Below are 72,089 nucleotides of genomic sequence, written 5' to 3'. Positions count from 1 at the left end.
CCTAACACAAAATTGTTGTGAAAATAATTTACCAAACTTTATTTCGAAAGAAGAATGGCCAGGCAATTCCCCAGACCTAAATTGTATAGAAAATTTTTGGAGTATTCTGAACAGCGAGGCCTACAAAGATCAGCGTCCAACAACAACGAGCCAATTACGCCGCCGACTTCAACGTACATGGAGGGAGATAACTCAGAAACATTTGATTTCTTTAATTCATTCAATGCCAAACAGAATTAAAAAGGTATTGAAAAACAAAGGTGGACTGTCTGGTTATTAAAAACATACAAACGTGTATATGAGTTGTTTATAAATAAGTTTAGGCATAATGTGAATCATGGAACGAACTTTCTTAACACCCTTTACAAGCAAGGGTTTCCTTGGGCTCGGGGCTTCACACCTGCTTTAGATTAGCTCCGCCCCTTACTTAGCTTGCCTGAGGAAAACCGACCGGTTGAAAACCTCGGCCTTTAAACGTGTGGTTCTAGAGAAAAAGATTTTTGAAAATGTGTTTTTTAGTTTTTAAGAAGTTATAGAATGAAGACCAACAGCAATAGGTCAATTATGCAACTCAGGTGACCAAAAAAATTAAAAGCTAAAATACTTTGGTCTACAAAAAACAGTTTAGGTGGCAGAAATTCAGTGTGTTCATTGTGTTAGGAGAAACAAGGATATTTTTAATTTTGGACTTGCACAATCAGCAAATGGTGTTTCCAAAGGCATTACAACTTCTGTTTCCAACATTTCTATATCTGTAAGAGACATATTTGTAGATAATAAATCATACTTTATCATATTCAATCAACTTTACATTTGCACTACTCATTATTGCTACTTAAGAATTATATACAACATATATTTGTACATGTATGAGTAGAAACTTTCAACATGTAAACTGATTCTGAACTTCTACCAACAAATTAATGGTCACCTGAGTATCATAACTCATACAGGGAGTCTCATTTTTGAACACATGTTTATGATCTTTCAAATTACATATAATTTCTATTCAATAACAAAAGATGGAAAATTGGAAGTGTGAAGCATATAAAATTCTCTATTTTTAAAATGCATTTTCCTTATGTGGCAATATTGGCCCTGCCCAAGGGGGCCTGAACCCTTTAACCATGAGCCATGAATTTCACAATTTAGGTAGATAGCTTCATGGACATCATAATCATGCACAGTGTTCGAAATTAACCATAGACCGATAGACTGAGTCTATGTCAAATGACACTGGTCTATGCCAATTGTAATTGGGATAGACCAAATTGTCTAAGCCAATTTTCTAGGTTTATCGCAATTCACCTTTGAATTAGAACGCTTTGGCCGATATAATATTGCGTTGTGTGACGACACAATTGAATCTATTAGTAAAACAATTGCGAAATGTAACAGAAACTATCATTGGTCCATATGTATAAGTCCGCCCAAATTCCCTTATACGAGAGTAGTCGGCATTAGAAAACATTACGGCCAGCTGGAAACAAACTTCAAAGGAAGAAAGAGAAAAAGTTGTATTATTGTGTTGTTGTCTCACAAATTTAATATCAACAAATTCCTAACATATTTTCCTACTACACTTGTGTCCAAACATACCATCAAATATGTATTAAAGCCCCATACGACCCAAAAACGCACAGCTTTTGATGATTTCGTTCGTTGTTCGTTAGGTAGCCAGTCAATTCAAATTCCGGTTCATTTCCATACTCGCACAATAACATCTAGATGTGAACTAATGCCCCCAAAATATTTTAGCTAATATTTTAAATAATATATCATCACAGTTCTATTAAATAATATATATCCCGAAATGATATTGCATACAAATATATAGGGAAAATCATTAAAAATCTACTTAAAACTCACTGGCCAGGGAAGTTTACATTTACATGAAAGCTTCATGACATAGTGCAGATTCAATTTTATAAAAACCATGGTCCTGGGAGTAGGTTGGGGCCACAATAGGGATCAAAGCTAACAAAATATACCTGCAAACTGCAATGGATCGTCAAAGGTTACTGCATTTACAGGCTTCTCAACTAAAATGAAATAGGGTTATACCATAAAAATTATTTCTAGTCTCCAGTAACCAGCTGAACAAAAACCTATCTCATCAAAATAAACATATTATAATTAAAATGTTTCATTCATCAGATAATTGATATAAAGATACGAAGATTTTACAATTGACTAATCTATATACATAAGCTCAATGGTAGAGCATTCACTTTACAACTGGGAAGTTGTGAGTTCGAGAGCCGTTCGTGCTATAGCCGCGCCGAACCTAAGACGTAAATGTAGGTAGTAATTGCTCCTTCACCAGACGCTCAGCTGAAGTGAGAACCACCTCAACAAGAGGCCCATGGGCCACATCACTCACCTGTGTCACCTTGACCCATATCTGAAGACGTTCCATATATATTTGCATGTAAAACCTTAGTCCCTATTGTGGCCCCAACCTACCCCTGGAGGACATGTTTTTACAAACTTGAATCTGCACTATGTAAGAAAGCTTTCATGTAAATCTCAGCTCTTCTGGCCCACTGGTTCTTGAGAAGAGAATTTTTAAAGAGTTTCTCTATTTATTCCCATGCAAAACTTTGATCTCCTATTGTGATCCCAACCTACTCTCGGGGGCCATGATTTGAACATACTTAAATTTGCACTTTGTCTGGAAGCTTTCATGTAAATCTTAGTTCTGGCTCATCGGTTCTTGAGAAGAAGATTTTTAAAGATTTTCCGTATATATTTCTATGTTAAACTTTGATCCCCTATCATGGCCTCAGCCTACCCCCAGGGGCTATGATCTGAACAAAGTTTAATCTGCATTATGTCAGGAAGCTTTCATGTAGTTAATCTTAGATCTTCTGGCTCATTGGTTCTTGAGAAGAAGATTTTAAAAGATTGTCCTTATATATTTCTATGTAAAACTTTGATCCCCTATTGTGGCCCTATCCTACCCCCAGGGGCCATGATTTGAACAAATTTGAATTTGCACTCTGCTATGTGGTTCTTCAGCAGAAGATTTTTAAATGATCTCACCCTATTTTTTATTTTTGTGATTATCTCCCATTTGAAAGAGGCATGACCCTTCATTTGAACAAACTTCAAAGCCCTTCACCCAAGGATGCTTTTGGTCAAGTTTGGTTGAAATTGACCCAGTGGTTCTGGAGAAGATGAAAATGTGAAAAGTTTACGACGCCAACTACAGACAACGGACACATTCTGATCAGAAAAGCTCACTTAAGCCTTTGGCTTAGGTGAATTAAAAATGGATGTCCTGTGTCACAACAGTCATTGGCACATTAAAAAACTCTCATCACTGCGACCCTGAGTGTTAAGCATCAGTCTAAATTTGTGTTACTCCACCTACAGCTGGAGACATCTCAATGTGAGAAAAAAAATTATCGATGGGACATAGAAATACAAGAGGCCCATGGGCCACACTGCTCACATGTGTAATTTTGGACTACATTTAAAGATTTTCCCTATCTATTATATGTGAAACTTTGATCTCTATCGTGGGCATAACTTACTCCCGGGTACCATGTCAGGAAGCTTTCATGCAAATGTAAATTTCTCTAGCCTAAAGGTTCTTGAGAAGGATAGCTTTAAAGATTTTCTCTATATTTGCCCCCCCCCCCCCCCAAGTTTTGTTGGAGAAGAAGTCGAAAATGTAAAAAGTCTACATACGGAGGGACAGAAAGACAGACGATGGACAACACGCAATCAGAAAAGCTCACTTGAGCTTATAAAAACCAAGAGGTCCATACGACTTATCAGTCACCTCAGCTCAGTACTAGCTAAAAGTATCACTAGTCCTGAGGGTTATGAAATATAGATAAAATTTCCTGTTCTGAACATCTAAACTAGATTTAATATTCAGCTAAATTAATAAACAAGATATGTTCCTCGAAAGCGCCTATACTGATAAAAGGACTTGCATAATACATTATGCAACATTGACACAATATGACAAATTTGGACCTACATGCAGTCAAAACTCTGGGGATTGCAAATTTCTCTGTTTTAGTCATCCTCTTCTGCTTGTCTTAAATATATATGCATTTGGTTTTCATGTTGTATTGGGAAACTTAAAGATGTATTTCAAATGATAAAGACAATAATCACTATAATCATTTGGCTCCATGCTGGAACCAAATCCACACCCCCTTTTACACATTCACCACACAATCACGGATGAGATGCCAGTTGACGCCGGATGCAAAATTCTAGTCATCCAGGGTGATCCGGCATCTAAACTTCTAATGCCGGTGTCAACACAATCTATTCACGATGTCAACATGCAAAACACCGGTTTCTCTACGGATACGCACAGTATAGCTACCTGTACGTTCTCAGAAAGAAAAAAAAAAAAAACAGTCGGTGCCAGCATGATCACAGAGCGTACGGAAGATCACGATTTCTGCCGGTCCTCCCATGGTTGTTTCAGACATACGCGGATATATTCCACGGATTATCACAGTCTTTCTCCCCTGCGTTTATATATACAGACCCTGAAGCACACTACTACTCCACTTGCACGGAACGGTATGAAATGATTCTTGCACGGAACGGTGAACGGTTTACACGAAACGCTGAACGATCTGCACGGAATGGTGAACGGTTTGCACGAAACACTTCGCACGAAATGCTGACCACTTTGTAGGCGTGGCTTGCACGCTTTGTAAACAGTCTGGATGAAACGGTAGGCATGGCCTGTCGCTTTGATTTTTTTCGGTATTATTTGGTTCAAATATAGTTTCAATATAATGACAGTACTAGTATTCTAGATATAAAAAAAAAAGGTTGAGAAAGAAATGATAATGATTCATTTTAAAATGATTGCTCATGTACGACGCGGCCGTAAATTTCATTTCATTGCTCTGTTAAATTCATTGAAACTGAATATGAAATGGTCACGTCTGTTTCCCTATTTTTGTACATTCATTCCAAGTGTCGTTGAAATGCATTTGCAATTTGTATATTCCAGGCCTCTTCCCAAAGACAGATGTTAAATAAACCTAAACATTGTATATACATGTGTATGAAAACAGATAAAATGATTTCAAAAAAATTCTCATCAGGAAAGATCGAAACATATTTGGGCGTGGAGAGGGTTGTGAATGGTCTGCACGAAAGGATAGGCATAAGACCTGCACGCTTTAATTTTTTCCCAGCATTATTTGTTTCACCTCGGGGTTAGTTTAAACAAGGATTAGTTTAATAACTTATGAACACATTGGATAAAAAGGAAATTAATATTTTTTTTACTTCGGGGGGGAGGAGGTATCCAGACATCGTATTAGCCGGTCAATAGGAACATGTCACCTTGGATAAGACGATGTCTGGATGTTTAATAACTTATGAACACATTGGATAAAAAGGAAATGAATATTTTTTAACTTCGGGGGGGGGGGGGAGGGGGAGGAGGTATTCAGACATCGTATTAGCCAGTCAATAAGAACCTCTCACCTTGGATAAGACGATGTCTTGAAATTTGCATGGAATAAACAAGTTATACATTTTTGCAATAAGCAGACAGTTCCGATAAACAATTTTGAATATCTTTTATCTAAAAAGACAAACTTGATCATATAAATGTAACAAGACAAATAAACTATTCCGTTATTTAACAAAAACTACCGCAGGCAGATATCTACATGTTTCTGGACTTGCTAGAAACTACCAAGGGTGCTAAAATGGTATCGGATTTTTCTCTGCCTCGTGATTTTATAATAAACAATTATTTACAGTTTTTTCTCTCGATTATTTACGGATTTTCACTTTTGAAACCCCGACTTAAGAGACATTTTGAAATAATTTCCAACAATGTTTACCTCCCCTACATGACTTGCACAGTCTGCACGTTTCTAAGGGCATGGTTTGAATGATCTGCACGTTTCTATGGGCGTGGCTTGATCAAGCATGGAACGATTCTTGCACAAAACGATTTGCACGGAACGGTGAACGGTCTGCGCGAAACGCTGAACGGTTTGCAAGGAACAGTGAACGGTTTGAACGAAATGTTGAACGGTCTGCACGGAATGGTGGACGGTTTGCACAGAACGAAACATTTTGGAGGTGTAGTAGCACACATCAAGGTCTGTACAAGGTCGTACGGAGTCAAATGCACTTTTAATTCTTCTTATGTCACAATATCTAAATTACATGCTTTAATTTGTTCAGCATGAAGTTATAATTTGGGAAGACAAACGACTAAAATACGGAGAAGAAAGAAGAGGTGTATATGGGTTAAACCTTGGCTTCTCAGAAGACCACTCTATGGACAGTATGAACAAGTAATGACTGAACTAATTAAAAGTATTGACTGAAGCTTGGCAGGAAGTGGTTAAAGGATTTAACAACAGATGAATTGATTGATTGATTCTTGTTTAACGTCTCGCTTGAGAATTGTTCACTCATATGGAGACATCACTAAGACCGGTGAAGGGCTTCAAATTTAGGCCTATGCTCGGCGCTTACGGTCATTGAGCAGTGAGGGTTCTTTAGCGTGCCCCACCTACTGTGACATGGGACATCCGTTTTTATGGTCATCTCCGAGGACCTGTGACATTCACACCTGATGCCGAGTGTTTGACGATGGAACTGTCACTACCTGTTTTAACGACTTAGGTTTGTCGTTGCCGGGATTCGAACCCCGGCCTTCCGCATGCGGGGCGAACGCTCTAACCTCTCGGCCACCGCAGCGGTGGAACTTTCCCCATTATATAGGAGCAATTGATGGGAAGCACATTGCAATTAGATGTACAATGAGAGCAGGGTCACTCTACTACAACTATAAGGGGTTTCATTTCATCATTTTCCAGGCTTTAGTTGATGCTGATTATAAGTATCTCTATGTTGATATTGGTGCTAGCGGTGCAGGTTCAGATGCTGGAGTCTTTAGTGAGACAGAATTAAAGGAAGCTTTTGGAAATGGAACTATTGGACTACCAGAACCAGCTCCCCTGCCTCATACCGTGTTTTGTCGTTGGGATGATGCGTTTGCTTTAAACCCCGGATGATGAAACCTATGCTTCACAGAAATATGTCAGTGGAAAAGCGAATTTTCAACTACAGACTACTAAGAACTCAACGGGTGATTGAAACACATTTGCACTTCTGGCTTCCAGATTCAGGTGCCTTTTTAACAACAATGCCTCAAAGTCCGGATAGAGTAAGCACCATAATACTTGCTAGTTGCGTGTTGCACAATATCCTTAGGCTCAAGAACCCTACTTTGTCTGATGTCTTCTCAAACAGTGCTCCCACTGGACCAAAATTCCCTTTCGCCACTTTTTCGGGGTGCGGCGCGGCGCGGCGCAGATAATCTCATGCTATACAATTATTTCCATCATATTATTTTATTCATTACACTGATTTTAGCATTTGGAATCAGTTACATTACTTAATCATATCCAGCTATCATACATAAACACTTCTTTTTGAAATAATAAGAAGTTGATTTGTTTGATAATTAAATTTTATTGTGGGAATCAAAAATCAGGTAATAAATCATATAAATATAAACTTCATGATGCTACACCCCTCAGTGAAAACATTGTCTACATTGCCCGAAATGCAGATGTCACAAAACATCAAGCCCAATTTAGAGTCGTCTCAACCATTCCCTATTAAATTTCCGTTTTGGTATGGTAGATTTTGCAATTTAGACAGAATCAGATGTTTGAGCCGGTGGGGTTGACTGTAAAGCCAAACATATATATATTTCTTTAATTTTAGACTGACTGGGGTCAGAAGCTACAAGTTTAGTGTCAAAATAGAACGGGGTGCATAGTCTTATGAAGCACAATGGATGTCGAGTCTAAATCACATTCCATGTCCCCGAGTAATTATTGTAACAAAATACAATAAAGGTTTTGGATTTTAACTGCATATTAGATTTTTAAAATAAGTTATAAAGACCCAAACATGTCCTATGAAAATTTGGGGGCCAGACAATTTCACTACAGGCCAGTAAATTTAAACAGTTCACTGGCCCTACTGGCCAACAAGTTCGTGAAAACTGGCATTATTCCAGAATTAGATGTTTGTGTTTTTATATATCCTCTTTAAATATGGACACCAAATACGAAGATGTAAAAGATAATTTTACTGTGGTTTTTTTTTAATATTTTTTTTTATTTTTTGGTGTTTTTTTTTGGGGTTTGGGGGTTGGGGGGGGGGGGGGAGTTTACTGACCAAGTACTCAATAAGATTTTATTCAATAATTGCTTTAAAAAATCCTGTTACTTATTTGGAATTTGAAAAGGGCAATATATTGCAATCTTTAAATCAAAAATATTGCAACCCATCGCAAAATCGTTTTTGCTGGCAATACCCAAACCTACTGAAAACAATTAAAATGGTGCTAGTTTTCCTTACCAATGTATTTTCGTGGTGCTGCCCTTCAGCTTCATATTGCAATACATAATCAGCCTGTGCAATGAAATATCAATTAATGAATACAAAAAACTAACAATTTACAAGAGGCCCACAGGCCTTATAGGTCACCAGAGTATTAAAAGTATCACTAATCCCAAGGGCTACGAAATCTAGAAACAAGAGGCCCATGGGCCACATCGCTCATATGAATCACATTGGCCCGTATCTGAAGACTTAATTTCCATATATATTTGCATGTAAAACCTTAGTCCCTATTGTGCCCCAACCTACCCCTAGAGGTCATGATTTTTACAAACTGGAATCTGCAATATGTCAGAAAGCTTTCATGTAAATGTCACCTTCTTTGGCCCAATGGCTCTTGAGAAGATTTTTAAAGATTTTCCCCTATATATTTGTAAGTAAAACTTTGATCCCCTATTGTGAACCCAACCTACCCCTGGGGGCCATACTTTTAACAAACTTGAATCTGCACTATGTCAGGAAGCTTTCATATAATTTTCAGCTCTTCTAGCTCATTGGTTCTTGAGAAGAAGATTTTAAAAGATTGTTCCTATATATTTCTATGTAAAACTTTGATCCCCTATTGTGGCCCCAACCTAACCCTGGGGGACATGATTTCAATAAACAAATCAGCACTGTGTCAGAAAGCTTTCATGTAAATATCAATTCTTCTGGCTCAATGGTTCTTGAGAAGAATAATTTTAAAGATTTTCCTATATTTGTATGCAAAACTTTGATCCCCCCTTGTGGCCCCATCATACCCCCGGGGGGCCATGATTTGAACAAACTTGAATCTGCACTGTCAGAAAGCTTTCATGTAAATATCAGCTTTTCTGGCTCAGTGGTTTTTGAGAAGATTTTTAAAGATTTTTCCAATGTATTTGTATGCAAAACTTTGATCCCCTATTGTGGCCCCATCCAACCCCCAGGGGCCATGATTTGAAAAAAACTTGAATCTGCACTATGTCAGGAAGCTTTCATGTAAATATCAGCTTTTCTGGCTCAGTGGTTTTTGAAGAGAAGATTTTTAAAGATTTTTCGCAATATATTTGTATGCAAAACTTTGATCCACTATTGTGGCCCCATCATACCCTCAGGGGTCATGGTTTGAACAAACTTAAATCTGCACTATGTCAGGAAGCTTCGTGTAAATTTCAGCTTTTCTGGCCCAGTGGTTCTTGAGAAAAAGATTTTTAAATGACCCCCAACCTATTTTTGCATTTTTGTGATTATCTCCCCTTTGAAAGGAACATGGCCCTTCATTTGAACAAACTTGAAAGCTCTTCACGCAAGGATGTTTTTGGCCAAGTTTGGATGAAATTGGCTCAGTGGTTCTTGAGAAGAAGTCGTAAATGTAAAAAGTTTACAGACGGACAGACAGACAGACGATGGACAACAGGCAATCAGAAAAGCTCACTTGAGCTTTCAGCTCAGGTGAGCCAAAAACTAGAGATTGTTTTGATGAAAAAACAAACATCTTCCCAGCTCCCCAAATTGGAAGTGCTCCAAATGAAAATTCCTCCCCTTAATGTACTGCATGGTATGGAGAAATAAAGTGCACCGCCACGGCACATGATATGCCCGTCACATATTGTTAACAGTATAGATTGTACCCATTAAAATTTTTTTTTATATCACCTTAATTAAATGTCACAGTGACCTTAAAGTAGGATGCGACACACCTTCTACCTAAGATGCATTAGTTGACCAATTTTGGTGATTCTAGGTCTAATAGTTTTCAAGTTATGAGCCGGACAAGTTTTTGCCATATATGGCCATATCTTCCTAATGAAAAGTCACAGTGACCTGGTTTTAATGTGCGACACACCTTCTACCCAAGATGTATCTACAGACAAAGTTTGATGATTCTAGGCCTTGTAGTATTTAAGTTACGGGTCGGACACGAAAAAGCTACCAGACGGACGGACAGACGGATATCTTCTTAATGAAAAGTCACAGTGACCTGGTTTTAATGTGTGACACACTTTCTACCCAAGATGTATCTACAGACAAAGTTTGATGTTTCTAGGCCTTGTAGTATTTAAGTTACGGGTCGGACACGAAAAAGCTGACAGACGAATATCTTCTTATTGAAAAGTCACAGTGACCTGGTTTTAATGTGCGACACATCTTCTACCCAAGATGTATCTACAGACAAAGTTTGATGATTCTAGGCCTTGTAGTATTTAAGTTACGGGTCGGACACGAAAAAGCTAACAGATGGACGGACAGACTGATATCTTCTTAATTAAAATTTATGAATATAACTGGATCCTCCCGTCCCACAAATATCCACATTTACAAATGGCAATGAAGCATTGTACACATTTTCAAATCTATCCGATAGCCCATGTAGGAGGAGAAGTGTTCACAAACTATTTTACATCCTCCAACCCTCTTAGATCTACTATAACTTTTATGAAAATGATTTATTGGATCCTTCTTTCCCTACAATATGCACATCTGTAAATGGCAATAAAGCATTGTACAAACTTTCAAGTCTATCCGATAACCCATATAGTGGGAGAAGCATTCACAAGATTTTGTGACAGACAGATGGTCGGAGAGTACAAAAACAATATATCTCCCCCTGAAAGAGGAGAGACATAATTTTCTGCTCATTAACAAATCGCTGAACATAGACATACTGTACATGTACACTCAAACCTGTATTAAGAGACCGTCCAATGATCTGTACCTGTGACGACCCGGACATTTTCCGGAAATACAAAAAACTTTGCCAAAATAACAAAATAAAAACTTTTGGGTCGGTGTGACATTCTCAGACTTGGTCGGGCGAGGGGAAATACACAATATTCTTATTTTGGCCTAGCTGACTTGCTTAAATTAACATGTCTTAATTGCTATGATGGCTGGCATCAAAATTTGACAAGAATGCATTATTTCATTTATATGTTGAGTACAATTTTAAATCAAGTACCTTTCTACGCCATGGAAGATTTGGGGCACCATAATCATATCTGACTTCTTTTCCTGCTGCTATTTTCCTCATCGCAAACAATGCCAAGTGGGGTCTTCCTTTATTTGATACACATTTCATTACAGCATTCTGTTATGTATCACCTGGTGCTGCATCCTTTGCATATCTCCCATGCTTTGTAGAGTTTGTGGCATCTAAGCTGATCAACATTAACAAATGAATAAAAATTTGATACCCAATTTCAGCCTCAATTGTTACTGATTCTCACATCAAACCACCAGAAAAAACATTTTACTGTTTCAATTTTATTAAGAGTTCACATCAAGTCCATGAACATTTGATATGCTTTGTTAGAAAGTTCCTGAACATCTCTCATTTGACTAACACTCCCCGAAAACCGCCACATTTTATTCAGTGTATAGAGTATGCTTGAATCACTGTGTCATTTTATAACTATAATTCTAAGCGCAAAAGTGACACAGTTAAAATTAGACAGCTCGTTTAAAAATTAGTCCATTGTGTATTTACAACGATAGGAACCAAAACGAAAGTAGAAAGACATCGACAATTATTTTATTGTACAGGGTTGTGTTTTTTTTAGTAGTCCACCGGACTACTTATTAATGACATTCTGATAGTCCGGGACAAAATTTACTAGCCTCGGGCTATCGGACTAGCGTTAGTGTCGAATCCTGAATACTCTTCTTCTTAGATGTCATTTAATAAAATAATGCATTTTCACATTTAAAAACGAGTTTGTAAATTTATTCCAACAAACTTTTAATGCATAATATGTATATCACTGCAAAATGTGTTCATTTCGTTAATTTAAGAGTCCCATTATGTTATAAATAATTTTTACAGTAAGGATCAAACTAAATCAAAGAACAATATGGATTACTATAAAATATTTTCATTTTTCCATTTCATGAAACATATTTCATAAGGAAATCCCCATCTTAAATACCAGTGTAGCATGCATTTATAATTGTTTAGAAAAGTGTTCCAAACTTCCAATATTTTATTCTTTCCTTTACTTAGCAATTGCAGCAAATTATTGAATATTTTTTTATATGTTTATAGCACTATCATAACTAGTATGTTATCCATAAAGCAATCCATACACAGGGTTTGAAGCTAACTTTTTATGTCACCAGCGCAGTCGAACTGATGGGGTATAATTTCAACCAGTCCGCAGAAAATTTTACCAGTCCAACAGAATTTTCCAGAAATAATTAAACATATTTCGTTAATGTTATTAAAATGAAATTAAACTCAATATGCCTCAGACAATATTGTAACACTTAAATGTGGGATTTATATTTATGAATCAGATTCGTCTGATATCTACAGATCGAAGCATGCCAAATGTGTGTATAAAATTTCATAAGTATATTTTCCAAAATGATGCTTTAGAAAATTAACCAGTCCCATCGGACTGACTAAAACAATGGCAGTCAGTCCGCCATACTTTTAACCAGTCACAGACTGTCGTGCATATGCAAGGTGAAGATAACGAACAGTGATCAATCTCATAATTCCTACAAGCAATACAAAATAGATAGTTGGGCAAACACGGACCCCTGGACACTCCAGAGGTGGGATCAGGTGCCTAGGAGGAGTAAGCATCCCCTGTTGACCGGTCACACCCGCCGTGAGCCCCATATCCTGATCAGGTAAACGGAGTTATCCGCAGTCAAAATCAGTGTGCCAAGAACGTTATGTTAATTTTGAGCCCTGATACAGCATCATTACAAGCCAAGCCTAGCAATTCTCAGTACTTTCAGTACTTTGATTATTATTTCATAATTATCTTGGTCCCTTGGAAGGAAGCCTGGCTTTCATTTGAAGGCATGAACTTGAAAGTCCTTCCCATAAAGATGTTTTGTGCCAAGACTGGTTGGCTCAATGGTTAAAAATGTGAACAGTTAATGCCAATGACGACAGAATCCAGAAAAATTGTTCATTTCAGTCCCCGGCTCAGTACAACCCAGTATATCTATTCCTTAAATTATACAGCAGTACAGCTCTGTGCAGTTACATTTTTGAAAGACAGTGAAATGGAAAGGCATTAAGATATTGATCATAACATTTTTTGTTTATTTATTTCTTAAGAAAATTTATCATAAATATTCAACTTTGATATTGCTAAATATTGCACATAGCAGAGTTTTTTACTATCGAAAAGAAAGAAGTATATGGAACTTCCTTTTTCGAGAGGGTAACATTTTTCACGTTTCAACCCTTCTTTTCTGTTGATTAGTTCTCCTGCATATTCCATAATGAATTTTCCTGCAGTATATTCTTTATTAGCAAATAATCCTTTTCCTACAATACAAAGAAAGAAATTGTCATACGCACAATACACATTTCAAAAGAGGAAATCTTCAGAGTAATACTTTCAGTTGTATATAGCTCGAATTTCGACAAATTTTGTCCATCTCGTAAAAACACTGGTGAATCGTTGCATATACATATTTATGAGGCTGTACAACATGCCATACATTGTTCCACCTGTTTTAAAGTAGATCCATGTTGTAATATGTCATATCATTCTGCAAATCAATATTATTTTTCCAATAGATATTGTTTAAAATCTTGTTAAAGAGGTTCGCACATAAGATTTGGAGTAATGTCAATTTTTTGGGAAGTGTATTTATGTTTTCTACATTGAAGGAGAATTAGAAAATTAAAAAGAAAAACTGGGGTCGCAATTAATGCTTTTTATTGAGTTATAGTGTTCTAAACATGACTTATTTGCACTTAAAATTTATTCAATTAAACTTGACATTTTTGTTGGTGTCAACACAACAAAAGCAACACAAATCAATCATTACATAAAATAGATACATAATCATGTCTTCTAACACTACAGATCAAAACAAGAGGCCCACAGGCCTTATCGGTCACCTGAATATTAGTGAAAAAGTATCACTACTTCCATGGGCTATGAAATCTAGAAAACATTTCCTGTTGTGAATATCTAAGCTAAATTCTAATATTCAGCAACAGTATAAAACAAGATGTGTTCTTAAAACTTCACTGCCTTCAAAAGTGCATATACTGATGAAAGGCTTTAAATAATAGGTGTATTAACATTAAAACATCAAAATATATTACTAATTTGGACTCATCCTAAAGTCATAACCCTGGGTTGTGAAATTCACCATTTTTTGTACATCCTTTTCTGCTATTCCTAAGTATGCATTTAGATTTTATACAGTATCAGCAAATTTACACATAAATACTATATATACTAAGTTTGGTCCAACCCTGGGGTCAAAACCCTTACTCTGGGGAAAATCAAATTTACAATTTTGGTGAGACTACCTGCTCTATCCATTTAGTTTCAATTTAGTATCAACAGCACTGAAGAAGATGTTATTTAAGTGTATTACACATTAACACTATATACCAAGTTTGGTCCCGCCCTGGGGTCAGAACCCATACCCCAGGGATCATGAAATTTACAATTTTGGTAGAGGCCTTCCTGCCCTGCCCCTAGGGCCCCAGGAGTGCTGGAGTCCTAAAATTTACAATTTATGCCCCCCCCCCCCTTGTTCCAAATATGTTTCATACTAAGTTTGAAAAGAATTGGAATGATAGTTATCAAGAAGAAGTTAAAAATGTCTATTGTTTACACATTTAATAACTGACGATTTTGGCCCCAGTCTGATACCAAAATCCCTACCTCTGGGATCATCCAATTTACAATTTTATTAAAGGACTACCTGTTCTTTTTAAAAATCTATTTACTTTCAATTTAGTATCAATAGCACTAAAGAAGATGTTATTTAAGTGTTTTACACAATAACACTATATACTAAGTTTGGCCCCACCCTGGGTTCAGAACCCCTACCCTAGGGATCATGAAATTTACAATTTTGGTAGAAGCCTTCCTGCTCTACATCACTATGCATTTAGTTTTCCTTACAAGTGTGTGGTTCTTGAGAAGAAGATTTTTGAAAATTGGTCAATTTTGGGCAGATATTGCCCTGCCCCTAGGATAGAATGTTCTATCCTTAAATAAAAGTGTAATTTCCTACAGAGGGTCTGTCCCGAGACACAGTTGAATTATTCTAACTAACCACCACTCCCCTTTCCAGGATTTCACATGTTTTATGACTGAAATTCATGAGTTTTAAGACAGTCAGATTTATAATAAAATATCAGAGGTTGCTTGTTCAGTATCAAAGTACTACATTCAGTCATAAAAGTTATGTCACTTTTATCTGATACCTTGTACGTCTAGCTATGTCCAGCTGACACTTTTGGATTCTGGACAATACACATAACACACAAAATGAACAAAAATAGCAACATTAATATGAGTGACTAGGATGGCCTAAAATAAAATAAAAAATTCAAATACATAATATTCACTATTTCAAATGTAAATTCATATTTGAATGATGGTTTATATAGTTGTACAGTGATTACAGCTAGTGCATACTGGGTCATAGAAAGGTCCTCAAACATAATTACAGTAAGATTTATGCTCAAGAGCAAATATCATTTTGATTTCAATAATGTAAAGATTTTTTTTTAAAAATATCTAAAACCATTTCAATCAGTTATACTTTTGCAGAAATTACTTATAATGCAATGACTCATCACTCTTCACCTGACAACTGCTTTCCTGTAAATCACTGCAATGGTGCAGTGTGTCCTATTATAATCTATAAAAGGCTGCTTTATTCTTTAAAAAAATGCACACACAAAATTTAACTATAGATTTTAACATGAACTTAAATTCAATTAGTATTTTTATGTTAAAACAATAATAGCTCTAAACTTGAAAATTTAATTGTTACATGAAAGTTTTGTATCTTTAAACATATCATTATTCATTACTAAAGAAGGACCACACATATGATCTTTAATTTAATTAACAGGTCATTCAGTTTAGCAAACAATCTAGCTTTACCAGCTAGACCAAAAAAAAAAAATTCTAATGTGCAAAATGTCTTTATCTTCCCGATTTAAGAATTAAACTTTGTCTGGAATTGATCCATGCCTATATTTCAATCCAAACATGTTTATTTTGAAAAACAGAAGTAGTATAATATAGGAAATACTATAAACAAAAACAGTCCTAAAAAAACCTGTACAGGACATTTGGTTTGGAATAGTACAACATTTTATCAGGCACTCATTATTTATCAGAAATGTCCGAGAGTGCAACGAATTTCGTGTAGCCCGTAAGATTAATATTCTATTAAAATCTATTGAATCTATAGTAATATACACAGAAATCAATTTTTGTACAGGGAGACATAAATTAAATTTTACTTCATTAAGAGTCTTTTTACTTTCTTTGAAATAATATCACAATTTTACCCAAAAAATCTTAAACACCAAAATGACAGCTAATGAGAGTGTCATTTTTATTCTCAAGTAAAATATATTGACTATAAACATTGGTATTGATATAGAATCATGTATTTGTGATTTATGCCTCTATGTCAGGTATGCTCTGCTCATGGCCTGAAAATAGTTTGAATCCCATTGTTACTGTTGATAGAGGCAGATGCAATTGCCCCACATACAAACCAGTTTGCATACATCATTTACAGGAGAACTTTTAACAGATCTGTGTAAGCTATTTATCATTTGCCTCTGACGCTAAGGAAAATCAGCCAAATCAGTGCATATTAGTGTTTTACCCCTGAAGTGAGCCTCATTTGTCCCTCAAAAGTGGTGGTGGAAGATCAGGTTTCATGTTGCACATTGATTAAATCTTATTCCCTTATGGTTGATGCACAAAATGTGTAGGACCAAAAAAAGAAAAGAAAAATAATCGCTAAAACGCATCAAAGATGCAGATAGCCGAGTTGCAGTTTGGAAAATTATGAACGCTTGCATTCACGAAGTCAAAACATGCACATATTTAATATAGTTTATAAGTATGAAGCTTTGAATGGCCGCAATAGGTATTTCGTGTGATAATGACCTTCACCTTTGGCCTTTGGATTTCAAAAGCAACATGAATCTTGAATGTCATCAGGATTTGAAGTCTGATAAACAAACACCAGCAAGTACATGTATAAAAGTTAGAGACAAGCTCAAATTTACAGTATATAGTGAAAAAGAGAACCTGACCTTTGGACCTCAAAGTAAATAGGAACCTTCCTCTTTTGGATGCGATCAAAATATGCAAATCTGACAAAGAAAGACGCACCAAGTAGTATGAACGTTACATATAGAGACCGGAAAAGCTCAAATCTCTGGCATTTAGTGACAAAGTGACCTTGATCTTTGACCTCTTGACCTCAAAATAAATAGGAATCTTCCTCTTTTGGATGTGATCATGTTATGTAAGTTTCACAAAGATGCCCCAAGAAGTATGAAAGTTAGAAACCGGACAAGCTCAAATCTATGGCATTTAGTGACAAAGTTACCTTGACCTTTGACCTTTTGACCTCAAAATAAATGGGAACCTTTCTCTTTGGATGTGATCATGTTATGTAAGTCTCACAAATATGCAACAAAAAGTATTAAAGTTAGAGACCAGACAAGCTAATTGTGGATGCCGCCCACCCAACCGCCCGCCAATTTAAAAGCCGAGATTTGCTACGCAACTCGGCTAAAAAAGAATACAAGACTAAAGGACATGTTTGAGCCTTGTAGTCTTGAAAATTTTATCTCTCTGTCTCAGTCTTTCCTTTTCTCTTTTCTCTCACCTATCACAGAGTTAACCTCTTTAACAATACCTCCTGGCTTTTCTTCCCCCCGATTAATGTAATCCAGTTCTTCTTGCTTCGCAATATTGAAGGAAATTTCCTACAATGAAACAAACCATTAGTTATATGCATAAACAAGACCATAGCTTTTTTACACTTTCATTTTATTAAACATTATTGTATATGATTATTTCAGTAGGAAATATATCAATTTATTTGAGTTGAATATTAGAAAATAAAGTCATGGTAACTCCTTTTCAGTACAGAACCATATCCTATACTATATGAAAGGTGAAGATTACCAACAGTGATCAATCTTATACACAAAATAGAGGATTGGGCAAACACAGAGCTCTTGATATTCCAGAGGTGGGATCAAGTGCCTAGGAGTAAACATCCCCTGTCCACCAGTCACACCCACCGTGAGCCCTATATCTGAAGGTAAACAGGATAATTAATAGTCAAAATCAGAGTGCCAAGAATGACCTAACAACCAGTATGAAATAAGTCAGGCAGCATTTAACCAAATGATAAGTTGTATTAGCAAACTAGATTTTTATAACAACCGTAGAATTTGCAAAGTGTTGATTTTAAATGAGACTGTTAAAACCCCTGCACCATCAACTTGTTTGTCAGTAAGGCTATTTTAACTTAGTAGATTATCATCCAGGGTCACCGAAAAGTATGGGGCAGGTGGGAGGATTTTTTTTTTAATTTTCATTTTCTCAATCTGAGAAAAATATTAATCACAAGCGAAATTTGTCAACATAATGCACCAAACTTTTTCAAGATTTAAGCTCATAAGAATCATAAAAAACTATATCTATTTTCTTCACGTCGCTATACCGGAAATGTAAACATGAAATGTAAATACCATAGTCAGGCATGACAATTTTCCTGAAATCCAAGTTTCACAAAATAAACAAACTCAGTGCTTGAAATGTGAAAGATAAATAGAAATTTAGTCAAATTCAAGTGCATACATGTAAGGCCAAAAAAAATGTGTTTGTTTCAGGTCGCCTCTGATTTTAAAAAAAGGATTGGTAGGTAGGTTTTTAAAAAAAAAATATTAAGATTTTTAAAAAAAAATAAATATCTGCCTTCGAATCAATGAAAATCTGATAGTTAAACTTGTTATACAATGTTTTTACTGGGAACACTTTAGAATTTTTTTTCATTATATCGGTAGTTTCCTTCCCTATGTGCACTCTCTCGTGTTACTATGGAGTGATGTAAACATAATGTTTATTACGTCATGAAATAAATATGCCGAGTTCGTTGAAAAAGCAGACGTCCTGTACAAGTGTCGATACAATTAATGAACGAGTTCAAGCTTTGGCTTTATTAGATGCAGGATTAAGGGTGAAGGATGTGGCTAAGCAACTATGTAAAAGTGAGCGATGGGTAACAAAGTGGAGATGAAGGCGAGAGCAAAATAAACAACTGACCGATCAACCGAGATCCGTTCAGCCATCAAAATAGTGGGGGTAGTAAAGAAAAAAGTGGAGAACATAAAATTCAAAAGAGGAAAATCAACAAGAAAATGCAGCAAGGAACTTAAGAACTCAGGCTTTAATGTAAGTCATGTAACTGTTTATAATTATTTGCGAAAAGTTAAAAAATGGAAGGCATTTAAAAGATCGAGAAATCAACTACAGACAAAAAAACAGAGGCAAAAGAGATTAAAATTTGCTCGTGATCACAAGCATTTGATGGCTGAAGACTGGGAAAACTACATCTTTAGTGATGAATCTACAAAATATTTGTTTATGTTCCGAACCGACAGGTCGATGTTGTATGGGGGTCCCAGTCAGATGAGGTTCCAGACATAAGCTGTGTCAAGTCAAGCGCTAAAGTCATGATATGGGGTGCGATGGGAGTTCAGGGTTTGTCCAAACTTCACATTGTTCCAGCCAGCAAAACTATTAATGCTGACTATTATGTGAAGAAAATTCTTCAAAAAGAACTAAAACCTGCTCTGATTCGACAGAAAAATAGTGGTAGGATTGACGAACGAAAGTTGGTTCAATATCCAGGACACGCTACGTTTGTTCAAGATAGAGCGACACCTCACACTGCCCTCCTAACACAAAATTGGTGTGAAAATAAATTACCAAACTTTATTTCGAAAGAAGAATCGCTAGGCAATTCCCCAGACCTAAACCGTATAGAAAATCTTTGGAGTATTCTGAACAGCGAGGCCTACAAAGATCCGCGCCCAACAACAATGAGCCAATTACGCCGCCGACTTCAACGTACATGGAGGGAGATAACTCAGAAACATTTGATTTCTTTAATTCATTCAATGCCAGACAGAATAAAAAATGTATTGAAACACAAAGGTGGACTGTCTGGTTATTAAAAACATAAAAACTTGTATATGAGTTGTTTATAAATAAGTTTAGGCATGATGTGAATCATGGACGGAACTTTCTTAACACCCTTTACATATACATATGCATTTACAATAAATGTCTTGGCATTTCGGGTAATAGTTCGTACATCGATAAATTGAAATTAGAAAATTGAAAAATTAATAGGGTCTGTGGATATATTTAGGGTTGGTCGGGCGACCAGAAACAAACATATTATTTATTTTGGCATAACAATAAATTATAATTCATAATATTAAATTAATGAAGTTTAACCATAAATTCAACAAATCAACATGCATTTAAGTACTGATGTTTGATGTTGAGATATGAAAAAATCTATATAAAAGATAAATGAATTAATTCTCAATAATTCATTTATTAAATATTTCAAAACTATTGAGTTTTTTCTTCATATATATATTTAACATTAAAAATTGGTCACACTAGTAATTTCAAGGATTACTCTGTATGATAAATTCATGAATGTTAAGTGTTTTTGGAACACTTCATGCACAAAGAAAACATCGAAAATCAAATGCATTTCAAGTTTAAAGGTAGAAACCATTTTTCCTACAATCTCATAAATTCCAATAATAAAAATAATTCCAGATTTCAATAATACTCTGTTGTAATGAGTTATTCAAAATTACACAAAATTCTTAGGGTCGAAAAAACATTGTTCGGGCTAACAAGATTTCTAGTATAATCAGTCCAAATGTCTCCTCACCCAACACGTTAATTACACTGTAATAGACAGCCACTTTGTCCAACAATGCTTTTTTATCATGTGATATTTTACATGAGTTAATCACCTGTGACGATAGCTGATTGTTTTGAAAACACACACGTATTTGCTTGGTTAATTAAATACTGGTCAGTTTAACTGAAGTTATTCAGTGATTTTTTTAATGCCCATTTTGGGTCCGAATTTCGACCCTTTCCCCTCCTAAAAATTGCCAATTTTTTCCCACTTTAGCTTGCATTTCTCCCAATAATAAAAGTATGAAAGGAAAATGTATTTGAAAGAAATAAATATTCGATGTGAATTATATACATAAGACTTAAGAAAAAGTCATGGGAATGATTTGAATAGATTGTTGAAAATTTTAGAAGGTTAAAGAAATTAGATGTGTAAAATAAAGATAATACAAGAGGTACTGTGTGCAATGCTCACTAAGAATACACCCCGCTTACCCCAATCTCCCAAAGGGTGTTGTTAATAGGTATGAATTATCTATTTCCTGAGTGTAAAAATATGGTATGCCTTTGTAGAAGAAAATGGAAGATATAGTCCGAACACAAATCCATGGTATAAACCTATAATTTTGACCTTGAGATCAAAGGTCAAGGTCGTAAAGAGGTCATGAACGTACATGACACATAGTCTCATGGTGATACACTAGGGCTGCAACGAGTACCCGAAATAACCGAAAACCGCGAGTTGTGTTGTTCGGGTCGGGTTCGGTTCCATTTTTCCGTATTTCGGTTTGGGTTTGGTTTTTAAAATAGAATCATTATGTCGCCAAAATTCTCAAAGGTGGCTGTATTTTGATTAATTGTTAAATGGTGGCATTGTCGACAAAACTGTAAATAATGACAGTATATGTAAGATATGTCAGACACATTGAAAATACGCCACAGGAGCAACATCGTCAATGAAAAAACATTGAAAGCATGGATGGAAACGAGTAGAAGTGACGATGCTGTTTCTAGTACCATGGATGTTGAGTCTAAACCTCAGTCCACCTCCCCGAGTAATTATTGTGACAAAATACAATAAAGGTTTTTGATTTTAACTGTATATTAGTTTCTTAAAAATAGTTATATAGACCCAAACCGAAATACCCGAACCCGAAGTTAAAAATTAGAACCGACCCGACCCGAAATTTTTTGGAACCGTGGCAGCCCTATGATACACCCACGTCTTATGGTATGACTATGTCTAAACCCTATAATCAATTTTGAACTGAGGTCAAAGTTCAAGGTCATATAGAGGTCATGAAGGAACCCGACACATCATCTCATGGTGATACACTCATGTGTCAAATATGGTATGCCTATGTCAAAGAACAAAGAAGCCATGGCCCTGACACAAATCCATTGTAAAAACCTTTAATGTTCACCTTGAGGTCAAGGTCATATAGAGGTCATGAAGGTACCTCGACACATCGTCTCATGGTGATCCACCTGTGTGCCAAATATGGTATGCCTATGTCAAAGAACAAAGAAGTTATGGCCCAGACACGAATCTGCACAGACGGACAGACAGACAGACAGAGAGTGCTTCCTATATACCCCCCTGAACTTCGTTCGCGATGGGGTATAATAATGTTTGATATGAATTAAAAAATTATTTACGATGAAATGTCGACAATTTTTCCCCAATTCGAAAGCCACAGGACCCTTGTAAAAAAAAAAATGTAGAAAAATCACTGACTATAAAACAGATTTGTGTTCAAATTAAATATTTTGTATTCTGTTAATGTTGTTTGTCATTTTCAACACATTAAATGTTGAAATGGTTTCGCAGAATGTTAATCTGAAAGTTTTAACTTTGTCTGAAAAAATCAAAGTGATTGATCTTGATAAAAATGGAATATCTTCTCGCAAGATTGCAGCAGATAAACGTTTTGAAAAGAAAAGCTGAATACCTGAAGGATTTTTAAAATAATATGGATCGAGAAAGAAAGCACTAACATTCTAACAATATCTTTCACTGTCTATAGCCAGGTACCCCTTTTACACTTGGGTGGAGTGAGGAAATTCATGTAAAGTGTTTTTCCCCAAGGACACAACGTCGGCCTTGCCGCGGCCAGGACTCTAACCCACGAGTGTCTGACAACCTAACCACTAGGTAACCGACGCCACAATCATCTATTGTGGCCCAATCCTACACCTGAGGGGAGAGGGGGACATGCTTTTAACAAATTTGAATCTGTACTGCAAACTTGAATCTGCACTATATCTGAGGAAGTTTTCATGTAAATGTATGAACTTTTCAGGCCCGGTTCTTAAGAATAAGATTTTTAAACATATTGTCCCTATATATGTAATAGGTCTGTAAAACTTTTTTTTGTAGCCCCATCTTAATCCTCAGTGGGGGCTATGATTTTAACAAACTTGAATCTGCACAATGCCAGAAAGCTTTCATGAAAATTTGTACTTCCCTGGCCAAGATTAACAGGCGAATACCTCGCTTCAGCTTTCAGCTCAGGTGAGCTAAAAATGACGTTTTGCATCACTACTGGGTTGGAAATTAGCATTTTCATTACTCAGATACCAAAAGAATACGGTCCGCCAGGTCAATGTAGTTTATCTTTACATGATGTCACATTTCTATTGGTCATTGTTAGTGCTGGGTTGACCGATCGGTCATGAGTTTGAGCCCTTTTCATACCATGACCGTGTCAAACATTAAATGTAAACATAGGTAGTGATTGTTCTTTGCTAAACACTAGGAATCTAGAAGTGAGATTCAAAGGTCTTTGGATATGACTTAAAACAGAGGTCCCATGTCACAGCAAGCATTGGCACATTACAGACTCCTCACTGCTACAGCCATAAGCGCTAAGCATAGGTCTAAATTTGTGGTACTTCACCTACAGCTGGTGATGTCTCAATATGAGTGAAAAATTATCGACAGGATATAAAACAGCCCACCAAATTAACCATTTTGTCACAAAACTGACAATAGTGTCATCAATGCACTATGCATTATATGTTAAGTTTGACTTGGCAATAAAGTTAATTCATACGTCAGTGATTCTTAAGACCGATTTTAGGTCCGAATATCAGCACTTTCTGCTCCCAAAAAATTACCAATTTTCCCCAGTTTAACTTGAACTTTTCCCAATAATACAAATTGGCAAACAATGTATTTGTTAAAAATTAAGTTCAATGTGAATAGTTTATGTACAACATGTCAGACAAAGACGCATCATTTCTAGATGATTTAGACAGAATAGTTGAAAATTTTAAGAATTCAAAGGATAAAGTTAATATGTATTTTAATAAAAGATCGAATGACATATCAATTTGTGTTTGATTACTTGTTTGATATAATATATTTAGCTTATGTACTATACTGTGTGGGTTTCCCAATTTGACCAAAAGTTGACAGTCGTTGACTAATGCAGAAGGCCGGGGTTCGAATCCCGACCACGACAGACCCAAGTGTTAAAATAGGTAGTGACAGTTCCATCGCCAAATGTTTGGCATCAGGTGCGAATGACACAGGTCCTCAGAGATGACCTTAAAATGGATGTCCCATGTCACGTACAGTAGGTGTGGAACCCTTGCTGCTCAATGGCTGTAGGTGCCGAGCAGGGGCTTAAATTTGAAGCCCTTTACCGGTCTTCATGGTGACGTCTCCATATGAGTGAAACATTCTTGAGAGAGATGTTGAACTAGATACAATCAATCAATCACTAGCTGGTGTCGCTTTTCAATATGGAGTCTAGTCTACTCTCAACTCTCCTCCTCACATGTCAAGAAATAAAAGCGGGTTTAGCAGTCAGAAAAATATCGGATTAGATATCAAATAGTGTATGGGCGACAATCGATTTTGAAAAATAGAATCGATAATTGGAATCAAAGAGCCAAAAGCGATCGACAATCGTTTCATCACTAGGCCTATATTTTTTAATCATATATATATATATATATCTATATATATATCTATATATATATATATATATATATATATATATATATATATATATATATATATATATATGTGTGTGTGTGTGTGTGTGTGTGTGTGTGTGTGTGTGTGTGTGTGTGTGTGTGTGTGTGTGTGTGTGTGTGTGTGTGTGTGTGTGTGTGTGTGCATTAAGCCTATAAAATACAATATTGTACAGCTGTTTTTTCGTTTTATTTTGAATTTTATTTACAAGTAAGCATTTATATGCAAATGCCTAAATACACGAAAATGCCTCCTTCTAATGGATCCATACAACCGTAGCTCTTCTACCGGAAAAAGGCTAGGCCTTCATTATTTTCCGGGGGAGCATGCCCACTCCAACCCACCCACCCCTTAGGCGCTCTTCTGCTTTTACCTTAAAAGTGCAAATAGAAAGGAGCTCTCCATATAAGTTGTATTAATGGGCATTTTATATAGTCAATTACAACCATACCTATAGGCCTATGGCTATGGAACTTGGAAATTTGGTCAAAATGGCGACGATCCGAAGCAAGTCTACCCTCTGCGTACTGTCGGTTTGTGTGCAAACGTTTGGAAGCGTTCACCATTTTGAATCTCGTCTACCCAAGTTTATGTTACATAAAATCCGTAAAGATTTTCTCAATCATAAAATTCACACCTCCGTTGCACACGGACTCCGCTGCAATATATGACGTCACGATGCACTGTTTACATCAACTGCGTTTAAGAAGGAATAGGCGGATCAAATGTCTAAGGTCGTGTTGCTTAAATTGTTGCAAGATGACATCTGTTCGTCCACATCTGACTTTGAATTTTTTTATACGTACAAAATGTATCTGTTATGGAAAGCATGCAGTCACATTGATACACAAGTATCCTCAGCTAGGTAGTTTGGTCAAATAATGGCCAGATCCTGGTAGTCTAGTCAATCTAGCTCATAAATGAGCAAAACCTCAAACTAATTGCAACAGAAATGAAATTTTTATTATCCATGCAAGAAAACACATGCAAACAACATATTAAAAATCGGCTTTTGTATTTCCATGGGGAAATTGGAATTTTGGGGTAAAATGATGTGTTTTTTCATGAAAATCGCTAAAAACTGGAAATTGAAGAAAATGTCCATTTTATGTAACATACAGTAGAAATAATCTCAAATTTCAACCTGGAAATGTTCGATTAAAATTTTTACAGCAGAATATATTCTTTCCTTGACTGTAATTTTTGGGTAAAATCTTACTTTTTTTAATAAGAATCTCTTCTCAAATTCTAAAATGTATCTATCCAGTAGAAAATAGCATTAGACGTAGCAAAGGGCAGTCAACCGTTTTATTCTAGGCACCAAAAATATTATATAATTTTTGAAGATAATTCGATAAGAAGTTACTAATATGCGTTTCTTTTTCTAATCTAAATACTATACCATAAATAGTATAGCAAAACATGTTTTTCTTTCTCTATTTCTTTTTGTGGTCATTTCAATCTTCACGTCCCGTGATGATCTGGGTTAAAATAGGTCTTTAGTAGCCCTTGCTTGTCGACAAGATATCTCGGTCCTTCGTATGAGACCGCAAAACATGAGTCCCCGTGTCACAACAGGTGTGGCAGGATAAAGATCCCTCCGTGTTCAGAAGCCGTAAGCGCCGACTATAGGCCCATATTTTGCAGCCCTTCACCGGCGATGGTGGCGTATTCTTTATGAGGGGAAATTTCACGAGAGAGAGAGAGAGAAAGAGAGAGAGAGAGAGAGAGAGAGAGAGAGAGAGAGAGAGAGAGAGAGAGAGAGAGAGAGAGAGAGAGAGAGAGAGAGAGAGAGAGAGAGAGAGATACTTCTACCCCTGTCCGAGGTTGAACTCACTCCAGTGTGTGACCAGAGCGCTTAAAAAACCTGCTTTCGATGACGATTGAATTTCACCACGCTGTCATACACAACACGGTCATTGAAAATAGAAATTGGATACACTTATATGACGAATTTAAGAGAATGGTACAAGATACACACTGCATTTGAAACATTTCAAACAGCACATATATTACAAACTATTATATAGCCCTTGGGTCGAGTCGTTGGTCATCTTATTCCCTTACATAATTGTGTGTTTGATTTTGTTCTACTCTATGGATCTGACATTTTTAGATACCGGGTGTTGTTGGAATCTGATGTGTTACGTATCATCATTTATCCACTGCATCGCCGTGATCCGCCTGTATACATTTTTCCTGTTTGTTTTATTTGTTTTCTCACATCCAGAGATACCATATATTGGGATCTTTTTTTGCAATAATCCAATTTCGCCTTTCTTTGTGATTATTTTTGGATCGTAAACAATTGAATTCGCATCAGATTCACATAGATTACGTTCCATATTTTGCAAGATAAGAACAATTCAGTGAGTTCAAACTGCGGTGTAGTATTAATGATCTTACTCGTAAACTGTAGTCAGGCCTTATCACCAGCCTATTAACTTGTTGAGTGATAACACACGTAACAGTCATGTCTGTACTTCGTACCTCTAAAATTCGACTTGAAGAATCGCAAAAAAACTATGCAAAGGAAAAGTAACAGTGATAGTAGCATTTTCGCATTTGTAATATGCAAAAAACTCGTTATACGTTAATTATCTTGTAATAACAAAATGGTGAAATGTGACTTACATGATATCAATAGGAATTCATAGTTAACACCATGTACAACTCACAATATATTAGATTGATGAAAGAAGACTTCACGACAGCATCCCATGTACAGAAAAAATGATCATCATCATACCAAAATATCACCTATCAATTTCCATAAGAAATGTCTGAATATGTACATTTTAATGTCATGGAAATGAAGAAAATATGCATGTCTTATACTATAAATAAACGTTTTTGAAGAAAAGTTTTGCATATAATGAAAATATGAAGACTGATCCAAATTCAATTTTGAGATTGTGAGCAGGTGGGAATATATTTGAACAAGAAATTAGCAAAGATGCATTGATCGTATATTGTTTTATGTCTCACTCGAGAATGCAAGGTGAATATAACGAACAGTGATCAATCTCATAACTCCTACAAGCAATACAAAATAGATAGTTGGGCAAACACGGACCCCTGGACACACCAGAGGTGGGATCAGGTGCCTAGGAGGAGTAAGCATCCCCTGTTGACTGGTCACACCCGCCGTGAGCCCCATATCCTGATCAGGTAAACGGAGTTATCCACAGTTAACATCAGTGTGCCAAGAACGGCTTAACAATCGGTATGAAACACGTCAGACAGCATCTGACCCAATGCGAGGTTGTATTGACGAACTAGATCGTTATAACGACCATACAATTTGCGAAATGCTGACTTCAATCGAGACTGTTGAAATCCCTGTACCATCAACTTGTTTGTCAGTAGCTTACCTCGATTTAAGAACTGACTATACCCAGAGCAAGCTCTTGCATATCGAATCAGTTGAGATATATAAACACCATATGCAGGTGATAATGGAATATTGCTACATAAATGTTTCACTCATATAAGGGTCTGTGTTTGTCGAACACTTTATTTTGTATTCTTTATGGTGTTTATGAGATTGATCACTGCTCGTTATCTTCAACTTTCACACATATGGAGACGTCACCATTCCAGGTGAGGGGCTGCAAAATACATTCCTATGCTCGGAGTGTACGACCTTTGAGTAGGGAGTGGTCTATATCGTGTAACACCTGCTGTGACACGGGACATCGGTTTTTGTGGTGCCCTATTTAATCGCCTTTTACGACAAGCAAGGACACTGAGGATCAATTTCAACCCTGACTCCAAGGGACACATTTTATCACAGGAATGTACAATTGTACACGTGGCTATTTTAAAGTATCTTCTTTGTAAGCATCAGGTGATTAAAATGGACTATTTTCTAAATAAAAGGTGGAAAGATCACGATTTTTAATTAACATTTTTATTCCATTAAACTACATGCATGTGTTGATTTCTTTTCAAAATAATAACTAAAATTAGGAATGCATTAAGATAGATGTAATTAAAATTTCAATTAACTTCTTACCTCATCAGTTGCATGTGCACATTAGAATGCCACATGATCCAAAACTATTAAAAGCAAATATCCAAAATATGCTGATTACACTACTTTTAGGGAAGTATGTAAGGTTGCCATTTAAATGAAATTTGATATCACCCAGTTCTGCAAGCTATAAATAATTAAAGAATATGTTTTAGTGTGTGGTGTTACTTAAAATAAAAGTGCAATTGTTTGTAAAAGTATGCGTTGAATATATATATATATATATATTTTGAATGTTGAAATCTAGCACTGAAAGTGTTATGTTATACAAAAAGAGATGTTATTTCAGATAGTCAGAAAATGATAAACGATGGAATTCCTATGGGAACGGTGTGTGGTACTCTATTAGCTGATCTGTTTTGATATTCTTATCAAGTAGGATTTATTCAAAGCTTCTATATACGTAAAAAGATAAACTTTTCATGTGGCCTGCGACTCCACATGTAGATATATCGACAACGTTTTATCTATTAACAATGATTAATCCCATTCATATATCGATTCGATATATCACTTTGAGCTCGAAATAAAAGACACCACGGAAGCTTCTACATCTGCATTATACTTATTTTCTTGAACTTAGATGTTAACAGAAAATTAACAACTTCAATTTATGACAAACGCGATCACTTCAGTACCTCCATTTTAAACTCCCAATACTCATGTAGCAATATCTCACTAGCACTGGTAGAAGTATATGATTTTGATTAGTCTCTTATCTGATTCGATACGCAGACGCTTGTTCTGAACATGATCAGTGTTGTAAATCGAGGCAGATTACTAACAAATAAGTTGATGTTACAGGCGTCTCAACAGTCTCGTTTAAAGTTAGCAACATGCAAATTCTGTAATACAACCTGTCCTTGGGTCAAATGCTGTCTGGAGGGTTTCCTACATATTTTTAGGAATATCTTTACATACTGATTTTAACTACGGATTATTCTGTTCTCATCTACAAATAGGGCTCACAGCGGGTGTGACTGGTCGACAAGGGATTCTTACTCCTCCGAGGTACCTGATACCACCTGTATTGCTTATAGGAGTTCTAAAATTGATCACTGGTCGTTGTATCCACCTTCCATACTGTATACAGATAACTATTCTCTCTAGTTTTATTTTCGTTTCTTTCGCCGTTGCTGTCGGTGGGTGACCTTTGGACTGGATGAAATTATTTTCTCTTTTTTTCTTCACAAAACTAGGTACATTAAAACATAGTGAAAGGACCTGGGAGTGTTAAAGGGCGACACTAACACCGTGTTTGGTCAAATCTAATGTATCCACAATATTAAATACCTCTTCCGGTCCTTTATATTTGTGATTCATAATATCCAAATATTCACTGACAACCAACCATATCAAAAACTTTTGCCATCATCGAATACTGGTATCCATATGTAGCCTGTCTTTCTTTCAATCATACTTTATCTCATTCCTAACGAGGTTACGGTGATGAAAGTATCATAAACGATTACAAGTACAAGTAGAATATAACAAAATCAGTACAAAGAATAAAGCATTTACAAATAATAGATTATGTATATATTAGAGAGGAAGAGGGGGACATTGGTTTACTTTTTCCAACAAGTAGTATTAGCGTGCAACAAAAATAATGACTCATCCTAGGTACCTGATTCCATCTCTGGTATGTCCAGGGATCCGTGTTTGCCAAACCATTTTGTATTCGTTATAGGAGTTGTGAGATTTATCACTGTTTGTTGTATTCACCTTTTCAGTGGGATATCAAAGCCATTTTCATTAGATATGCAAAACGTCATGAGATTCATTAAGTCGAATCATAAAATGCAAATCCAATTTGGAATATCATGTAAATAGTTAAATATTTAAGATACATCAATGTAAATTTAAGAAATATAAAACCCAAGTTCCTAGTACCGAGTTCTCCTTCCGATGATTGTTTTCCTTGCAATTGATATTCATACAGTGTATAAATCAAAAAAAAAATCAACCTACAGTCACTGCTCCTGTTTGTTACGTGGTAGTTTTACGAGTATATATAGGGTCGGTAAGCTGCGAAGCTGTATTACACAGCAGTAGCCGGTGGAATCCAAAACCAATCAGGTAAGGCTTTGGTTTTGAAAATCTATGAAAATTGCTCCCAGTGTTGAAAGCCTTTTGTAAAATAATGCAAACCTTTTTTCAGTAAAATGAACAAAGAATGCTTTGTATATTTTCCTTTATACTTACACATTGACTACGGATTTGCTCCGTTTGTCTGATCAAGACATTGGGCTGACGGTGGATGTGACCGGTCAACAAGGGATGCTTACTCCTCATAAACACCTGATCATGCCTCTAATATGGTCGTGGGTTCAAGTATACCCAACTCTTCATTTCGCATTCCATATAGGAGTTATGAGATTGGTCACTGTTCGTTATCTTCATCTTTCGTTGTGAAAATGCTGGTACTAAAAGCCACGTTTTCGAAGATCTGGCCTGGATTTCTCGAAATGAACTTCAGTCGAAATTTGGACTTAAGCCTGAGATTTGCCAAAATTTTGATTTTGACTGAGATTTATTTCGAGAAATCCAAGCTTGTTCTGGGTATAATTAGTTTTTAAATGAAAGCAGACCACTGACAAACACATCGATGTTACACGGATTTAAAAAATCTCCTCGATAGTCAATGATTTGCAAATTATCTGGTAGTTAAAATGATCTGGTTTGCAAATTCAACCTTTCATATAATCAAATGTGCTTCATCTTAATAGTTAGATCGTTCGTTACTCATTGATGTTCATTACGCATTACTCCGATTACCTGATCAATATATAGGGTTCACGGCGGATGTGACCAGTCGACAGAGGATGATTATTCCCCCTTGGTATCTTATTCAACCTGTGGTGTATACAGAGGGTCCGTATTTGTGTAGCTCTTAATTTTGCATTCAAAATAAATGTTATGAGATTCACCACTATTTCTCATTGTAATGAAGTTCTTTTGGATTTTGCGTAGGCAATAAAGAAAATGCTAAATCGTAGAATAAATAAAAAGAAAATTTATTTAGCAATAAGAAAAGAAATATAAAGATGTTTAAAAAACACAAAGAAATCACACTTTCACATCCACACACACGCACACACACCCACCGAGGAAGAAAATATAAATTGATATAATAAACCTGGCAATATTGACAGTCAAAATAACGTATAACTGTCAAGACAATTTAATAGTCAATGCAACAGATATGTCAGTCCAGGCTGAAAATGTTACTGGTAATAAATGAATTACAAAATGGTTCAAAATAGTAGCAAATTCCGCTAACTATAGAAAAAGTTAAACAGTAGTAAATTATGTTTTGTCAATGCAAAATTTCTCAAATTCCTTTTTGATCAAATGTTAATTTACTGAAACTCAAAATCAACGCTACGTTTGGCTACTCAGCACAATTCAATTGAACGATACGTCACCCTTGGCACTACCAGGCCTCCATACACAACACAACACTAACAGCCCCAGAAACATAGGTATATCACTGGACAACGATACTGGATAACGCCGACTTCAAACCAATGCCAACACTAGGCCCACAAAATAATTGCTGATTCCATCAAGTGGAACACTCATGTACAGCGCGGTCTCACGTGTTCCAATTCTCACGTCGAGCACCTTCTCAACGCTGGGAGTATACTGCCTGATATGGCCCAGCTAGTTTCGTAAAACCCCTCTGCACTGAAATAGTAATTACTTAATCTAAAACCCTTACACAAGGTGATTTGGTTAACAACAAAATTGAAAACACAATACACGAGAAAATTTACCCGAAACCTCGCAAATATTTCACACAAAAATAGCTTACCGACTGGAGGAAATCAATGCCCACACAGTAAAATGTGTGTCTCTCTGGCTACCCATTACCCAGACTAACTAAAGAAAAAAGACCCTGCTGGACAGCATGAAAACATGGCCACACACTTGATAAACAGCCGCTACTCTGACTGACGAAACCGGTATACTAAAAATAGCCTTATCAACCAACACTCACACTACGGAAACACATTACAAGCATAAACAACCTATTTACAAACAACACCACAAAAATTAACTAAAATGAAAAATGAAAATTAACTTCATCACACTCATTTTCACCTTTTCATTATTTTTGACCGAGAAAGAATGAGACCATCTATATTTTCCGAAGACACTGTCACCTTAGGCTTAACCTGCGCTCTATACATAGTAATTAGATCAATAGACCATGCATGTGTGTAACTAACGTTGTCTCAGAATCTATAAATCCACGAATAAGAAACATTATGCTACTATACTGTAAATGCTTCCCGTTTTTCACGATGAATAACCAACTCATCCTTTTTTGGTTTCTGAAGGCTAAATTGGCAATTTTAACCGATTAAATATGAAATATAAGAGTGAGGTACATTTCAAGGACATTATTTTGGAATTCAAATAAATGATATTTATTGATCATCTTTTGTATTTAATATTTCCATGTGTACAACAGAAGTAATGTTTTGTTTAAGGGAAAACGCGCATAGAAATTATACCAGCGGATCAGCAAATGCAGTTTATAACACCATGCTCACTGGAAAGACGTTAATTAATATGCTTACATTTTGTTTTGCCTTTCAGCACCCCCAATGCTATTGAATATACTATTTAACTTAATTGTTTACACATGTATATTCCTCAAGTATATTAATCAAAAAACATTCCGCATGTTTAGTACCGGAACTTTCATGATAGTGATGGAATTCATCTCTCTCTCTCTCTCTCTCTCTCTCTCTCTCTCTCTCTCTCTCTCTCTCTCTCTCTCTCTCTCTCTCTCTCTCTCTCTCTCTCTCTCTCTCTCTCTCTCTCTATTTATATATTCACCAGAGGCTGGACACTGTGAAAGCGAGAAATACATGAAATCAACCTTGAGCTGATATTTATTTTTCGTTTGTTTCCATTCAATGTCTAGCCACAATCAATCAATGAGGAACGAAATATGTATTATAGGTGTTGAATTCATTTCATTGATACTATTTTGAAATTGTGTACACAGAAGGAAAAATAAGCGTTTATTCATTTTCCCCAACACATATAAATATGTTTCAACATTTGTGTATATGAAAATATAAAAAAAACAACATGAAGTATGCCAGCATGACGTGTGTAGATTCATATTCTCGTGTATATTCAAAACTGAAATCCATCCTTTATGTTCACTTTTACTTTTCGTATTTTTGGCGAAATTTCCAACAGTTAGAATAGACGTCCTATATTCATCAAAATTCATACCTGCATTGTGCAAAACTTAAGTGCATAATCCCACCTGATATACCCAGGGATTCATGTTTGCCCAACTCTCTATTTTGTATTCCTTGTGTTATGAGATCGGTCCCTGTTCGTTATCTTCACCTTTTCATGAGGAAAGACTAACATTAAAATTTGTAAGGATATTAAAGGCAAAACCACAAGGAATAAATACGATATTTCGCACTGAACAGTTTTGTGTACACTTTATAGTGGAGGGAAACAAGTGATATATAAATATATGCATATGTACGGATGAAGTTGTGTTTCAAATTAAACCCTTTTCTTAGAAACGCGTACCCAATATAATCAGGACATTAGTTTCTTTTATTGAAATACTTTCCATTTTATGGTATTACGTTTCATTATTTTTTTCTTATGACAGAAATGCTGAACCTTCTAGTCCTCATCCGCTTCATTGCCTGCGCTGTTGCGGGCCGGATCTCTACAACTTACAGTAACCACAACCCAAGCTATTCTACACACACTTACAGTGACCATAACCCAACCTCTTCTACAGGCACTTACAGTGACCAGAGCCGACCCTATTCTACAGGAACTTACAGTGACCACAGCCGACCCTATTCTACAAACACTTACAGTGACCACAATCCCATCTATTCTACAGGCACTTACAGTGACCACAACCCCACCCATTCTACAGGCCCTTACAGTGATCACAACCAACCCTATTCTACAGGCATTTACAGTGACCACAGTACAACCTATTCTACAGGCATTTACAGTGACCACAGCCCACCCTATTCTACAGGCACTTACAGTGACCACAGCACAACCCATTCTACAGGATCTTACAGTGACCACAGCCCACCCTATTCTACAGGCACTTACAGTGACCACAACCCAACCTATTCTACAGGAACTTACAGTGACCACAGCACAACCTATTCTACAGGCACTTACAGTGATCATAACCCAACCTATTCTACAGGCACTGGTAGTAGCTGCAGCTCTCACCTTAGAGAAGGAACAGGATTACGGCCATATTCGAATGCGTTGAACTTTGGTGATGGATCTGCTGTTGCTGCTGTTGCAGCCGTTGGTGACCGACGTGCTGCCGCCTCTGCGGTAGCCACTGCGGCTGGCAGATTTGCTAGCTTAAGAGCCAATCTGGGTGGTGGTATGCGCGGTTGGATGCGCAGTGTCATGAACAGTGGCATAGGCCGTCACATGGACAGTGGCATGCGCGGTGCTATGGGTGGTGGCATGGGCAGTGGCATGCACGGTGGTAACGGCGGTGGTACTGAAGGTGGTCGCATGGGCGGTGTTATGAGCGGTAGCATGGGTGGCCGCATGGGCGGTGGGAGGAATGGTGGCATGCGAGGTGGCAGGGTTGGTCGCATGGGCGGTCGCATGGGTGATCGCATAGGCAATGACATGCGCGGTGGTATGAACGGTGGCATGGAGAGTGGCATCCACGGTAGGAGGGGCAGTGGTAAAGGCGGTGGTAACGGAGGTGGTAACTGCGGTGGTAACGGCGGTGGACACAGTGGTTGAAGCGGTGGTAACAGGAAAACACGGGTATTTTTATGAATGTTAACAACATTTGAATACAATCATAACTGATAAGTAGAAGCAAATTAAATGATGTGTTCTTTCTTCTTTTCAGGTGTATTAAATTCAAGAGAAGACTGGACAGTGTTTTCAGTTGTAGCAATTGAATAGATAATGAATGGCATACATGCTTTCTTGTTCCCTTAATTGTTTCAATACCAGAGTTTATAGCAGCCCGTGAAATACTTATTTGAAACCATGCCCCAATTTGAACCAAACATACAAAGTATGATCGTTACATTTTCTATACGGATTTCAAGTGTACAAAGATTAGCTTCAATAACAAATAGAGCTGCTGTTAATATAAATGGAACAGATGGAACAGATGAAAAGTAAATAGATAATCAACACATGGTATGGTTAAGAATACTAATTATGGTTTTCTTTTCGGAATTTAAGTCCTCTATTAAATGTTTTTTATGACTGTCAAAGTATTTTGTCTTTAAAGATCCATTTTATAATCGCACTAGTACTTGAAAAGAAGGCTTGACTTAATTAAAGCAGATGTTATTTACCTGGAGCGGTTAGGGGTTACATATGCGCTATCTGCAGTACACAATGAAATTTACAGAAAATAAAAATAAGATATGGACAATCTGTCATCTGAATCCATTGTTAAGAAATAAGAATAAAAATGCATTAACTCATTCATTTAAATCGAATAGTTTGTTTGAAATCATCATTAACTGTATTGTGTTGATAGGTCCACAGTTAGCCCCAATAGTTCTTGCCCTTTTTGTTTATCGGGCCGTCAGAACTGTTGTTGTCGGTGACAGAACAATAAATGATGCTTGAGAAAGAAGTACGTGTAGCATGGTAGGCACGACGGCTAGTGCGTCTACTGCGGGATCATTTTATTTTTCTGGATCCCAAATGCCAACCACAATACGCTAATCATTAAAGCATGAATGTGCACAGTGATTGTTGACAAGCTTGAGTGGGTTGTTGAGATGCATGGCTGAATCTGTCAGTGAAGGCCTAATTTATTGTATCGTATTTATTTGACAATTGGTAGGTTTTTTCTTAGTTCAAGTAAAGTACAAAGTAGGTGGTTTAGAATTGGGTCTGCTAGTGATCAGGTTTTTAATCGAAGCAGGCTACGCGAACACAACTTGATGGTGCAGGCGTTTCAACAATCTCTTTTAAAATCAGTATTTCGCAAATGATATGGTCATTACAACAATCCAATTTGCCTCCGCAGCCTAGCATTGGGTCAAATGCTGTCTGGCGTGTTTCATACCGTTTGTTAAACCGTTGGCACACTGGTTTTGACTAAAGATAACACAGTTTACCTGAAAACAGTAGGACTTACTGCGGGTGTGCCGGTCGACTGGGGATGCTTACACCCCTAGACAACTGATCCCACCTCTGGTATATCCAGGGGTCCGTGTTTGCCCAACTGTCGATTTTGTATTGTTTATAGGAGTTATGAGATTGGTCATTGTTCGTTATCTTCACATATTCTTTAACACGTGAACTTCGCTGATGTCATCGTTTTTCGTTCGGGTAAATATTGGTGAACAGAACATATAAACTCTGGATCTATTGCGTAAACATACATCAAATTATTGAATTAAGATCAGAGTATGAACACGTGTAGATACTGAATAATGCCTACTCTCATAAATCCTATAAGTAATATAAAATTAAAGAAGGGGTAAACTTCGACCCCTGCAAAACCAGGTGAGATCAAGTGTCCAGGGGCTGTAAACATACCCTGATGACTGGTCACAACCAATGTTAGCCTGATGTCGTCATCAAATAAAAGAAGTAATCCGTTAGCGGGCCATGAAGTATACCGGCGTAAAGTATTTTCAACAAAACAAATAAAGTTTTTTGTGATATTTATATTCTACATTCATTTTTGCCGGAATTTCCTCTAGTGATGGCAATATTCTTTTTACAATCTGTATGAGCGATGTCCGTAAATGTCCTGCACAACCTTTAATTTTAGATCACTGAAGAAACATAATTTGTCGAAATGCGCATCTGGAGCATCAACATTGGTACCGTATACATGTAAGTTTTGCATTATGACCCCTGGGTTGAGGCCTCTGCTGGTGGACTGTTAGTCCCCGGGGGTCTCTACAGCCCAGTAGCTAAGTACTTCGCTACTAGTTTGGAACTTCGGATGTATTTTTAATTCCTGTCATAAAATTTAGAAATTCATTTCAAAATTAACGATTATCTCCCTCACGCATAGCTCTTATCCTTAGACGAATTTCACTCCACTTTTTTGGCACACTGTTTTCCCTATAATAGCTCTAAAACTTCATTGTGATTTCCGATTTCGAACATTTCGGTTGAACATTACTGAAGAGACACAATTTGTCGAAATGCGCATCTGGTGCATCAAAATTGGTACCGTATAAGTTTTACATATAAAAACGTCATTGGATGAAATAAACGTCATATTTATCTTTTTTACATATCTTTTATCTTTTATCGTTTTTCTAAAGGTTAAACAAAAAAATCAAATTGTTAAGTGTGATTAAAGAATTATTGAGACCCAGAGCAACTTGAAAATCGCACGACATTGTATAAATCTTTCTACGTTTTCATCCATCTGATTTGAATTAAAATCGCGACAAAAGTTATAAGATTTATATTTTAACGTCCATGTAAGTAAGTTATCTTGCATCATACCAACAAAGTTTATCTATTAACATTCATTTCATCGTGGAAGCAGTAAATATGCCAGATTTTGAATGCGCGAAGCAGCGTGCAGTGATGAAAACACCAACGGAAACGCATAATTTCATGAAGTAATCGAATACTTATTCAAATGTAAGTCGATCCTTGGTATTCAAGTGGCATAGGCAACTTTTTTATGGGTGTTTGGGTTTAGAAGATGATAAGCGAGAGGGGCATCAGAAGGTAATCAAAAGGAGATGCACGACGTCACCAATGCTGACCGAAGTATAACGGCACGTGAAGTTCAGAAAAAATGTGTAATACTTAATGTATATGGCACGAACTCTTGTGCACATGAACAGGGTATGCGCTCGATAAGTACCGAGAATTCTCACAACTGAAAAATGAAGAATAGGGTAAATGTCTGTAAGACAGTTTAAGGACTTACACAAGGTACGGAGGAGAATATCTAGGTCGTGTAATGACAACAGACTAAACTTGGCTCCATTATCATGACCCCAAAAAAGAGCAGCAGTCAAACAAGTGAAAAATATTGACCCCCACCACACATAGCTGAAGTGAGAAATTCTTTGGGGCAAAACATGTTTATTCTCTTCGTGGAAAAGGAGTGATATCGGCACACGCTGGTCCTACAAGGAAAACTATAAACGCAGCCTACTACAGCAAAATCTTACGGAGCAACTTAGTTCAGGGATTACAGAAGAAGCGACCCTATCTGGCCGAAAATCTGAACAAAATTAATTTTCATCAAGACAATGCACCTTGGCATACCTCTATGAAAACACTTCTGAAAATAGATCTGCTGGGTTTTAACTACCTCAAACACCTGTCTTACAGTCCATTTTAGCCCCTATGAATTTCGCGAATTTCCCTTTTATCAAGTTGTATTTTCGAGGGAGGAAATTTGATAACTTGTGTGATTTACGACAAGAGATGTGATCGTTTGAACGAAAACTGATCAATCTGAACACATGTTTGATGTTTGGATAAAATGACACCAAGAATGTGTATTGCTAAATGGTGCCTACGTTGTAAAAATATGACAATTTACGTCTGACGTTTTGATGACGCCGGCGATCTGCTCCGGGTAGTGATACATCAACTTGGAAATGTGTGATAGTTTACATTTCTAACACTTACATTTTCCTGTAATTTTGTATGCGTTATATGTTAACCCTTATTCTTTTTACTAAATAAAACATACGTTCGTAATATAGAAGTTGTCCAGGACTTTACGGATAATCCTCGTATTGTTCACAACTGCATCGCATTCATGAGGAAATGGCTGTCAATGCAGTTGGTAAAGATATCGAAGGCAAACACATTGGGAATGTAGATGCAGTCACTGAAAAGTTCATTTTTTTCCGTTTGCTCACAGTGCGTTCATCGTTCGCTCACCGTTCAAGTCGAAAAGAAGGTTTCAGGGACTGTAAATGAAAATGAACATAGAACACAAAGTAGAAGACAACTCTCTGAAAATCTATTGCATTTGGCAATTGATATAAAGCATCATGCAAATGACTTTTAAAGTAGCTGACCAACTCAGTGAAATTCACTCTAGATGGATACTTACTTCCGTCCCTACAAGGAATTGAACAGCAAATTTCCCAGCAGCGTGTGGACAGCGTGCTAGCTCAAATAGACAGTGAAACACTTGCTTTTGATGACGATATAATTCTCAGTACCATGTCACACACAACATTTTCATTGAGAATGAAAATTTCAAGTTAAAGGGATCATACAAGATACCGGCATTTTGAAAACATTTTTATAGGATATCCCATGGTTTGTGGTTGGGTATGATTATTATCCAACGAATTGTGTTTTCTATCCCCGAGCCTTGACGAGGGGATAAAAAACAAACAACGAGTTGGACACAAACTTTGGGAGATTATCTTTATCACGTATTTTATCTCAATATACCTTTGAATTCGCATTTCCAAATCATCATGTTTTTACCTCAACCCGAACTACATTCTTAACGTTAATGTTGCGCCAATATAAATAGTTCACTGTCACAATGATTAATTTATAAAAGATGATTTTCAAATGAGAAAAAAAAAAGCATTTCAGAACTGTTTACTTTGAAATTGTGTGATTATTCATGAATATGTTAGTCATACCAATTTGTGCCATATATGATGAGTGGTTTTTCTTTAGATTTCTTACACACACGTGTGTGAATGTTGTCAATGAATTTTCCAACATGCGTATCGTCATTCAGAGAATTGTGTCTCTTGTGACATGGAGGGTCGTGCACCTTTCATTGTTAGATGTGCTTGTGTTTCTTACATCTGTATTTGTGAGGGAATCGTTTTGTGTGCAGTTGAATTATGTGCGTATCCCGGGTTCATTTGGTGCATGGAGTTGAAAAGTTGATATCCATTAGATAAAGGGGTAAATATGTGAAAAAAAGATCTTACTGTGTTCGCTTCCTCGTGGGAACTATCGGGTTTTCTAACATTCAGAAATATTTATGTAACCGGATGGAATGATAACTCCGGTGTTGTGGGTTACATCTTTATTGTGGCGATGTAACCAAAATTATTGATGCATGACCCCGAATGCAATCAAAGTTATGAATACAGGAACAATAACTCTGCAGAAAAATTTTACAATCAATGTCCTTATCAAAATATTAAAAGATAGTTTAAAACACATAGAAATTATAAATTACTATGATTTCTTAGATCAATAATATTTCCCTAAGCTTGGTATGAATAAGCTTATCATAATAAAAAGTGTATGATATACACAAACTGAATACATTCTAAATGATATCAGATTCAAATTAATGTGTTTAACTTTTAGAAGAGAGAATGATTATATTACACTTATAAAGTTTAAAGTATAAATTCTTAAGAGTAAATATTCATTGATGAAGTAAATTATACCTCTACAAATCATCGATGTAATTACAAGGACATGCAACTAATTAAAATTCAAATAGTAAAATAATTTAAAATAATGAAATTTAGATTGGGAATAAAACACATTATTGCATTTATTAACAATTTTAAGATGTAAATTATATGTATAAATTACAGTATCTAAACTCGCTTAAGGGTACTGCCAAGAGTGTAGAGTAACTGTCGTTATGCGATGGATCACCTCAGAGGTAATGCTTTGTTTGTTTGATATTGGTAGGATTGGTAAAATATATATTGCTAACCGAACGGTGACTGTATTATCACCCATACTATTATCCATCTCTTTGCGATCCAGTCTCACCCTTTAACACCTCCTAAAATGCACCAACATAGTGAAGTTGAAGTGTGTTGTAGTAACATCGATATGCTTGGTATGGGACAGATGGATTTTCCCATGGTTTAAAGATCAATGAATGCAAGGTGAAGATAACATAAATGAATAAGGACCATCGTGTATAAACATTTAAGCATATAATTCGGATTTTCTATCGTGTATAACTATATGTTTATTAGTATGGAAATATTTACATATATAAGTATCTTAGCATATTAATATTATGAATATAAACTTTGCGTTTTTATCGTTTTAGGTTGTATGAGCGTCTTCACATCTGCTACCACGTAAATAGTATATTCATTCGCCATCTTCATTTTGCATGATTTGTAGCTTCCAGTATCATTCGCAAGTTCCCTACCGGTTGGTGAGTAAAACGTTTTATTTATATGTATAATTAAGGTTTTATCGTGCATGTTTACAAATATGTAAACAATGTCGTGTGTTTATATGTATGGGAACCACTGAGAATTATAGTTCTAATGTTGAATGGCATATGTTTATTAATATAGAAACATCTACATGTGTTATACTTATATAAACAACAAAGCATACAATTCGGGTTTTCTATCGTGTATAGCAATATGTTTATCAGTATGTAAACATTTGCATATATGTATGGTAGCATGTTAATATAAATATAAACTTTGCGTTTTTATCGTATTAGTTTATATAAACATGTAGTTAAAGTATAGGTGCAGCTTTACATCAAATTCAGGTATATTATACATACATGTGTATGCAAATACACATGAAATTCAGGTATGTTATTCTACGAATGTATTTTGTAAACTTCTCTTTCTATGACATCCAATTAGAGGCAATGTCGCAGTTTGTATGTATGCAGGCCTACTGCATACTAATGCAAGGTGAAAATAACGAACAGTGATCAATCTCATAACTCCTACAAGCAATACAAAATAGATAGTTGGGCAAACACGGACCCCTGGACACACCAGAGGTGGGATCAGGTGCCTAGGAGGAGTAAGCATCCCCTGTTGACCGGTCACACCCGTCGTGAGCCCCATATCCTGATCAGGTAAACGGAGTTATCCGCAGTCAAAATCAGTGTTCCAAGAACGGCTTAACAATCGGTATGATACACGTCAGACGGCATTTGACCCAATGCGAGGTTGTATTGACGAACTAGATCGTTATAACGACCATAGAATTTGCGAAATGCTGACTTCAATCGAGACTGTTGAAAATCCCTGTACCATCAACTTGTTTGTCAGTAGCTTACCTCGATTTAAAAACTGACTATACCCAGAACAAGCTCTTGCATATCGAATGAGTTGAGATATATAAACACCATATGCAGGTGATAATGGAGTATTGCTACATAAATCTGGGAAGTTGACGATGTAGAAGCTGAAATCATCCCGTTTGTCATACAGTTGAGTTGTTAGTTTGCCGTTAATGTCTACTTTCAATAAAATATCTAAGTATGAAGCAGAAGTGGACGACTCTGTGGTGTCCTTTATTTCCAGCTCACAGGGATATATCAAATCGACATATGAATGAAAGCTATCATTGTAAATAGACAAAACATCATCGATATATCTAAAAGTCGAATTGAAGGTCACAGCGAGAGATTTTTTCTTCTCACGTAGAAGTTTTTGAATAAATATATATTTAATATATGTAAGCTTGTTGGATGTTTGTGATTTGTGATTTTACATCCATTCTATATTGTCGTTATTTAATCAAATATACACATTATGTAATTAAGTATATAACTGCTTATGGTTGATAGTTTATCTGTCATACACTTTTAACATAAGTACTAACTCACCACTTATTACATTATGCATCTTCAGTTTTATACACATAATAAATACTATCGAATTAGAATTACGGAGCCAGGTCGTGCTAAAAGTTGGATTTGGGTAAAGAAATATGGTACCGGGTCTGAGGTGTGGTACCTCACGACGACCTCAAAAATCTTGCCTGACGACATCAACATTCTTGTCTGGCACAATTTATAATTAATAACTAATAACTAGTGGCACTCTATTATAATTTTTTCTTTGGCGACCCTACCCTTATTCTTTTCTATATAATATATTTTAGTTATTTCACATGGATATACATACCTGCATCCCTATCACTATTACCTGTTACTAATAATACTAATTGTTACAAATTAGTACCTTCTATGAAACTCCGGAAAATGAAAAATATTTTAAATAATTAATTTTAATTTACTTATCTAATAAATTAGAAAAAAAATATTATTAGAAATTATTAAATATATAAAAAAATATATTTTATTTTATTATTGTTTTACGTTTTTCTAATTTTGATCAACATAAATTACTTCTTTATTTCATTATGATTTATGACATAAGACCACATGTATGTGTCCGGCCATCAAAAGACAGCACCACGGTCATCAGACGTGTTGGTACACGGTGATTCTTATTTATTTATATGTATTTATTTCCTAAAGTATGGGACAACCCATACGTCCCATACGGAGCATGTGGATGATACCACAACACACTTCAACTCTACTATGTTAGTGCATTTGGGAGGTATTGGATTGCAATGAGATGGATAGTATTATGGCTGATGATACAGTCACCACTGGGTTAACAATAGATAGTTAACCAATCCTACCAATATCAAACAAATGATATACAATGTATATCAAAATTATTCTCCTAAGATTATATAGCCGTTTAACTGACTCGCGTATATCCAGGTATATCCAGGGTTTACTTAACTCTAATATTCTATATCTTATAGGTGGTGTCCTATTGATCCGACTTTGTTATCTTCACCTTTTATATGAAAATGGCAGTATAAGGAAGTATATACGATATACATTCTGGCAAAAATGGACGAAACGTTAGTCCTAAGGAGACATATATCTACATCAACTAACAACAACTCATAAAAATATCCTGAATGTCACAGAAACATTTACAATTATTTCTAAAATGTAATTTCTTTATAAGAAAGGATATTGAATGCTCTTGTGCATGGGAAGTAGTCGTTTAAATTGTTGAACAATCATTCAGAAGGGGAGGTAACAAGATGGCATTTTGAATATGACGACAGGAACGGAAATTGAATGGTCGATGAATGAAACTGATGGATGCCTAAAGTGTAACAAACTAATCAGTGAAATGAATGATGAAAACAGAACAGTGATCAATCTAATAATTCCTATAACAAATACAAATTAGAGGGTTATCCGAACACAGACCCCTGGGAATCAGGCACCCGGGAGGAGTAACCACCCCTTTTCGACCGACCATGCCTGCCTCGACATTTATATCTTGATAACGTAAAAGGGGTTCGTAGTCAAAATCAGTGTGCCAATAATTACCTAACAATCGGTATGAAATACGTCAGACAGCATTTGATGCAACCATAAGTTGGCAAACTGGACTGTTCTAACAACCATATAATTTGCGAATTGCTGACTTTGAACGGAATTGTTGGAACCCCTGTACCATCAACTTGTTTGTCAGCAGCCCGCTTCGGTTTAAAAACTGACCATAAGCAGAACAAACCACTGTGTATCGAATCCGTTGAGATATACAAACACCATATGCAAGTAATAACATAACTTTGCTACATAAATACAGAAGCTGAAATAATAATTCCGTTTGTCATGAAGTTTATTTGACTGACGTCATGAGAAAAAGACCCTTACGGTCAAAATTTCACATTTTTAGATTTTCCTAGAATTATATTGTGTATCATTTTCTGTTCACAAAAATACCAAATTTATGCTGATATTACGTTATTTAACGTTTTAATGACAATTTTTGAGACACATCTGTAAAAATATTAGAAACGCCAACGTAAAGAAAGTCTACCGTCGTATAATATTATCCTCATTATATTGCGTGTCCTTGAAATAAATTTTTATTACTGTCATATATTCATTTCAAACACAAATATTTGATCTTATATTGTGGGGGAAAAGAAACATATAGAAATGGTAATATTTTAATTTCCAATGACCTGAATATCGGTGATTTCGCACAGAAATAACGCAGCAGTAATTTAACCTTTCCCGATTAATTTCACATTTACGCAATCATTTTACGCATGTGTTTATAACTCACTTTCAACACAGGTATGTATAAATTAATTAATAAAATTAAGGTTAAATAGTAAATAAATGAATATAGTTCAGTGACATTACTTGCTGGCGAGAATTCATCTTTGACTGGATCTACATGTATCTTTGTCTTATGAATTTAATTCATGATAATATAATATAAGTTCATTGCTTAAATCAATTTTGTATTTAATCAGATTTATAGTTATCTGACCTTGAGCTAAAACCCGCGGTAGTGTCCTGTAAAATGTATCAACAGCTGTGTTTCGACACAATATAATGAGCTTTTCGTCATTCACCGGAAATGAAAGTGAAAATTTCGAAGTAGCACACTTTGAAATATCCGACAGATGACAGAACTTCTCGGAAACAAAATGGTGTATTCCAGTTCCACTACAGGGACGTTTGTGAACAATGACTATGCGGTGCATATCACTCTACACTGTTCTTATCAGGTTTAAAAGAGAATAATTGTCTAACGCAAATATAAATTAGATATAAACTAAACAAAGCATTAAAACTATTGTTGTTGAGAGATACCAATGAATGTATGAGAATCAGTATATTTGCAAGGCCTTTCAGATGTGGTCAGGCTAATGAAATATTTATACGGTACGACCAAAGTGCAGCAACGAAAGTATGAAATACCATAACGTAGCAATTTTTATTCTGATCTAATAAAATAAAAGAATCAGACTTGATGCAAAGGAGCGCTATCCAACACACAATGTGTTTATCAATTAATTACAGAGAAAGTATGTATTATTTAACCTGCACAACTATCGCGAATGGATATGACATATGTATGATGTCCCATAAATAAAACAGTGTTAGGGCCATGAGAAGGTATTTGAACCATCAACGCCGTTCTTATAGCCTTCATGAATAAGGTAGCGATTGTACTATTTTCACACCCCCTTCCATACATGCCCCGAAAAGGTGAACTTTTCTTGGTGTTGTTAAGTAGAAGGTCCCTCTTGTCTAGACTTTTGGGGATAAATTCAAGGTTAAATGAACCTGAGACTGTTGGTTTGAGCATGAGGCATCGGACGGCACTTACGAATACGTACTATTCTCTCTATTGAGGTTTACACATTCATAGTAAAATGCGTGTCGATATACATATATATTCCTATATCTGGGACTTCATACCCATGGAATTATATTTGAAATTTAAAACAAAAATGCATTCCGTTATTTTGCAATATATTGTGTGTAATACTTAGAAACCGTTTTCCAAATTAAAAAAAAGTCATGTGAATAAAAAAAATTAAAACTGAAATGCAGCAGTCACATATGATGTGGTAATTTGAATGTCTTTTGAAGTGCGTGAAGAAGATTTTACTTTTGTATATGCCTGTACCTTAAAACATTTTCATCAGACGTATATTGTCAGTTTCTCCTTCGTTGAGACAGTGACTATCACGCGACATCGAATATATTTACAATTTAGACAAACATTAGATGTGAGACTGGCGATTTTAATGTAATAAAGGAAAACATAAATTGTTGACAGCCCCCCTCTTCTACGTTTTTTGTTGTTGCTTTGTTTGCATCATAATTTGCACCAAGGATATTGTTACAATGTTTTACAATATGGCAGGTAAACCATTGGACATGCAGTAGTAAAACGAAATACGTACATGTAAGCGGCTATGTATGAACATGCGCTGTTCACACGTTGCACAGTGGATCGAAAGATGGGGTGGGGGTCTAACTAACATGTTTTGACTTAAATTCAGATTTCCACCTGAATCTTGATATGATTCTTTTTCTATTCTGTTAATATCTTCAAGACACCATAGCAACTTTTTAAAGATATAATTCAAATAACTACTCTTTTTCAACTTGTATAACTTTACCAATAAACATGAATTTAGCAACAGTTCTACAGCTAACAAGAATGATAACAGCTCTACCATTGCTCCCCTCACAGACAGAATTGTATCTTGTGAAAAATCGTATCTCTTTTTCCAGGATACTGGCAAAATAACTACATGGGGTTTGGACTGTATATTTGACATATAGTACTGCAGGGAGCGGCAATCCGTATTCATTGTATTCGAAAATCATGTGAGGAAATGAAAGGGCGAGTCCATTGTTGTCATGTGACTTGGGAGTTCATTCTTCACATGCTTCATACTTGTAGCATGCACAACAAAAACATCTTATACATAATACTCCAACAAGTACAATATGCAAGAGCCCTACGGTCCTTATGTGATGACAGGTTGTCCCCCTTGTTTTCAGAACGTTCATTTCCCGTTATTTTTACATGCATAGTTATTTTTACATTAAAAGAAGATATATTTAGTGATTCCCCCCGGATTTTGACGTTTTAACAAAATACAATCCATCTGAGTTTCGTTTTTGTTCTTTGTTTTTTTTTTCGGGGGGGGGTTGTCGATACTATTAGCTAACTTCTTTGTACCCGTGCCCCCCCCCCCCCCCCCCCCGTTCTTTGCACTACATGACTTTATGGTAAATCGTAAGCGCTTTTTCTTAATGTTTCTCATTATAAACTGAAATCAAATTACATGATATTCGTTCTGGTTACATGTAATTTATATAGATAATATTTACTACTTTAAATGGCGATATCAAGTTGTGTTTTATCATGTAAAGTACATACGATACTACACCTTTTGGGCCCTAGACATAAAGCTTCCACTAAATAGTTAGCAACTGTATAATCATTATTTGACCTGAAATGTTTGTCTCAAATTGATTTAAAATGGTGGATTATCAGAAATATAATTTTACAACTCCATATAACATATCATTCGGATTTCAAACATTTCGGTTGAGCATCACTGAAGAAACATTATTTGTCGAAATGCGCATCTGGTGCATCAAAATTGGTACCGTATAAGTTTTACATCATTATGTTTGGAAAATAGATCGATTCCTTCGATTAGTTTTTACGTGTATGTACGGTGCAAGTATACAAGATTGTGCATAGATCTGTAAATTTGAGATAAATCAAATAGTGTATGGATAAAAATACATGTATATATTTCATCTAAAATTAAAGGTGCATCAAAAATAGGAACAATATGCACAACGATACATGTAATTGACAGATATCGGTACGATTCAGTACGATTCAGCATATAAACAAATTTGCGTGGTGTTCATGCATCTAACATTTTCATTTGAAAACCCGTATGTATTTACTAGACTGTGCTACATATTTATTAACAAGCACAGGTATTTGTACCCGTCCAATGAAATTAATGACATGTAATATCAAACTAGAATTCTTTTCGGACATATACATATTCTTTCTTGGAACTGTCATGTGCTTATTTATATAATTAATGCATCCAGAATGTAAGCAAATACAACCAACAAATTCTTTTCTTTTTGTTTACATTGCTGTGATTTTGACGTTTCAAGTTCACCAACTTTGACGTCGTTTTCTGTGAATTGTGACGTCGAAAGATAAGGGCCATTTTCTCATGACGCTAGTGATTTGTTAGTTTTCCGTCAATATCAATTTTCAATAATGTATCTAAGTATTAATCATAAGATGGCGAGTTTGTGATGTCTTTCATTTCCAGTTCACAGAGATTGATCGAATTGACATATCAATGAAAATGTCTATCGTTAATATACAATACGTCGTCGATATATCTAATTGTGAAATTCAAAGCCCCATTCAACATTCTTGTCTTCTCGAGTAGAAGATTTTGAATCAATTCTGCTTCATAGGAATGAAAAACCCGCCAGGTAACAAGGAGTACTATTCTTGCCCATTTGGATTTTAAGAAATGTTGGAAAATATCTAAACACCTATCACTTCACAGTTTTATCTTAATCTTTATCTTAATAATTTCTTACCAATCCCTTTTGTACTGATGCGATGGTAACAAAAGATTCGTTTTATAAGCTCACTGTGTGAATCAGAACAAAAAATAGAAAATGAAGAAGTGAATAAGAAATGCAAATTGTGAAACGCTCTATTGATGTTTGAGTTTTAAATCAACTATATCTGTTGTTTGAGGATATTGTATTGCATTTGGTAAAATGTGTGTTTAGAGATACCCGTCGTCCGCCGTTATGGAGTAAAGTTAAATAAACGCGTAGAAATGAATAGTTGTTCTACCAACGATAGTCATTCGGGTAAAGTCACTGGCATTTGTAACGTGAAAACAAAGGGAACTGACACTTCCCAGTTCAATACAGATCTGTATCAGCTAACTACAGCCATGCTTTATGACAACCACACTACCTAATTGGAGTAGACTGTTTTTCTTAATCTGATTAGAAACCAAAATAAGAAATAAATGAACAAGAGGCCGAGTTGGATTTATTCGTTGTACCTCATAGTGGACCAGCACTTTTTGGTAGATACTGGTTAGAGAAAGTCCAACTTAATTGGATTGACATTAAGGCATTACACCTGGAAGGGATACCAAACACGGATCACATCACAAACCTTGATCAGCTTCTGAATCAACATAAGATCGTGTTTGCAGAGGGCATAGGGAAGTTCAAGGATACTAAGGCTCATCTTACCCTTAAGGACAATGCATATCCAAAATCCCTCAAGGCGCGTAGCGTACCTTATGCCAAGTGACCCAAAATAGAAAAGGAGTTGGATCGACCAACATGAAGGGATCAAACATGTTGTGGCTCACAGTGACTGGGCAACCCCTATTGTTCCAGCCCTGAAAAAGAACGGTGACATTCGCATATGTGGTGATTATCGAGTCACAGTTAACCCAGTTTTAAAAGTGGATCAATATCCATTACCCAAAATTGATGATATATTCGCCAATTTCTCTGGAGGCAAGAAGTTCTCAAAAATTTACCTCACCCAAGCATACCACCAGATGGAGCTTGATGAAGCATCGACGCAGCTTCTCATGATCAACGCACATCAAGGACTGTGTATGTACAACTGACTTGTGTTTGGAATAGCTTCAGCCCCGGCTAGGTGGCAGCGAGCCATCAAACAAGTTCTACAGGGCATTCCACACACCCAGTGCATCTTGGATGACATCATTATCACTGGTACTTCGGATGAGGACCACAGGCGTAACCTCAGCAAGTTGTTGTCACGTCTCGATGAATATGGCTTACGTGTCAATTTAGACAAATGCGAATTATTTAAGATGAGGGTGAGTTACTGTGGACATGAGATTGACGAAAACGGCTTGCATAAGTCACCAGATAAAACCACTGCAATTACTGAGGCACCCAGGCCTGCAAATGTTACACATCTAAGAGCATTTCTGGGATTGGTAAATTATTACCACCGCTTTATCCCGAACTACTCCACAGTTGTTGCCCCTTTGAATGGACTCGTCCAGGACAAGGTGAAATGGGAAAGGGCAAATCCACACGATACTGCATTTCAGAAAGTGAAAGACATACTGACTTCTGAACAAGTATTTTGTCATTACAACCCAGAACTGCCATTGAAACTAACCTGTGATGCGGCTCCATATGGTATTGGTTGTGTGCTCTCACATACATTTTCGGATGGAAGTGAACGTCCTATCGTCTATGCATCAAGAACCTTGAATAAAGCAGAGCGTGGATACTCGCAGATAGACAAAGAAGCCCTTTCTATATACTGGGGTATACAGAAGTTTAACACTTACCTGTTTGGAAAACACTTCACTTTAATTACTGATCATAAGCTAATGCTCAGTATATTCAACCCATCCAAAGCCTTACCAGCAATGACTGCAGTATAGCTTCAAAGATATGCAGTTTTCCTATCTGGACATTCTTATGACATTACATATAAAAGCACACACAAGCATTGCAATGTGGATGCACTCTCCACATTGCCACTGGACCCTACATAACCAGAGGAGGCTGATGAATTAGACATGTTCTACTGCACAGAGTTAGAACTGTTACCCGTAACTTCCGAGCAGGTGCGCAATTCAACTCGACGAGATACTTTCTTATCGCAAGTTCTTGACTTTATGTCGACTTGGAGATGTCCTTGCACTTTTTACAACAACATGAAACCCTATATCCAAAGAAAGGATGAATTAACATTACATCAAGGATGTATCATGTGGGGAAATCGAGTAGTAGTTCCCGAAAACCAATCCACACGGCTATTGGTTGAAAAACATTAATTGTCGAAATGCGCATCTGGTGCATCAAAATTGGTACCGTATAAGTTTTACATTTAGGACATATTGGTATCGTCCGAAAGAAGGCATATGCAAGATCATATGTTTGGTGGCCGAACATCGACATCGACCTGGAACAAACATGCCGCTTATGTACAGGATCCCTTTCCATACAAAATCAGCCTACCGCTGCACCGGTACACCCGTGGGACTGGCCTGAAACTCCGTGGTACCGAGTACACATTGACTGTGTAGGACCTTTTAAAAATGTTATGTTCCTCATTGTGGTTGACGCTCATAGGAAATTGCCTGAAGTATGACATATGACATCTACAACAACATCAGCTACAGTAAAAACTATGCGCACCTTATTTGCCCGTCAAGGCATACCTAATGAAGTAGTATCTGACAATGGCCCACAATTTGTTTCAGCAGAATTCAAACAATTCATGACTCAGAACGGTATAAGACATAAAACATCTGCACCGTACCATCCTTGCACCAATGGCCAGGCTGAAACATTTGTACAATCTTTGAAACGCGCGATCAAGAGTACAGACAATGACAAATATGCAAGTCTTAACCAAAAGTTATGCGCTTTCCTTTTCAAGTATCGCACAACCCCCCACGCAACCACCAATGAAACTCCGTCAATGCGAACGTATGGCCGAAAAATCCGCTCACGCCTTGACCTTTTAAAACCAAACACTGCCAATGTTGTCCACAAGAAGCAACATATAGAAACATGTCGGAACTAACATCTGTGAATTCGAAAATGGCCAATCTGTAATAGTCCGTGACTACAGGGAAGGGAGGAAATGGGCGAAAGGAAACATCACTACAAAGACCGGTCCGCTGTCTTATCAAGTGTAAAAGGTTCCACATGGCGCAGACACGTTGACCAAATGAAAAACACTGTATTACCAGGTGATATAAGTGAACCTGTGTATGTACCAGACGTTTCGTTCCCGAAGGACATTGCCGTGCCAGAAATATCCGTTGCAGCTGAGAAACCGACCAAGTCGCCACGGACAGAAAAGCCAGCACCGTTGGGTAATAAGCACCAACCACCGTTGCCAAAGCCCAACAATACACCGCGTCGTTACCTACAACGGATACGTAAACCCACTCAGAACATGGATTTGTAAATGTGTTCATATTATTGACTGTTTAGAATTTAAATTCAATGTGACTGTCTCAGTTATTTTTAGTCATGTTGTACCTTAGTTCTTAATTTTGCAATGTGTTTCAACTATTTTATGTATGTTTGCTATTCTAGTCAAATGTATATCATACATTGAAACATTCATGAATTTATTTCAGCGAGATAATATTTCATGTAAAACTTATACGGTACCAATTTTGATGAACCAGATGCGCATTTCGACAAATAATTTATCTTCAGTGATGCTCAACCGAAATGTTTGAAATCCGAAATAACAATGCCGTTTTAGATCTATTATGGGGGAAAACAGTGTGACCAAAAAGTGCAGTCAAAGTCGTCTAAGGATTAAAGCTATGCGTGAGGGAGATAATCTTAATTTTGAAATGAATTTCTAAATTTTATAACAGCAATTGAATATACATCCGTATTTTCAAGCTAGTAACGAAGTACTTAGCTACTGGGCTGCAGATATCTTCGGGGACTAGCAGTCCACCAGCAGAGGCCTCGTCCCAGGGGTCATAATGTAAAACTTATACGGTACCAATTTTGATGCACCAGATGCGCATTTCGACAAATAATGTCTCTTCAGTGATGCTCAACCGAAATGTTTGAAATCCGAAATAACTATGAAGTTTTTGAGCTAAATATAGCCAAAAACAGCGTGCCAAAAAAGTGGAGCCAAATTCGTCCAAGGATAAGAAATATGCACGAGGAAGATAATCCTTAATTTTGAAATGAATTTCTAAATTTTATAACAGCAATTAAATATACATCCGTATTTTCAAGTTAGTAACGAAGTACTTAGCTACTGGACTGTAGAGACCGTTGGGGACTACCAGTCCACCAACAGAGGCCTCGGCCCAGGGATCATAATGCAATATGATCCTTTTACTGACCGTATTCTGGTCGGTGATTTTGCAGGGTTTACAATTTCTATGTTTGGCACGATTAAAAGGTATTAAAGAGAGCAATGCATATTAAACGTAGAGACTTGAGCAAGTATATATAAGAGTGTTGCCGTACTATGAACCCTACCTGTGTACAGTCGTTAAAATAATAGAGAACAACAACCGGAACTAGATGTAGTAATGTATAATACATTTTTACTTTGAAAGAGTCCTTGTGTTGTGAATCATGCAGTACTGCTTCTGATGATATGCATCATTGAAGGGTAGCAAAAGTAAGTTATTCGATGTATTACAGTTGAGCACAGCAGGAACGCATTGATTGATGGTATATATTATTAATGTTAAGATTCACATCATTTTGAATTGATATTATATAACATTTATTTTAATATTTAAGAATTATAACGATTGTTTAAAAATATTTCGATTGACATACATACTAAACTACACATGTTAAACAGTGACAGTATATAAACAAGGGAGGAGTTGGAATTCACAAACACTTTATAGCTAGTGATAAATGATGCATTGTTTTGGAATGTTGTTATTATTATAATGCTTGAAATATGTGATAGAGGGAGTAAACAAAATATGAGATCAGGAAATGACAAAACAATATTGTTTTCCTGGGTTCGTTATCTTAACACAAACTACCCAGTGATACTTACTAGATGACACCCTTCATGAAAAGCATAAATCGTTTACTTGAGACAAATTACTGTAGATATGTATAATCTCAGTATAGTTCAAACAACAATAACTCCCCTAATGTTGTCCTGAAGATAAGGCCGTTGTGAAATTATGTTACCTTGCTTGGTATAACCACTATCTACACAAACTACTGTTATTAACAATGACTATCTGTATATACGTTTGATAAAAAAAAAAGATTTAGATAATGAAATATTATCAATAATATCAATTTCATAAAGAGCACTAAATATAATGTGGAATATAAAATGATGAGGAGGACAATCAAGGATTTCCGGAAGTATGGGGAATGACAACAAATACCGCCAAATATCGCCATTTACCACGGTATTTTATTACAAATGTATATTTCAAAGTATTAATTGACTCCATAAACCGCCACGGGTGCACATGTTCAGTGAAGCAAAAATGGTCATTGTTGATCTCCGACATACACCTGGCCAGACAGGATCCCGGTAATTACTCTATTAAATTCACAGTGAAATCACTTGGGATTCACTCTAGTCTTGTTTTGCATCATAGAGACATACATTAGTTTAGTCATGGATTCGCCATAAAGGATGATTCTGTTGAATTTCAAAGAGATCCATATCGCAATCCAGTACGACCATGAAACTCTTGGCAATGTACACAGACCTCATTGTGAGACATTCTGTGAAAGCTACCAAAAATATGCAATCCAGGTAACTGTTTAATAAACGAATAGAAATTTGCACGTAAACAGTGTGTCAAATTAGTCAACACATTAAAAAAATATAATTTAAAATCCTAACATTGTATCTTATAAAAAAGTATCAATTACTGAACAGTAGATAATCAGTTTTGTATTGTTCATAATGCACAAGTGATTTGCTAAATTCAAAATTATCTCATTCAAGAGAGTTTAAAGATTCATAACATTGCAAATTAAAAATAGTATTCACTCGAAAATGAAATGAACAACATTTACAAAATACTGATAATTTCCACAATTCAACCTTTGCAGAGTGAAATATACATTACAGTATATCAGTCTGACAATTTCCAAGAATAAAACTTACATTGTTACTGCTGTCTATGAGAATATAATTCTGTTAACAATCTCGGGCAAATGTTACGGGGTTGCAAACCGGTTTTAATGACCGCACAGACCATCCGTGACAGGTTAAGAATTTATTGAAAAAATAGGTCTATTTCTGACATGTAAACAGCAGCTCTAAAACATAACAAAGGATTATAAGCATACACACTCACATACCACATAAACTATACATATACTAGAGAAATAATTTCAATACAATTAACACAAAATTACTCATCCATTATTGTGTGTGAAGTTTAAGAACAATTAAAGAATAACATTTAAATCTCAAAATGAGGCTTTTTACCCGCAATGCATTGAAATATAATAAATCTTATCATTTGTGACATTTATGCAAACTATATGGTAAAGTACACATCGAACACACACAAAAGAAATTATATGACAAATACACTAGACATCACATAAATACACGCAAACCAATGATCTTACCAGATATATGATATCAGAGCCAAAATATCAAAAATAGGAAGATAACTGATTTTCAAGGAACCTGTATAAAATAATAAATATATTTTACTCCTTTGTTAAATATGAAATAAAGTACGTAATTTCATTACTTTCATTCATTAACACATTCACACTGATTAATATGTTAAGATTAATTGTCTAACCTCAAGTCAGATGAAAAATGTCAAAAGACATGCAAAGAAACCACCCTTCAACACTCTGCTAGTGAATACAACTGGCCATCTAAAAATCCAACAGAACTCACAAAAACCCATGACATATAACCTTTGACACTAAGCCTAGCCAACCAAAATGAATTTAATAGAACATGAACAACAACTGTATGCATTGTTTAATCATAAGGAAAGTCATTAAGGCCATAGTTACATTACTACATATCTTAATAGAGAAATATGGAAGGCCAATATACAATCCAATACAAGTTTATGTTTTGCTACTTACATATTTTATTTACACTAAAAATAAAAAAAAATACTTCACTATGTTGGTGCATTTGGGAGGTGTTGGAGAGTGAGACTGGATCGCAATGAGATGGATAATATTATGGCTGATAATGCAGTCACCGTTCGGTTAACAATATATAGTTAACCAATCCTACCAATATCAAACAAACAAATCATTACTTCTGAGGTGATCCATAAAATAGCGACAGCTAGTCTACACTACTAACAGTGCCCTTGAAGTAGTTTAGTTACTGTAATTTATGTATATATAATTTACATCTTAAAATTATTATTAAATTAAATAAGTTGTGGTGTTCCCAATCTAAATATAATTATTTTAAATCATTTTACCATTTGAATTTCAATTATGTACATGTCCTTGTAATTCCATCGATGATTTATGCTTATTCAGTATTCAATGCATTCATTAACCTAACCTTCTATTTTGCTTACTATTGATATAATAGGCCACCGTACCGTGGTTTCAGTGGGTGAAACGCCATAATATAACAAATTACGTCACAAATTACGTTGTATGAGCGTCTTCACATCGGCTACCACGTAACTAATATATTCATTCGCCATCTTCAATTTGCATGATATGTAGCTTCCAGTATCATTCGCAAGTTCCCTTCCGGTTGGTGAGGAAAAAGTTTTATTTATATGTATAACAAAGGTTTTATCGTGCATATTTACAAATATGTAAACAATTCCGTGTGTTTATAAGTATGGAAACCACTGAGCATTATAGTTCTAATGTTTAATGATATATGTTTATTAATATAGAAACAACTGCATGTGTTATACTTATATAAACAACTAAGCATATAATTCGGGTTTTCTATCGTGTATAGCAATGTGTTTATCAGTATGTAAACATTTACATATAAGTATGGTAGCATATTAATATAAATATAAACTTTGCGTTTTCATCGCATTAGTTTATATAAACATGTAGTTAAAGTATAGGTGCAGCTTTACATCAAATTCAGGTATATTATACGTACAGGTATATGCACATACACATGCAATTCAGGTATGCTATTCTACGTATGTATTTTGTAAACTTTTTCTATGACATTCATTCAGAGGCAATGTCGCAGTTTGTATGTATGCAGGCCTGCTGCATACTATTATATTTAATATATGTAAGCTTGTTGGATGTTTGTGATTTGTGATTTTACATCCATTCTATATTGTCGTTATTTAATCAAATATAAACATTATGTAATTAAGTATATAACTGCTTATGATTGATATTTTATCCGTCATACACTTTTTAACATAAGTACTAACTCACCACTTATTACATTACGTATCTTCAGTTTTATACACATAATAAACACTATCGAATAAGAATTACGGAGACATGTCGTGCTATAAGTTGGATCTAGCTAAAGAAATATGGTACCGGGTCTGAGGTGTGGTACCTCACAACGACCTCAAAAATCTTGCCTGACGACATCAACATTCTTGTCTGGCACAATTTATAATTCTTAACTAATAACTGGTGGCACTCTATTATAATTTTTTTTCTTTGGTGACTCTACCCTAATTCTTTTCTGTATAATATATTTTAGTTATTTCACATGTATATACATACCTGCATCCCTATTATTATTACCTGTTACTAATAATACTAATTGTTACAGAACTCCAAATAAATGAAAAATATTTTAAATAATTAATTTTAATTTACTTATCTAATAAATTAGATCAAACAATATTATTAGATATTATTAAATAAATAAAAAAATACATTCTATTTTATTATTGTTTTACGTTTTTCTACTTTTAATCAATATAAATTACTTCTTTATTTCATTATGATTTATGACATAAGACCACATGTATGTGTCCGGTCATCAAAAGACAGCACCACGGTCATCAGACGTGTTGGTTCACGGTGATTCTTATTTATGTATATGTATTTATTTCCTAAAGTATGTGACAACCCATACGTCCCATACGGAGCATATGGATGATACCACAACACACTTCAACTCTACTATGTTGGTGCATTTGGGAGGTATTGGATTGCAATGAGATGGATAGTATTATGGCTGATGATACAGTCACCACTCGGTTAACAATAGATAGTTAACCAATCCTACCAATATCAAACAAATGAAATACAATGTAGATTAAAATTATTCTCTGAAGATTATATATCCGTTTAACTGACTCGCGTATATCCAGGTATATCCAGGGTTTACTTAACTCTAATATTCTATATCTTATAGGTGGTGTCCTATTGATTCCACTTTGTTATCTTCACCTTTTATATGAAAATGGCAGTATAAGGAATTATATACGATATACATTCTGACGAAAATGGACGAAACGTTAGTCCCAAGGAGACATATATCTACATCAACTAACAACAACTCATAAACATATCCTAGATGTCACAGAAACATCTACAATTATTTCTAAAATGTAAATTTTTTTATAAGAAAGGATATTGAATGTTCTTATGCATGGGAAGTAGTCGTTTAAATTGTTGAACAATCATTCAGAAGGGGAGGCAGCAAGATGTCATTTTGAATATGACGACAGGAACGGAAATTGAATGGTCGATGAATGAAACTGATGGATGCCTAAAGTGTAACAAACTAATCAGTGAAAGGAACGATGAAAACAGAACAGTGATCAATCTAATAACTCCATAACAAATACAAAGGACAAGGTACGGTTTAGCCAAATTCTGCCCGCCGTTTATGGAGGAAAATTATTTTGCAGATATTTTCCTGTCAAATTCCTAGAAGAGTAACTGACAGTAACTCTCAAAAGCATATGGAAATCAACTCATCTACGCGCATGCGTAGTATATAATCAGATAAAGTAAGGGCTTTTAGGCTATTTGTGGTGTTTTCATGATTTTTGTATTGATAAACTTGTGAAATTGAACACCTCTTCCCTCGTCGCCCGGAATAATATTTATATGGATTAAAAATTTACTAAATAACTTACAATTCCTCTTAGTTTCATACCGGGCGACGATGGAAGAGGGGTTAAAATATCAGTTGAAGATGCTAACAAATTCGCCATCGTGACGTAATTTGTGTTGATCGTGGCGGTTGAAGAGGAAACGAGAATCATTTGAGTAGTAAATATATTTCAAATAATATATGCTCATATAGTTATTTATTTAAACACATTGACATTTATTAAAATCATCATCATAATAATAAAAATCCGGATAAATTTAAGCCTATCTTACAGACCGGATGCCATTTTTGTTGATATGACTATAGTGTAAACAGAACGGTATATAAATAGCACCAACTGACGATTCGTTAGGATTCATGTTACATACCAGGCAAACTACATTTAAATAGTTTATATAACGATGGACGATTCTTTTAATAAATAATATATTCCTTGAAAATTCAAGTATTATTTCTTACCATTCACGTTCATTTGATTAAATGAGAAACGGCATATGACAGCAGACGACAATATCCACCTAGGTACGTACGTAGATCAGTGACGTATTTAGCGCGAGTGTAAAATTTTTATTTTTCAAAGACAACAATTTATTTGTCAGAAAGTTTACGATGGTTATTCGTAAATGTAACATTTTTAGCACACTATCTATAAATATACACCACCGCGGTGGCCGAGCGGTTAGAGCGTTCGCCCCGCATGCGGAAGGCCCGGGGTTCGAATCCCAGCCGCGACAGACCGAAGTCGTTAAAACAGGTAGTGACAGTTTCATCGCCAAAATGCTCGGCATCAAGTGTCAATGTCACGGGTCCTTGGAGATGAGCTTAACACCGGATGACCGGTGTTAACCTTCCAGATGACCGGTGTCACAATATGGCACTGGGGGTCTTCAGTGTTCTATTATATCTCCAATGGTTACAAAACTATTTCGTTGCTTGGGGAACACTAATTCGCTTTCATTTTTGAAAACACAATAAAAAACCAAAAAAGTTTGTGTAGCTAAGATAGGGATTAATATACATTTCTTGCAAGGCACTTTTTACTAAGGAATATATGTTACTCATTAAAATTATTTTTAAATTGAGGTGCCTGAAAGATAATTTACTCCATATGTGTTACTCATATTACTATATGTATTTTAATTTACAATGATTGAAATAGATTATAGGCGCATATATCTTTTTTTTAAAGGGGGGGGGGTGACTTCTCAAAAACATTGACAAACACAAAAATAGGGATTTTTGTATAATTGGAGTGGGTTGATTACATGTATCCAATGTATCACTTACAATTACATTTCATCTATCGTTCTATACTACTATAAAATGCAGTCCGCGGGAGGGGGGTTACACAAAGCGAATACACAACCTATGGGTAGATCTATATATAAATATAATATTGAGACTCGCAGTATTGAGCATTCCGTCAAAATTTTGTTTTTCTCCATTCGAGATAAATATACGATGTATGTATATACTTGCAAAATGAGAAAATGCAGTTTAGATTTGAATGGTTTTCTTTTATCATGGGGCAGGGATTGGCTAGCAAGTCTTAAGTTTTATTTCTCTTGTATAAACTATCGAATGATTTTTGTATTTTACAACTTTTAAGAGGGTTTCTTTGAGCAAAAGTGGATACAACTACACTAAATTCGCAAACCAAGTGTTGGGTGTACCAGCTTTGTATCCATCAGCTGTACAGTACCGAACACATTGACGGTTTTTTGTGGAGAAGCCTGATAGTGGTGAGTGAGAGTGTGTGTGAATATGTGCATAAGAGACGGTCTGTTTGAGGCATGGTATATTTGAGAGAGAGAGAGAGAGAGAGAGAGAGAGAGAGAGAGATAGAGAGAGAGAGAGAGAGAGAGAGAGAGAGAGAGAGAGAGAGAGAGAGAGAGAGAGAGAGAGAGAGAGAAAGAGAGAGAGAGAGAGAGAAAGAGAGAGAGAGAGAGAGTTTGACTTAAAAGTTTTTCATGTTTTGTTTGTTTAATTTACGTCCTTTCAAGAACTGTTCTATCAAATTGAGAAATCATCAGCTGTATGTGACGTAACACATATATAATATATAAAAAGCTGAATATATCGAATAGTGATGAATTCGAATTTGCATAATTTCTATAAAGAATACAAAATAAAGATTAGGACAAACACGGACCCCTTGACACAGTCGATGTGGCATCAGGTGCCTATCTGAAAGACCCGTGATTCTCATTTTTGTCGAGTGTTTATCGAAGAGCACATGTATGTCTACGTCTCAGGTTCGACGTGGCATGTCACGAGCGGGGTTCGAACACACTATACCTCCCGGTTACGAAGCTAATGCCCTACCACTGATAACCGTAACCGTTTCATAATTATCTTCCCTTTGAAGTTGTGTTTCTAGTTTATCAGAAACACTGCGTTTTTTTCCTGAGTATACTTATGAAATGACATTTTGCTCCAACTTAATACCACGCATATAATATTGAAAATATACATATATGGAATATTAAGTATGCCAATTAAAAACAAATACCGATGAATTATAGTGTATTCCGATTCGTGAAAAATTACATTGGTGATAACCAAAACTTCGCATAAAATTCAGTGATTTGAATTTGAGCTGCCTTTGATGTCATCATGTTTTTTTCCGAATGCAGGCGAGACTCTAACACATATAAAAAAAAAATTAAAATTCGCCACAATAAAGGAAGTTGGAGACATAAATAAGAAATCACTGTTACCAGCATATAAATGTTTCTTTAATTGATTTGGTGTTCAAACCATTATATTTCTGCACCAGAAAAGCTTCCCGCGAATACCTGCAGTTTTTGCCCCTGTGCGGCATATCTGATGTGGTTTCAATTTCCATTTAATACCCTGATTTGAATAATCAGTACAAACACCAATAATTTCGCATTTATTAAGAATTAATACTTCTATGTGTATTTTCCTACTCAAAACATCGCTTGGGGAGAACTCTCGTATATTACGTCAAAATTAACGTCAAATTTAGTGACGTCGTCAGGTTAATATAAAGTTTTCCGTTGAATATTTTACAGCTACTATGGTAGATAAAGAATAACAATGGTCATTTTCATAAATGGCACATTCTCAAATACCAGATTTAGTATTTTGGTGAATTTCCTTGACAGGGCAGATTTTGGCTACCTTGTCCTTAGAGAGTTATCCGAACACGGACCCCTGGGTATACCAGATGCGGAAACGGGTACCTGGGAGGAGTAACCACCCCTTTTCGACCGATCATACCTGCCTCGACATTTATATCTTGATAACGTAAACGGGGTTCGTAGTCAAAATCAGTTTGCCAATAATTACCTAACAATCGGTATGAAATACGTCAGACAACATTTGATGCAATCATAAGTTGTATTGGCAAACTGGACTGTTCTAACAACCATATAATTTGCGAATTGCTGACTTTGAACGAGATTGTTGGAACCCCTGCACCATCAACTTGTTTGTCAGCAGCCCGCTTCGATTTAAAAACTGACCATAAGCAGAACAAACCACTGTGTATAGAATCAGTTGATATATATAAACACCATATGCAAGTAATAATATACCTTTGCTACATAAATACAAAAGCTGAAATAATAATTCCGTTTGTCATGATGTTTATTTGACTGACGTCATGAGAATAGGGCCCTTACGGTCAAAATTTCACATTTTTAGATTTTCCTAGAATTATATTGTGTATCATTTTCTGTTCACAAAAATACCAAATGTATGCTGATATTACGTTATTTAACGTTTTAATGACAATTTTTGAGAGACATCTCTAAAAATATTAGAAACGCCAACGTAAAGAAATTCTACCGTCGTATAATATTATCCTCATTATATTGCGTGTCTTTGAAATCAATTTTTATTACTGTCATATATTCATTTCAAACACAAATATTTGATTTTATATTGTGGGGGAAAAGAAACATTATATATAAATGGTAATATTTTAATTTCCAATGAATAAATATCGGCGATTTCGCACAGAAATAACGCAGCATCAATTTTACCTTTCCCGATTAATTTCACATGTACACAATCACTTTACGTAAGTGTTTAGAACTCACTTTCAACACAAATATGCATAAATGAATAAATAAAATTAAGGTTAAATAGTAAATAAATAAATATAGTTCAGTGACATTACTTGTTGGCGAGGATTCATCTTTGACTGGATCTTTTACAAACGATCTTACAAAACGGTACATGTATCTTTGTCTTATGAATTTAATTCATGATAATATAATATAAGTTCATTGCTTAAATCAAGTTTGTATTTAATCAGATATATAGGTATCTGACCTTGAGGTAAAACCCGCGGCAGTGTCCTGTAAAATGTATCAACAGCTGTGTTTCGACACAATATAATGAGCTTTTCGTCATTCACCGGAAATGAAAGTGAAAATTTCGAAGTAGCACACTTTGAAGTATCCGACAGATGACAGAACTTCTCAGAAACAAACTGGTGTATTCCAGTTCCACTACAGGGACGTTTTGTGAACAATGACTATGCGGTGTATTTCACTCTACACTGTTCTTATCAGGTTTAAAAGAGAATAATTGTCTAACGCAAATGTAAACTAGATATTAACTAAATAAAGCATTAAAACTATTGTTGTTGAGAGATACCAATAAATGTATGAGAATCAGTATATCTGCAAGGCTTTTTAGATGTGGTCAGGCTAATGAAATCTTTATACGGTCCGACCAAAGTGCAGCAACGAAGGTATGACATACCATAACGTAGCAATTTTTATTCTGATCTAATAAAAAAAAGGATCAGACTTGATGCAAAAGAGCGCTATCCAACACAAAATGTTTTTATCAATTAATTACAGAGAAAGTGTGTATTATTTAAACAGTGTTAGGACCATGAAAATGCATTTGAACCATCAACGCCGTTCTTATAGTCTTCCTGAATAAGGTAGCGATTGTACTATTTTCACCGCCCCTTCCATACATGCCCCGAAAAGGTGAACTTTTATTGATGTTGTGAAGTGGAGGGTCCCTCTTGTCTAGACGTTTGGGGAGAAATTCAAGGTTAAAAGAACCTGAGACAGTTGGTTTGAGCAAGAGGCAACGGACGGCAATTACGAATACGTACTATTCTCTCTAGTGAAGTTTACACATTCATATTAAAATGCGTGTCGATGTACATATATATTCCTATATCTGGAACTTCATACCCATGAAATTATATTTCAAATTAAAAAAAAAAAAAGCATTCCGTTATTTTGCAATATATCGTTTGTAATACTTAGAAACCGTTTTCCAAATTAAAAAAAGTCATGTGAATAAAAAAAAAATCAAACTGAAATACAGCAGTCACATATGATGCTCGGGTACGTTAAGGCAGGTTATGAACATTTTTACTGGGATAAAATCCGCGAAACAATGTGACGTCATAATTGAAATAAGTATATCACTAAGTAAATATCAAATTCCGATTTTATTTTTTATTTAAGTTTTATTTATGCATGAAATAAACCATGCAGCCAATGAAATTCGAAATGCTATACTGCTGTTGTGTAATTTCTGTCTGATCGATATGAAAGTAAACTGATGACGTCATGACTATACATCGAGTGACGTTGACACATGCAAGGAATTTGTTTATGTGTGCCATGCAAATATCGACAAAATGTAGAGTATTTGAAATATATGACATGGGATATATGGAATATATATGTGAAACGCTGAGAAATTATTGATATTAAGAAGGTATCTTGATATCATTCATTTACAGCTTTGTTTAACGGAGAAAACATTCCATTTAGCATGTCGATCCGATTTTCCTCTGTTAAATACTGAAATAAAACTACAAAAGTAGCACATTAGCCCAAATACTTTTAGAGACGTTTTATACACCGTTTGAAAGGTCATAAACTAATGTACATGGCAATTACTGATAGAATCCTCTGTTAAGAAAACTTTTAAAGAAAACTACATAGAATCATGCAAAATGTAAAACATGAGCTAGATGGTTTCCAGTTTAAATGTTCAATAATTATTTCTTATTGAAAGTGGTAGGATTCTATCCGTAATTCTGATATACTATGGGTATTTTACTGTCATTATCGCCAGTTAAACCAATATTTGAATCTTGGGATAATGTGTTACTTTTACATTTTCTATTAAGGTACCTCCGTGATCTATTTATAACAGTCATGCAATTACTTCATACGGAAGCGCATGTTTGTCATGTTGTTATGATACAAAATGTTCTCATGTAAACAATCAAAATAGTTTTTAAGAGTTAGTAGGTCCCTCTCTCTATGTAAGACATATTTTAGAAAGTATGCAGTTTACGTGCATAAATGAAGCATGACCTGCCTTAACATACCCGCGTGTGGTAATTTGAATGTGTTTTGAAGTGCGTGAAGAAGGTTTTACTTTTGTATATGCCTATACCTTAAAACATTTTCATCAGACGTATATTTTCATTTCTCCTTCGTTTAGACAATGACCATCATGCGACATCGACTAGATTTACAATTTAGACAAACATTAGATGTGAGACTGGTGATTTTAATGTAATAAAGGAAAACATAAATTGTTGACAGTCCCATCCTTCTATGTTTTTAGCTCAAAGCTCAATTGAGCTTTTCTGATCACCCGTATGCCGGCGTCCGTCCGTCTGTCCGTCCGTCTGTCCGTCCGTCTGTACGTCTGTAAACTTTTCACATTTTCAACTTCTTCTCAACAACCACTTGGCCAATTTAAACCAAAGTTGGCACATACCATGCTTAGGTAAAGGGAATTCTAAATTGTTAAAATAAAGGACCAGGCCACCTTCCAAGGGGAGATAATCAAGAAAAGGTAAAAATAGGGTAGGGTCATTAAAAATATTTTTCTCAAGAACCACTGAGCCAGAAATGCTGAGATTTATATGAAAACTTTCTTTTATAATACAGATCCTAAATTGTTAAAATCATGGCCCCCGGGGATCGGATGGAGCCACAATAGGGGATCAAAGTATTACATACAAATATATAGGTAAAATCTTTAAAAATCTTCTTCTCAAGAACCACTGAGCCAGAAAACTGAGGTTTATATGAAGTTTCCTTATATAGTGCAGATTATAAATTGTTAAAATCGTGGCCCCCGGGAGCGGATAGGGCCACAATAGGGGGTCAAAGTTTTACAAACAAATATATAGGAAAAATCTTTAAAAATCTTCTTCCCAGAACCACTAAGCCAGAAAAGCTGAGATTTATATGAAAGCTTTCTGATATAGTACAGATTCAGGTTTGTTAAAATCATGCCCTCCCCCCCCCGGGGGGGGGGGGTAGGATGGGGCCACGATAGGGGATCAAAGTATTACATACAAATATATAGGGAAAATCTTTAAAAATTTTCTTCTCAAGAACCACTGAGCCAGAAAAGCTGAAATTTATATGAAGTTTCCTTATATAATGCAGATTCTAAATTGTTAAAATCATGGCCCCCGGGGGCGGATAGGGCCACAATAGGGGGTCAAAGTTTTACAAACAAATATATAGGACAAATCTTTTAAAATCTTCTTTTCAAGAACCACTAAGCCAGAAAAGCTGAGGTTTATATGAAAGCTTCCTGATATAGTGCAGATTATAACTTGTTAAGATCATGGCCCCCGGGGGTCGGATTGGGGCCACAATAGGGGGTCAAAGTTTTACATACAAATATATAGGACAAATCTTTAAAAATCTTCTTCCCAGAACCACTAAGCCAGAAAAGCTGAGATTTATATGAAAGCTTTCTGATATAGTACAGATTCAGGTTTGTTAAAATCATGCCCTCCCCCCCCCGGGGGGGGGGTAGGATGGGGCCACAATAGGGGATCAAAGTTTTACATACAAATATATAGCGAAAATCTTTAAAAATATTCTTCTCAAGAACCATTGGGCCAAAGAAGTTCACATTTACATGAAAGCTTTCTGACATAGTGTAGATTCAAGTTTGCAAAAACCATGGCCTCCAGGGATAGGTTTGGGGCCATAATAGGGACTACGGTTTTACATGCAAATATATATGGAAAATTTTCTGATATGGACCAAGGTGACTCAGGTGAGCGATGTGGCCCATGGACCTCTTGTTTGTTGTTGTTTTGTTTGCATCATAATTTGCACCAAGGATATTGTTACAATGTTTTACAATATGGCAGGGTAGCCATTGAACATGCAGTAGTAAAATGAAATACGTACATGTAAGCGGCTATGTATGAATATGCGCTGTTCACACGTTGCATTTATTGTTTGTGTGAGTGAAATAGTAAAACTTTGCATAGACATGCATGCACAGGTGCGTCAGTAAGTATTTGCCATTGGGGAGGCAAAGTGGATCGAAAGATTGGGGGGGGGGGTCTAACTGACATGTTTTGACTTAAATTCAGATTTCCACCTGAATCTTAATATGATTCTTTTTCTATTATGTTAATATCTTCAAGACACCATAGCAACTTTTTAAAGATATAATTCAAATAATTACTCTTTTTCAACTAGTATAACTTTACTAATAAACATGAATTTAGCAACAGTTCTGCAGCTAACAAGAATTATAACAGCTCTACCATTGCTCCCCTCACAGACAGAATTGTATCTTGTGAAACATCATATCTCTTATTCAAGGATGCTGGCAAAAGAACTACATGGGGTTTGGACTGTATATTTAACATAGGGTACTGCAGGGAGTGGCAATCCATATTCACTGTATTCGAAATTCATGTGCTGAAATGAGAAGGCGAGTCCATTGTTGCCATGTGACTTGGGAGTTCATTCTTCACATCCTTCATACCTGTAGCATGCACAACAAAAAAATCTGATACATAATACTCCAACAAGTACAATATGCAAGAGCCCTACGGTCCTTATGTGATGATAGGTTGTCCCCCTTGTTTTCAGAACGTTCAATTCCCGTTATTTTTACATGCAGAGTTATATTTACATTAAAAGAAGATATATTTAGTGATTCCCCCGGATTTTGACGTTTTGACAAAATACAATCCATCTGAGTTTCGTTTTTGTTTTTTGTTTTTGTTTTTTGGTGTTGTTTTTTTGGGAGGGGGGCTTGTCGATAATATTAGCTAACTTCTCTGTACCCGTACCCCCCCCCCCCCCCCGTACTTTGCACTACATGACTTTATGGTAAATCCCAAGCGCTTTTTCTTAATGTTTCTCATTATAAGATGAAATCAAATTACATGATATTCGTTCTGGTTACATGTAATTTATATAGATAATATTTACTACTTTAAATGGCGATATCAAGTTGTGTTTAATCATGTAAAGTACATACGATACTACACCTTTTGGGCCCTAAACATAAAACTTCCACTAAATAATTAGTAACTGTATAATCATTACTTGACCTGAAATGTTTGTCTCAAATTGATTTAAAATGGTGGATTATCAGAAATATAATTTTACAACTCCATATAACATATCATTATGTTTGGAAAATAGATCGATTTCTTCGATTAGTTTTTACGTGTATGTACGGTACAAGTAACATAGATATGTAAATGTGAGATAAATCAAATACTGTATGGATATGAATACATGTATATATTTCATCTAAAATTAAAGGTGCATCAAAACTAGGAACAATATGCACAACGATACATGTAATTGACAAATATCGGTACGATTCAGCATATAAATAAATTTGCGTGGTGTTCATGCATCTAGCATTTTCATTTGAAAACCCGTATGTATTTACTAGACTGTGCTACATATGTATTAACAAACACAGATATTTGTACCCGTCCAATGAAATTAATGACTTGTAATATCAAACTAGAATTCTTTTTGGACATATACATATTCTTTGTTGGAACTATCATGTGCTTATTTATATAATTAATGCATCCAGAATGGAAACAAATACAACCAACAAATTAATTTCTTTTTGTTTACATTGCTGCGATTTTGACGTTTCAAGTTCACCAGCTTTGACGTTGTTTTCTGTGAATTGTGACGTCGAAAGATAAGGACCCCTTTCTCATGACGCTAGTGATTTGCTAGTTTTCAGTTAATATCAATTTTCAATAATGTATCTAATTATCAATCATAAGATGACGACTTTGTGATGTCTTTCATTTCCAGTTCACAGGGATTGATCGAATCAATGAAAATGTTTATCGTTAATATACAATACGTCGTCGATATATCTAAATGTGAAATCCAATGCCCCTTCAACATTCTTGTCTTTTCAAGTAGAAGATTTTGAATCAATTCTGCTTCATAGGAATGAAAAACCCGCCAGGTAACAAAGGAATACTATTCTTGTCCATTTGAATTTTAAAAAAATGTTGGAAAATATCTAAACACCTATCACTTCACAGTGTTATCTTAATCTTTATCTTAATAATTTCTTACCAATCCCGTTTGTACTGATGCGATGGTAACAAAAGACTCGTTTTATAAGCTCACTGTGTGAATCAGAACAGAAAAATAGACAATGAAGAAGTGAATAAGAAATGCAAATTGTGAAACGCTCTATTGATGTTTGAGTTTTAAATCAACTCTATCTGTTGTTTGAGGATATTGTATTGCATTCTGTAAAATGTGTCTTCAGAGATACCCGTCGTCCGCCGTTATGGAGTAAAGTTAAATACACGCGTAGGAATGAGTAATTGTTCTACCATCGATAGTCATTCAGGTTAAGTCATTGGTATTTGCAACATGAAAACAAAAGAAACTGACACTTCCCAATTCAATACAGATCTGTTTGTGTGTGAACCATACTTATGGATATAACACTTGAATGGTATACACCTAGTGACAATCTGCTCTACACACCTGATATTTGATGTGGAATCATCAGGGTATGTGTAGGAAAACCGCGTCACTATTGTTATATAGTTGAAAGAAAAGGTGAATACATGTGCCATGTATCGGGTGATATTAAGGGTTGTCGTGGTTTTATTTGTTGTGATGAAATAGGGATGTTGAGCATAATGTAGAACATTAGAAGGAACAATAAAAGTTATGTAATGCATTCTAGATTGATGTAATTCTTTAAAAAAAGGTACATATATCCATTAACCCGACCCACATATAGGAATAACGGCGAATTCAACTTGTCAATGTAGGGTGCGTTTTATTCCTAAGCACTTGATCCCACCCCTGGTATATATCGTGCTCGCCTAACTCTTCATTTTATATTGATTATAAGAGGCATGGTACCGATCATTGTTTCTTAGTGTCACCTTTCATATCCAACTGGTATTATAAGCAATGCTATACGGTACGCATTATTGGTGCCGATCATTGTTTCTTATCAAACTGGTATCATGATGCAAATGACTACAGAAACTAAAAACAAACGATAACAAAAAATATTTAGTAAATTACAAAAATACCGGGTGTCGCACAAACGTCTACAACTATTTCTAAAATATAAAACGTTGATAAAACAGGCTACATAATGGTCATATACATGGAAGTTTTCAAATTTTTGGTCATACTAAGTGCTTGTCTCAGAGAAAAAACAGGCAAAATCAGAAAAATATTCCAGAAGGGGGGTCAAAACTTTTCAACAATGATGATATTTTTTTGAGTCATGGTCTAAAGTGAGTCAGTCATGAGACCAAAATATAGGTCAAGTTCATTCTATTTATAGTCACACGGGCAAACTGCATTTCGGTCAATCCCTATAGCTTCCCTACATAGAAAATGGTTTAAAATTACCCATTTTTGCGATAAATTGAATTAGTTAATATCAGTTTTATGAATTAAAACTTATTGATATGGTGAAATATACAGTCTAATGTATCATTTGCGACTGTTGGGTGATTTTTTTATGTTTGACGCATTAAAAGGGGGGGTGCAACAAACACGACTTACTATTTGAGATGTTCATTGTTAGTCAACTTTGAGCACATGTGTCGTGTGAGGTAGACAACTATTTTAATTGGTAGTATTTCCATATTTTTTAGATACTTAAGATATATTAAGAATTATGTTATGGAGCTTGGCAAATAATGAGAAGTAGCTGAAAATTGCCATAAATAGTAGCTATATTCCGACTTATTTGAAGAAAATTAATTTGGTTGTGAAACTGTTTCTTTTAATGATTTCTAAACATTTTTTTAATAATACTCATTCAAAAACATTTATATTATCATTTCTAAGCTCGGAAATAGTAAAAAAAAAAAGGTCGAAAAAACATGATAAATACACTTCTTCTATATAAATCGAAATAGGGATTCCCCGTGTAACTTTTCAAAAAAGGAGTCTCGAAAGGTATACGAGAAATGCTGTCATAGTCTGACCTGTAATCTTTGCAAATGTTTT

At 35.6% G+C, this 72,089-nt stretch overlaps 1 protein-coding gene and 1 long non-coding RNA gene across 2 annotated transcripts; one reads left to right on the top strand and one right to left on the bottom strand.

Annotated features, from left to right (window-relative positions):
* Window positions 1–32,135: 32,135 nt before the first annotated feature.
* Window positions 32,136–33,029, bottom strand: LOC130049291 (uncharacterized). Its single transcript, XR_008797794.1, has 2 exons — window positions 32,949–33,029; window positions 32,136–32,821 (listed from the first exon to the last, which is right to left on the bottom strand). It is a non-coding gene; the product is annotated as an uncharacterized LOC130049291 (long non-coding RNA).
* Window positions 33,030–34,792: 1,763 nt separating this feature from the next.
* On the top strand, window positions 34,793–35,923 carry LOC130049783 (prisilkin-39-like). Its single transcript, XM_056147791.1, has one exon. The coding sequence runs from the start codon at window positions 34,793–34,795 to the stop codon at window positions 35,921–35,923; it is 1,131 nt and encodes a 376-aa protein (XP_056003766.1).
* The last annotated feature ends 36,166 nt before the right edge of the window (window positions 35,924–72,089 follow it).

This window comes from Ostrea edulis, chromosome 8 (assembly GCF_947568905.1).
Source record: "Ostrea edulis chromosome 8, xbOstEdul1.1, whole genome shotgun sequence".
In the NCBI taxonomy this organism is placed as follows: Eukaryota; Metazoa; Mollusca; class Bivalvia; order Ostreida; family Ostreidae; genus Ostrea; species Ostrea edulis.
Note: the sequence above shows the minus strand (reverse complement) of the source record. Positions and strands in the feature narration are given on the sequence as shown.

Excerpts from the sequence above, each read along its gene's own strand:
- LOC130049783 (XM_056147791.1), top strand. The coding sequence starts at position 34,793 with ATGCTGAACCTTCTAGTCCTCATCCGCTTCATTGCCTGCGCTGTTGCG.